The sequence below is a fragment of the Monodelphis domestica genome, chromosome 5 (assembly GCF_027887165.1).
Source record: "Monodelphis domestica isolate mMonDom1 chromosome 5, mMonDom1.pri, whole genome shotgun sequence".
NCBI lineage: Eukaryota > Metazoa > Chordata > Mammalia > Didelphimorphia > Didelphidae > Monodelphis > Monodelphis domestica.
The window spans coordinates 218377675-218449763 of record NC_077231.1 but is presented as its reverse complement, the minus strand read 5'-3'; the positions used below and the strand labels follow the sequence as shown (position 1 = coordinate 218449763).

General features: G+C 39.2%; 3 protein-coding genes across 3 annotated transcripts; 1 reads left to right on the top strand and 2 right to left on the bottom strand.

The window, feature by feature from the left end:
* Positions 1-29622: 29622 nt before the first annotated feature.
* LOC100011667 (uncharacterized) lies at positions 29623-30335 on the top strand. The gene has a single exon (XM_007504480.3). It carries the CDS (start codon positions 29984-29986, stop codon positions 30251-30253), a length of 270 nt encoding a protein of 89 aa, XP_007504542.2. The 5' UTR covers positions 29623-29983; the 3' UTR covers positions 30254-30335.
* Positions 30336-33368: 3033 nt separating this feature from the next.
* Positions 33369-40177, bottom strand: LOC103104335 (prolactin-inducible protein homolog). The gene is made up of 4 exons (XM_007504478.3): positions 40053-40177; positions 37996-38104; positions 34276-34396; positions 33369-33729 (listed from the first exon to the last, which is right to left on the bottom strand). Exons 1-4 carry the CDS (start codon positions 40142-40144, stop codon positions 33599-33601), a joined length of 453 nt encoding a protein of 150 aa, XP_007504540.2. The 5' UTR covers positions 40145-40177; the 3' UTR covers positions 33369-33598.
* Positions 40178-57044: 16867 nt separating this feature from the next.
* On the bottom strand, positions 57045-62662 carry LOC103104108 (prolactin-inducible protein homolog). Its single transcript, XM_007504477.2, has 4 exons — positions 62554-62662; positions 60229-60334; positions 57973-58093; positions 57045-57375 (listed from the first exon to the last, which is right to left on the bottom strand). Exons 1-4 carry the CDS (start codon positions 62643-62645, stop codon positions 57248-57250), a joined length of 447 nt encoding a protein of 148 aa, XP_007504539.1. The 5' UTR covers positions 62646-62662; the 3' UTR covers positions 57045-57247.
* Positions 62663-72089: the final 9427 nt, after the last annotated feature.

Genomic DNA, 72089 nt, shown 5'->3' with positions numbered 1-72089 from the left:
AGAGAGCTCCTTCCAGTCTGAGGGCCAGGAAAGAGAGACCTTGAAATCAACTGTCACTCTCCAAGTCCCCCACCCCCAATAGGCATTGCTGTCCATCAATTTCACTCTAATCTTCCTAACTTCCTAACTCTAACCTACTGTTTGCTCCAACTCAGTGGCAGAAAGTCCAGAGTTTAATTCAGTTTTCCTTTCCCCAATGGCTTCCAGGCAAGACAGACTTGAAGTAGCAAAAACTGGACATCTACTTAGAAAGAGAGATGGTTATATATGTATCTGTTTGTGTTAATATGTTTACATGTATCCTTGGTGTAGAGAGATTTGACCCATGAGTTCAAAGTGACTTTGAAGTTTCTAAGTCATATTGATAGATGAAAAGATAGACATATGAGTATTTATCAAGTATGTTTCAGATATTGTGCTAAGGGACAAGAATACAAAAATAATAAAAGATGATCCTTTCTCTCATGGAACTAACATTCTTAAAGGAGAAGCCAAAATATATAGGGGAGCTGAAAAGTGTGTGCATGTGTGTGTGTGTGTGTGTGTGTGTGTGTGTGTGTGTGTGTTACCCATGGGGAGGAAGCTGCTAGTAAAGTGGTGAGGCAATCCAGAGAGTGAATTGTGCTAGAAGTTGGGGACCTTGATGAAATGGCAATCTCAATCAGTCACTCTTCATTTGAGAGAGCAGGTTCACAGTGTGGAAGAATATCTAAGTGGGCAAGATTGGTAGAAAGGTTTTTTTTTAAAAGGCACTAGGGGTGTGTAAGCCAAGTTCCATGTCAGAAGTTGTCTAGATTACCTCAAAATAAGTCCAAGAGAGGGAGAAACTAGCAAATGGAAGATATATGAATAGATAGACAAATAGTTTAATAAATGTAGCATTTACTACTAAGCACTTAATATATGTTATGAATATAAATACAAGCAAGCAAGATGGTTCTTCCTCTTAAAGAGCATGCATTTTAATAGGGGAATATAACACATAAAAAGATACTGGAAAACTGGAAGGGAAAAGGAAAAATATCCATGTTGGGCCATGGTAAAGAGATGAGGAGAAAATAGTTTGGAGGCTTGAGACCTGGTAAGACAAGACATAAATTCATCAGGAGATTCAGGATCACAATACAAAATTCTGGGGGAAAGGAGTAGAGATAATGCTCTTAGTATAGTAACTATAGTAACTGAGTATGGACCCAGTATGGTAAGAATAGAAAGCAAAGACAACAAAAAGATGATTGTTATGAACTTGGAGAATTTATCCAAAGAACTCCAGACCCAACACTCAATCCACTGTACCACCTAACTGCCTCTCCTAGTTGGATCTGATCAGAGCCATAATGCTATATGTTCTTCCTTGAGAGGGGCACACTATTTACTCAAAGAAAATAGTACTCCCCAATGGTTTTCCCATTATTCCAATGCTACCTTATAGTGCTCTAGCACCCATCCCACCACTCTCTTGGTATTACAACATCCAAAGATGGTATGCTCACTGAGTCTATCCTGCACTTTTTACCTCATACTGGTTGAACTGAATTTGCCCCAGGTACTATAATATCCAGTTATGACTAGTCCCACTTAAAGGAACTCTGAGCTGTAGTATATTGAAAAGATCTACAGTTAGAATAAGCTATACCGGGAGCTATGCATGTTGCTGTCTCATTATTGGAGGCTCCTTTTAACTAGGTTATTTAAGGTACCTGGAAATGCTTGACAAGAATACAAAAATAATAAAAGATGATCCTTTCTCTCATGGAACTAACATTCTTAAAGGAGAAGCCAAAATATATAGGGGAGCTGAAAAGTGTGTGCATGTGTGTGTGTGTGTGTGTTACCCATGGGGAGGAAGCTGCAATTAAGGTCATAAGAAAAACAGAGTTCTTTCTTCTCCCCCTCCACTTCCTGCTTCCTTCAACTGATCTAACAGCTACTCAGAGATGGTAAGTTATAGCAGCTTTCAGTAGACTAATTTCACTTCAAAAATACCTAAAAAAGGATTTATTTTAAAGGAAAAAAGGGTAGGGAGTAGGGAATAAGGGTAGAGGGAATTTGGGGTTTCCCTAATCTATTATAAATTCAATATCAAGAAAGTAGACTTGAATTATCTCTTAAGGGCATATTGTTAATAATTTGAAAGGATCTTCAGAGCTATGTTCAAGTCTCCAAGTTGAAACCAGTAGCCAGAAACTACAGAATAAGTCTCTCTGTAAGCTTTCTTTCTCAGAGACTCCAAGAAGAAGAAGAGTAAATCAGTTTGTGTGTCAGCTTAATTCAATCTACCTTCTCCTGGCCACATTCTTCTCTGGAATTTTTCTGATTAACAAATGTTCAAAGTTCCATGACTTGCCTTTTTTTAAAAAATATTTTATTTGATCATTTCCAAGTATTATTCATTAAAGACAAAGATCATTTTCTTTTCCTTCCCCCCACCCCCTATAGCCAACGCGTAAATACACTGGGCATTACATCTTTTCTTGATTTGAACCCATTGCTATGTTGATAATATTTGCATTAGAGTGTTCATTTAGAGTCTCTCCTCTGTCATGTCCCCTCAGCTGCTGTATTCAGGCAGTTGCTTTTCCTCGGTGTTTCTACTCCCACAGTTTATCCTCTGCTTATGAATGGTGTTTTTTTCTCCTAGATCCCTGCAAATTGTTCAGGGATATTACACCACCACTAATGGAGAAGTCCATTAAGTTCAATTATACCACAGTGTATTAGTTTCTGTGTACAGTGTTCTCCTGGTTCTGCTCCTCTCGCTCTGCATCACTTCCTGGAGGTTGTTCCAGTCTCCATGGAACTCCTCCACTTTATTATTCCTTTTAGCACAATAGTATTCCATCACCAACATATACCACAGTTTGTTCAGCCATTCCCCAATTGATGGGCATCCCCTCATTTTCCAATTTTTGGCCACCACAAAGAGCGCAGCTATGAATATTTTTGTACAAGTCTTTTTGTCCATTATCTCTTTGGGGTACAGACCCAGCAGTGCTATGGCTGGATCAAAGGGTAGATATTCTTTTGTTGCCCTTTGGGCATAGTTCCAAATTGCCCTCCAGAATGGTTGGATCAGTTCACAACTCCACCAGCAATGAATTAATGTCCCTACTTCACCACATCCCCTCCAGCATTCATTACTTTACTTTGCTATCATGTTAGCCAATCTGCTTGGTGTGAGGTGATACCTTTGATTTGCATCTCTCTGATTATAAGAGATTTAGAACACTTCTTCATGTGCTTATTAATAGTTTTGATTTCTTTATCTGAGAACTGCCTATCCATGTCCCTTGCCCATTTATCAATTGGAGAATGGCTTGATTTTTTGTACAGTTGATTTAGCTCTTTATAAATTTGAGTAATTAAACCTTTGTCAGAGGTTTCTATGAAGATTTTTTCCTAGTTTGTTGTTTCCCTTCTGATTTTAGTTACATTGGTTTTGTTTGTGCAAAAGCTTTTTAATTTGATGTAGTCAAAATTATTTATTTTACATTTTGTGATTCTTTCTATGTCTTGCTTGGTTTTAAAGTCTTTCCCCTTCCAAAGGTCTGACATGTATACTATTGTGTGTTTAAATCAGTCCCCCTCCTCCCCTCCCTTGATATGTTTCCTTTTATAGTCCCTCCATTTTTGTTCCCTCCCCCCCTCTCTTTCCCTCCCCTTTTGTTTTCCCTCCCACCCTTGGTTTTCCCTTCTCCCTACACTTGTTGGGTAAGATAGAATTCAAGATCCCACTGGATCTAGATGTTTTTCCCTCTCACAGTTGATTTCCCTGAGATTAAGGTTTAAGTAAAAAATCCTCTCTTCCTCTCCTTCTTATAGGAGTTTCCTTCCCCTCCCCTTCCCATGTGAATCTTTGTGTGAGAAAGATTATTCTATTTGGTCTTTCTTTACTCCCTTTTTATACATTACATTTTCCCCACATGTTAGTATACATAGATTGATATAAATGTAGTCCTTATAGAAGAGAGTTTGAGTAAAAGAAGAATATAACATTTTTCTCCTTTCCCCTTTCCTTAATATTTACCTTTTCACGTATTCCTTGCTCTTTGTTTTCCGGTATCAAACTTCCACTGAGCTCTGGTCTTTTCTTTGCAAAAACTTGTAAATCTTCTATTTTGTTGAATGCCCATACTTTACCTTGGAAGTATATAGTCAGTTTTGCTGGATATCTGATTCTTGGTTGAAGACCCAGCTCTCTTGCCTTTCTGAAGATCATGTTCCATGCCTTACAATCATTCAGAGTGGAAATTGCAAGGTCTTGTGTGACCCTGATTGGCATTCCTTTATATCTAAATTGTCTTTTTCTGGCTTCCTGTAGGATTTTTTCTTTTGTTTGAGAGCTTTGGAATTTGGCAGTTACATTCCTGGGAGTTGTCTTTTGGGGGTTTAGTGTAGAAGGTGTTCTGTGAGCTCTGTCAGTGGCTGTATTACCCCCTTGTTCTAGAATCTCTGGGCAATTTTCTTTGATTATATCTTGTATCACAATGTCGCGTTTGGTGTTTATTTCTGGCTTTTCTGTAAGTCCAATTATTATTAAATTATCTCTTCTCCCTCTATTTTCCAGATCTGTCACCTTGTCGGTGAGATATTTTATGTTCTCTTCTAATTTCTTGGTCTTTTGGCTTTGCTTTATTAATTCTTGCTCTTTTACATGATCATTGTCTTCCAGTTGCCTGATTCTGATCTTTAAAGCCTGGTTTTCCTTTTCAGTTTGGTCACACCGGTTTTGTAGATGCGTGAATTTCTTTTGCATTATTTCCCACTTTTCCTCCTAGAAGGCTTCCATCTTTTTGGTCATTTCTGATTCAAATTCTTCATGGGTTTGTGGAGAGTTTCCATTTCCTTTGGAAGGTTTTGGAGCATTTTCTTGTGTATCTTCTTCTATCTCCTCTCTATTTTGTATTTTTGCTCCATAGAATGTGTCCAAAGTCGCCCATTTCTTCTTATTTTTCTTGGGATTTTGGGGCTTCTGTGCTTCTGTGGAGTTTGCCATCTCTGAATGGGGAGGATTAGCTTTTCTTATCTCTGTCTGGTGTTCAGAGGTTTTAGTCCTGGGCAGATTGTCCGTTCTATGAGCTTTCCCTGGGTTGAACTGAGTATGCCTTAAGGCAGTGACTTTCACTGGAACTGGAATGGATGGATCAGGCCAGGGGGTTACACTCTTCCCCGGCTCTCTCTGTTTCCCTGATGATTGGGTGCCCCCTCAACTGGGTCGGTTTGCTTTCCGGAAGATGCCTTCAGAATCGCTGGCCGTGAGGCTGTCTTGTTGGCCCTGAGGGTTACTGTTGTTTCAGAGGACCCTGATCTCTGAGGGGGGAGGGGCCGCGGCTTCCTGGAGCTCCAAGGGCAGTGACTTTCACTGGGACTCGGATGGAAAGATCCAAAGATCCGTCCAGGGGGTTACAATCTCAGCTCTAAGTTTCCCTCTGTAGCCTTGGACTCGGCGCTCCTACCCCTTAGGTCCGAGTGATCTCGGGTTCTGGCTTTTGAGGGGGGTCGTACCTTTTGATCCAGGTCCAGGCCCAGGAGGAGGATTCCCAGGGTCTATGCAGTTGATCATTTTGAATTTCGGCGCCCTAGGAGCATATAGTTTGAGATCGGTAGGGAAGGGTTTCCCGAGATCTGAACTTTAGCTTTCTCTAAGCCACCATCTTGACCGGAAGTCCATGCCTTTCTGTAGTTATAAATTTATCCACACTCAGCCCCCAGATGCAGATTCCTAGGCAACAATATCTTTGGTTCCAATCTCTATTGATCAAAATTTGTCTATAATTGCATTCCCTTTCTCTTGCTTTCCCCTTCTCATTCCCCTTCCCTCTTTGTTTTCCTTTTACCTTTCCCTTCTCTTCTTTCCCCCCACCCCTCAAAATCCAGTAGCTCAAGAGATCCACCACCCTTCCTCTGTCCAAGAGCAGGGAATACAGAAGAAGACCACTGCACACAGCTGTTATAGTATTTTTAAAAAGAACAATGTTCTACAAATCCATAGTATTGTGAGAAAGAAAAATATTCTTGAAAACAATCAACTTTATTGTGAGATTTAGTATCCGTGTAGGCATTGTGGGGGAAAGCAAACAAAACAAACCATGATTTGAATAATCCAGACAGGCAGAGAAGTTAATGGGATGTTCATCTCAGAGACCATGCTGGCCTCAGATGCTCATATCCAAGGTAATACACCATAGGGTGATGGGTCAGAGAGTGAGAGAACAGAATTCCAGTTCATTCCTGTACTATAAGGTTCATTCCATCATAAGATATGTAGCCACCTATTGGGAACACTGCAATATCTTCCCCTTCACAGACTTTTGCATTATAAGTCGTTTGAGCAATGCAGTACACATTTACAGTTTCTGAGAGAAATGGGGTAGAAAGAAGTGTTTGAAAACTTTTAGAAACATCTATCAGCCAAAACCCAACATCTTCCATCCCTTTGGAAACATCCTTTATTTATTCATGGATAATACATTCATCAAACACTTTTCTTGTTTCTGCTTACCTCTAGTTAGCTGTTCCCAAACTCAATTTCCCTACAGGAGCTTAAACCCTTCAGTCTCTCTAACACTACCCCATCCTGCCCATACACCTTTGAAACCTTCTGTACAAACTCTGTCATTGAGGCCCCACCACACCTATCCTTCAGATTCATCTCTCTTGTCATTCTTTTGCCTCTCCAAGTCTTTCCCCCATTACCCAATGCTTACTCTCCTTTTTTGTGACATCACCTGCCCTGCTCTTCCATTTCTGGGTAGCCCTCTGCCTCAGATTTCCTTCCCTTCCTGCCCCCTCCCCCATATTTCTCTGTCTCTGCCTCTCTGTCTCTGTCTGTCTCTCTATCTCCCTGTCTCTGTCACTGTCTCCTTCCCTCCACCACCAGCCTCTATGAATCTTTACTCACCTTCGCTGCACACATTCCAGTAGAAGTTCCGAGGACGGACCCCAGGGCATATACAGGCTTCTTGTACAAAAGGTGGAGGATCACAGTTAAGGGGTTTGTTGCTTAAAATACTGAATTCAATCTGGGAAGAAAGAGTTGGGGAGAATGCATGAATATTGTGATAAGAAGGGAGAAAGAAGAGAGGAGAAGAGTGAAGGGACCTGAATGTAGGCAGGCTGGCAGTCCATGGAGGGAGGGAGGAAAGGAGAGGAGGAGGGGTGGAGGGAGGGGATAGACACTCATCCATAAAGAAAGTCCTACAGAAAGAGAAACTCCACAGATACACATCAGGTGGAATTTGATTTGTCTTCAATGAAAACTCTTTTCCTCCATATGAGACCCCCAATTCCCACTAGTTAAGGAGAAGGAAAAGTAATAACCAGTTATATGGTACCTACTATGTGCAGGCACTGTATTAGACACTTTCCCAAATATTATCTCATTTGATCTAATAATGAGAGGTTAAGTGACTTGCCCAGGGTCACACAGCTAGTAAGTGTCTGAAAGCAGATTTGAATTTGGGTCTTCCTGACTCTAGTCCTAATATTCTGTCTAAAGGGTGGCCTAGCTACTTCCTTTCATCATCTCTCTGTCTCTAGAAAGGAGATTTTATGATAATAGAGCTAGTTGAGAATTTGTTTTTTTAATTCAATTGTATTTCATGTTCAGCTGAATTCTTCTACCCACAAAGAAGACAGAAAATACAATCTCTTTACCAATATGAAGTCATGCAAGATGAATTTCTGCAATAAGTATGTCCAGAAAAAATGCAAGAAGAAAAGAAAGGAAAAAAAAAACACGATTCAGTCTGCATTCTGAGTCCATCAGCCCTGTCTGGAGGTGGATAGTATTTCCTATCAGGAGTCCTTTGGAATCATGTTGGTGGTCTTGTTGATCAATTACTTAGTCTTTCATAGGTGCTTTAGGTGAGAATTTCAAGGGCATTGAGTGTAAATCCCGCATTTTTCAAGTCAAGAAAATTACTAGAGAGGTTAAATAACTTGCCAAAGTTCTTTTTCTCTCTGTCTCTCCCTCTGTCTCTGTCTCGGTCTGTCTGTCTGTTTCTAACCCATACACAGAGGAAATTAGTATCAGGATGAAGATTTGACCCCATGGATGTGTCCTCTCACTCCCAATTCAGTGTCCTTTCCTCATCTGCTTAGACATGAAGTTGTTACAAGTAATCTCTGGAAGTCCCCTCTTAACCTTCCATATTATCTGGAGACTGCTCTAGTCTACCTTTAGTTTTGGCAGCCAGCTGGCACATAGAAGGAGAGCTGGCCCTGAAGATAGGAAGACTCATCTTGAGCTCCAGTCTGGCCTCAGACACTCACTAAATGTGTGACCCTAGTCAAGTCACTTAACCCCCTACCCCCAGAGTTAGAGAACAATATGTTAAACCATTTCATTCTCTTTGCCATGAAAATCTTAAATGGGGCCACGAAGAGCTGGAAATGACTGGAGAACAACAGCAACAACCACAACATTAGAAAGAAGATCCCTGAGGGGAGAGAACACTGAACACCAGTAATTGCCAGTGAGAGGTGGGCAGTAAAGGGGAGTAATATACAATGATGAGAGGACTTTCAAGAGAGACTGGAAATGTCTCATAAAGAACATGGATAATGCTTTACAGAGGGGAAGCTTTCCAAAGACAAGTTTGTTTTTATTTAGTTTTTTCTGATATTCTCATGGGCATCACTGTGGTGGTTGTTGGTGTGTCCCTGTGATTGGGGAGGAGGAAAGAAGGAAAATGAGCTGCTAGTGTCACTATATGGGAGAAACACTTCTCAGAAAAGAAAGTCCTTCTCAAGAGTACTCTAAAAGTTCCCTTTCTTCCCTCTAACTCATGTCCCTCCACATTCCTCTTTCATAGTGTAACAGGGCATGACAGGTTTCCTCTTATGTTATTTTCCTCATCAGTGACCAGGAGGCTCCCTTAATATCTCTGGCCTGACCCTTCATCCATATTTCTTTAACGTTTGTGATTGCCCTTCCACTTCTTTTTTCTGTCCTTACAAATCTTCACTCTTCCTCTCTAGTCTCCCTCTATTTCCCACACCTCTTTTTTTCCTCCCCCCTCTTTCTTCTTCCATCCCCTTTCTCTGCAGTTGTATGAAGTTTGTCTTATACTCACTGGCAGGCATTCTCTCAGTTCAGTTGAAACATTACACTTGATTTCAGTTGTTTCCATTGATTTAACATTTGGGGGGGGGGGGGAGTCATCTTCACCACAAGTGGCTTCCGGCTATTGATGGAGAGATAAAGAAGCAGATTACCTCTGTAATAACCCTTATAACCTCGAGTAAGCTATGGTCTCAGAAAGTGGTCCAGAGATAGATGATGTGCTTCATGGAGGAGGGGGAAGAAGAAAATGCAAAGAATAAATAGAATGATCTCAGGTGTATGAATCCCTCTTCCTCTTTGATACTCACACTCTTAGCACTCCTTAATTCTAGGTACTAGAAGGAAACTGAGGTGTAGAGAGAAAGTCATGTATTTCCACTGGACTGAAACGACTATTTAGTTGCTGACCAGATAGTAAATACTTGGCCAAGGAGAAATTTATTTCTTCTTTGCACATTCCCCAATGTGGGCCCCGAGTATCCTGGGAAAGATACCAAATAACTATGGTGCCCTAGAATTTTCAAATTGGATGGAAGATAAGATCATTCTCATGCTCACAGTTTTACTAACAAGGCCATAGAGGACAAAGAGAGGTACATTTATAGCCCTACATATTCTTTGAATATACAATATTCTGACAGAAAACAACTTTCGATGGGTGTTTTTATTTTTCCCTATGTCAGTTCAATGTTCTAGGAAAAGGGTTTAAAACTTTACCTTTTTGACAAACTCTTAAGAGTTCTGGAAGGTTTTGTGAATTTCCTGCAATAGGCAACTGCACTAACCTGGCTTAGATTTAGAATTTAAGAGGAAAGAGGGTACTCACACTTCCTTCATTTCACCCATACTAAGTTGGGCAACCCAATTCAGAGTACTTGTCTGGGACATATATCTCAAGCTGAAAGAATTAAAGATGGAGTCCTTGGATTCAACCTTCCAACCTCCAATCTATACTTACCAATGGAATTTAGACTGATAATTTCAACTGAGCTTTGAATGGAAATTCACATGGCTAACTACTTTACTTTCCAAATTAATCTATGACAGAGCCTGAGGCCAGAGTTTTTTGAGAACTTAGTCTTTTGGTTGATGAAACTTGTATGGTTCCCTTATATGAGGAAAAACCCAAAATATAACTCTCTTGAATTAAAAATTCTTAGCTTCCAATCCAGCTCATGAGAGTGGGGCAATTTGAATCTTCACATATTATCTTTCCCCCTCCCTTTCTGTAGGACCTCCTATTCACCTCACCTCCATCCCATACTTTTTAGTGGTTATTATCTCTTATTCATTTTATACTCCAGATTTATTAATCCCTTCCCTCTCCCTCTCTCCTCATCTACTTTCTGAGTTCAAATCCAGCCTCAGACCTTGCCTAGTCATGAGACCTCAAGCATGTCACTTAAAGTATGTCTGCCTCAGATTTCTCAACTGTAAGATGGGAATAATAATAGCACTTACCTCCTAAGGCTGTTGTGAGGATTAAATAAGAAAATATTTGTGAAACTTTTGGCACAGTGCCTGGCTCACAGTAGGCCCTTCTTATAGGGCTGTTTCTTTCCTTCCCAAGGAACTCTACTTCCATGTCTTCCATCAACTTTCACTATGGCTATACTGGGCAAAAGAAAATTGTTGACCGAGGGCCAGGACTCCTGGGTCCTATTCCCAAAACCAACCCTCTTCTTTGGTACTACTCAGTGCAGTCCTGAATCCTGAGATGCATTCCCACAATAAATGTTGTACTGTTAGCAGCTGATCTCCTAAAGGAACAGTCTTCAGGCAGGGTGCTAAGGTCATTATGTATGAAATAAAAAGCCAGAACTGTATGTCAGTGTGCTTCTTTCTTCCAGTTTCAGACCCCAGGCAAGCTCTACCTAGATGCCATTTTTAGTGTATAAACAGAAGGAATGGCTCTTTTCATCAAGAAATTCCCAGTAGGATAGCAATTAAGGTAGAGGACAGGAATAAGAAGTCTTTGAGAATGAATATCAGATCTGTAGCCAACTTCAGATTTTATCCAGGGAGTCCTGCTTGGTTGGGAGGCTGTTGAAGCCAGCAAAGCCTAGAGCAAAATTTGCTGGAATTTGTGCAAAGAGTCACCTATCTTTGGGGAGAATCGTTTCTCAATGGGGAAGTACAAAATATGGATGTTGGAAGATGGACACCCAGGGGGATACCTGAAATGGAAACCCATAGAAGCAGATGTGAAGTCCTCAGGTTGGGAGATGGGTCTTCCCTGATAGAAAAGGAAAAGAATCAGCAAAGGGGGTGGCCTACTTCTGTTCATACTGCCCAGTGACTAGTTGTAGGCTGAGTCCCAGGATCAATGCAGTAATGCTGTATCTCACTAGTGCCTGGAGAGGAGGCATCTTGTAGTGTAAAAAGAGCGACAGTTCAAACTAACTGGGGTCCTAGCTTGGGGCCACTATTTATAGTCAGTGAAGACTGTAGAGGAGCTGTTGATTGGATTCAATAGCCATTTAGCTTTGCCTTTCAACCTTGAGTCCTCTTGCTTTGCACTCATTGCCATCAAGTTTGTTTTTCTGAAGAAAAAAGTCAATATTCACTACCAGTTGGAGTGGCACCATCCTGGATAAGGATTAACACTGTCCTTCCTTGTTTCTTAGTAGCCTAGTGTCTTCCTCCTATTCAACTTCTTCCTGAACTAATTTTTCATCTGTGGTTTCTATCTGAGATGTGTGTACTGATCTATCCATGGCTTACCATCTAACTTTTACCATTGCCTATATAACTGGTGTTTTAATTCACTTGTTTTTTCTCTGTCTTATAATTGTGTCAAACTTTATCTGAGTGGTGATTCCTCTTGTCCTTTTACCCCTTCTGTTATCTATGAGCCCCTCCCCCTTAGATTATTCCTATCTTCCTTATCCCTCCCATTTGATCTTCTCATCCATTTATTTATTACCTGTTTCCCCTGGTGCTTTCAAACATGCCTATATATATCTTTCCTCTACTTAAACAATCTTCAGCTAACCTCATTTTCTCAACACCTCTCCTACTAGGCACCTCAAAAAGTCATCTCTACTCATCTCCCCAATTTTCTTACTTGCTACCTGCCCAAAGCTTCAACCTTAGAGTTTCATTTCCCATTCTTACCTCTTGAATGAACCTTTTATCTCTAATATTGATAATGATCTTTTAATGAAACAATCCAAATAACTTTCTTAGGCTTCATCATTCTTGACCTTTCAGCTACTTTTGACATTGCTGATTGCCTGTTGCTCATGTGTATCTCCACTTTCCCCATGCTTTCATGGCATGGCTTTCTTCTGTTTATGCTCCTGCATTCTTTATCTTTTCCTTCCCATCATCATAATGTAGCATCTTATGGCTAGGTAACTTGGTGGTACAGTTGATAGAATGCTGGGTTTAGAGAAAGGAAGATCCAATTTTGAATATGTCCTCAAATCCTTGCTTGCTGACTGTTTAACTTGTCCTTCTTGATCTGGCCCTTAGTCATGCATGTGCCAAAGGAACTGTCCTCTTTTTCTATTTGCATCTTTTTTTACTTTTAATCACTCCCCTACTTTTCTCCTCTGTTATATAACTCCCCTCCCCACCCCCTTTTTATTCCCCTTCTCTGTCTCAATAGGGTGAAATAGGACTCTATACCTAAATGAATCTGGCTGTTCTTCCCTCTCTGAGCCACTTCCAAAGAGGGTAAAGTTTACCGTTCACCACCTTCATCCTCTCTTCCATTGTAATAGTATTCTACCCCAGCCTGTGCCTCTTTATGTGACATTTACCCCCATTTTACTTCTTTCTTACCATTTATCTTAGTACAACCCGCTTTTTCACCCCTAGGTTTTTTTTTTAACATATCATCTTATACAGCTTACTACTATATCCTTTGTCTATGTATACATCTTGTGAAAATTGGATTTGGCTCTCCCTTGATTGTAACAATGAAGATACTCAGCTCTTCCTTGATTCTGAAGATTAAATTTTAATCCCCTATATATTTTTAGATTTTAGTCCCCAAAGTATAAGCACAGTACTTAAAGTTGAGTATGGAGATCTACCCATTTTGGATTTTAACCACAAAAAGATGTGAACACCCATTTCGTACATTGAGTGGGAGGCCTGTGACCCATGTGTGAAAGAGCTGGGAGTCCTGGAGTGGAGCATTGGCTGTTATTAGTAGATGTAAAATTTTAGGGGAAGTGACACAAGAGAAAAAGTTCTTTAAAAGTGGAAACAGAGGAGGTGGAGTCAAGATGGTGGCTCAGAAGCAGCAAAAGTTTAGACCTCTGAAAACCCTTCCTTACCGATCACAAACTGAATGCTCCTAGGGGACTGAAATTCAAACTTAACAACAGGACAGAGGCGGGGAACCCTCCTTCTGGACTCAATTCAAAAGGTACGTTCCCCCAGCCTTCCAGTAGTCTTCGGCCTCAGAGAACATACAGCCCAACCCAGTTGAACTTAATCTGATCAAAAACCTCCAGGGGACAGGGAAGCCAACATTCCTCCCCCAGAGACTGTACCAAGAGATCTGACAAAGCTTCAAGAGGGGAGACTGAGCACCAAAACCAAAAAAAAATGAGAGGAGCAAGAGCACAGAAAATAAGAAAAGCAAAGAAGGGGGTAAACACGAGCAAACAACAGAAAAAGAAGAAATTACAATAGATAGCTTCTGTACAGGTAATGAGCAAAGAGCGAATGAAACAGAGGGAGAGGGATCAGCAAAGGAAAAATCAGAAATCCCAGTGAATTAGATACAGGCTTTGGAAGAACTCAAAATGCAATTCAAAACAAAATTAAGAGAGGCTGAAGACAATTGGGAAAAGAACATAAAAACTAAGATAAATCATCTGGAAACAGAAAATAGTATCTTGAAAGCAAAATCAACCAGCTGGAAAATGAGGCAAAGGAGATGAAAGATGAGGTGAAGAAGATGAAAGATGAGAAAAAGGAGATGAAAGATGAGGTAAAGAGAATGAAAGATGACCTCCAAAGAAAATCAGACCAGAAGGAAAAGGATAACCAAAAAGCCAGAGAAGAAATCCAATCTTTAAGAACCAGAGTACAATAACTAGAATTAAGTGACCTCACAAGCCAGAAAGACACTATAAAACAAAACCAAAAGAATGAAAAAATTGAGGAAAATATGAAGCATCTCATTCACAAAACAGAGGATTTAAAAAATCGTTCGAAAGACAATTTATTTATTTTTTAAACATTATTTTATTTGATCATTTTCACACATTATTCATTGGAAACAAAGATAATTTTCTTTTCCTCCCCCTTCCAACACCCCTCCAATAGCTCACATGATTCCACAGGGTATCACATGTGTCCTTGATTCGAACCCATTTCCATGTTGTTGGTATTTGCATTAGGATGTTCATTTAGAGTCTCACCTCAGTCATGTCCCCTCAATCCCTGTAGTCAAGCAGTTGCTTTTCCTTGGTGTTTTTACTCCCACAAATTGTCCTCTGCTTGTGGATAGTGTTTTTTCTCATACATCCTTGCAGAATGTTCAGGGACGTTGTATTGACACTAATGGAGAAGTCCAAAGCCAGTTAGTTAAAGAACAAATTGTAGAAACAATTAATAACTTCATTGAAGAAAATGACAATGATGAGACATCATTTCAAAACCTATGGGATTCTGCCAAAGCAGTATGCAGGGGGAAATTTATATCCTTGAGTTTATATATTAACAAATTAAGAAGGCCAGAGGTCAAAGAATTGGGCATGCAAATTAAAAAATTAGAAAGCAAACAAATTAAAAATCCTCAGATGAAGACTAAATTAGAGATCCTAAAAATCAAAGGAGAAATTAATAAAATTGAAAGTCAAAGAACTGTTGATTTAATAAATAAGACTAGAAGCTGGTACTTTGAAAAAAACAAATAAAATTGACAAAGTACTAGTCAGTCTAATTAAAAAAAGGAAAGAAAAAAACCAAATTGACAATATCCAAGATGAAAAGGGAGACCTCACCTCTAATGAAGAGGAAATCAAGGCAATTATTAAAAACTACTATGCCCAATTATATGGCAAAAATATGGCAATCTAAGTGATATGGATGAATACTTACAAAAATATAAATTGCCTAGACTAAAAGAAGAAGAAATAAATTACCTAAATAACCCCATATCAGACAAAGAAATTGAACAAGCCATCAAAGAACTCCCTAAGAAAAAATCCCCAGGTCCTCATGGATTCACAATGAATTCTATCAAACATTCAAAGAACAACTAATCCCAATATTAAACAAACTATTTGACAGAATAAGCCAAGAAGGAGTTCTACCAAATTCATTTTATGACTCAAACGTGGTACTGATCCCAAAGCCAGGCAGGTCAAAAACAGAGAAAGAAAACTATAGACCAATCTCCCTAATGAATATAAATGCAAAAATCTTAAATAAGATACTAGCAAAAAGACTTCAGCAAGTCATCACAAGGGTTATCCACTATGACCAGGCAGGAATTATACCAGGAATGAAAGGATGGTTCAACATTAGGAAAACCATCCACATAATTGACCATATTAACAAGCAAACTGACAAAAATCACATGATTATCTCAATAGATGCAGAAAAAGCCTTTGATAAAATACAACACCCATTCCTATTGAAAAACACTAGAAAGTATAGGAATAGAAGGGCATTTCCTAAAAATAATAAACAGTATATATCTAAACACATCAGCAAACATCATCTGCAATGGGGATAAACTAGAAGCTTTCCCAATAAGATCACGAGTAAAACAAGGATGCCCATTATCACTTCTATTATTTTAACATTGTATTAGAAACACTTGCAGTAGCAATTAGAGAAGAAAAAGAAATTGACGATATTAAAATTGGCAATAAGGAGACCAAGCTATCACTCTTTGTGGATGATATGATGGTTTACTTAAAAAATCCTAGAGAATCAATCAAAAAGTTACTCGAAATAATCAACAACTTTAGCAAAGTTGCAGAATACAAAATAAATCTGCATAAGTCATCCAGCATTTCTATATATCTCTAATCCATTTCAGCAGTAAGTATTAGAAAGAAATACCATTTAAAATCATCCTAGACAATATAAAATACTTAGGAATCTATCTGCTGAGAAAAACACAGGAACTATATGAACACAACCACAAAACACTCTCCACACAGTTAAAACTAGATGTAAACGATTGGAAAAACATTGACTGCTCATGGGAGGGACGAGCTAATATAATAAAAAAAGGCAATACTACCGAAATTAATTTACTTATTTAGTGCCCTACCCATTGAACTACCAAAAAACTTCTTTACTGAATTAGAAAAAAACATAACTAAGTTCATTTGGAAGAACAAAAGATCAAGGATATCCCGGGAAATCATGAAAAAAAAATGCAAAGGTAGGAGTTCTTGAAGTCTCAAACTATACTATAAAGCAGCAGTCATTAAAACAATTTGGTACTGGCTAAGAGACAGAAAGGAAGATCAGTGGAATAGACTTGGGGTAAATGACCACAGAAAGACAGTCCATGACAAACCCAAAGATCCCAGCTTTTGGGACAAAAATCCACTATTTAATAAAAACTGCTGGGAAAATTGGAAGACATTGTGGGAGAGATTAAGTGTGGGTCAACACCTCACACCCTACACCAAGATAAATTCAGAATGGGTGAATGACTTGAACATAAAGAAGGAAACTATAAGTAAATTAGGTGAACACACAATAGTATACATGTCAGACCTTTGGGAAGGGAAAGATTTTAAAACCAAGGAAGATATAGAAAGAATCACAAAATGTAAAATAAATAATTTTGACTACATCAAATTAAAAGGTTTTTGTACAAACAAAACCAATGTAACTAAAATCAGAAGGGAAGCAACAAGTTGGGAAACAATCTTTATAAAAACCTCTGACAAAGGTTTAATTACTCAAATTTACAAAGAGCTAAATCAATTGTACAAAAAATCAAGCCACTGCCCAATTGATAAATGGGCAAGGGACACGAATAGGCAGTTTTCAGATAAATCAAAACTATTAATAAGCACATAAAAGTGTTCTAAATCTCTTATAATCAGAGAGATGCAAATCAAAATAACTCTGAGGTATCACCTTACACCTAGCAGATTGGCTAACATGACAGCAGAGGAAAGTAGTGAATGCTGGAAGGGATGTGGCAAAATAGGGACATTAATGCATTGGTGATGGAGTTGTGAATTGATCCAACCATTCTGGAGGGCAATTTGGAACTGTGCCCAAAGGGCACTAAAAGACTGTCTGCCCTTTGATGCAGCCATAGCACTGCTGGGTTTGTACCCCAAAGAGATAATAAGGAAAAAGTATTGTACAAGAATATTCATAGCTGGGCTCTTTGTGGTGGCCAAAAATTGGAAAATGAGGGGATGCACTTCAATTGGGGAATAGCTGAACAAATTGTGGTATATATTGGTGATGGAATACTATTATTCTCAAAGGAATAATAAAGTGGAGGAATTCCATGGAGACTGGAACAACCTCCAGGAAGTGATGCAGAGCAAAAGGAGCAGAACCAGGAAAAAAAAAAAGAGACTGATACACTGTGGTACAATTGAACGTAATGGACTTCTCCATTAGTGTCAACACAATGTCCCTTGAACAATCTGCAGGGATGTATGAGAAAAAACACTATCCACAAGCAGAGGACAAACTGTGGGAGTAAAAACACCGAGGAAAAGCAACTGCTTGACTACAGGGATTGAGGCGATATAATTGAGGAGAGACTCTAAATGAACACCCTAATACAAATACCAACAACATGGAAATGGTTTAGAGTCAAGGACACATGTGATACCCAGTGGAATCATGTGTTGGCTATGGGAAGGGTGGGGTGGGGAGGAAAAGAAAATTATCTTTGTTTCCAATGAATAATGTTTGAAAATGACCAAATAAAATCATGGTAAAAGGAAAATAAAATAAAATAAAGTGGAAACAGAGACACCGTGAAGGATTTAGTACAACTACAGAAGACTTGCAAGCAAGTGTAACAAAATGGAAGCTTAAAGATCTGTAAACCAGGAAGATTCCAAAGGAGAATGTGACCAGGAGAAAGGCAGTTTGAATAAGCTGCTACAAACTGTTTTTATTTCTTCTTCTTCCTTGGACTTTGGGGAAGGAGCTAACAGAGAGATTTTCTCTGCCTTTTTGTTTATTGGTTTCTCCTTGAAAGATCTGGGGCTTAGCTCTGAGGATCTTTTGCAAGTTGCTAATAATATTCCCCTTAAAGACTATACAATCTTATTTATTTATATTGAGATTTATAATAGATTAGGGAAACTCCAAAATTCCCTCTACCCTTATTCCCCACTCCCTACCCTTTCTTCCTTTAAAATACATCCTTTTTCAGTATTTTTGAAGTGAAATTAGTCTATTGAAAACTGCTATAACTTACCATCTCTGTGTAGTTGTTAGGATCAGGTGAAGGAAGCAGGAAGTGGAGGTGGGAGGAGAAGAAAGAACTCTGTTTTTCTTATGACTTTAATTCCCAGTGTGATTGCCCAGCATTTCCAGTTAACTTTAAATAAACTTAGTTAAAAGGAGCCTCCAGTACAACACTCAGAGACAGACCGACACACTTGGAGTAAAGAGACTCATTTGGAGTGAAGGGAGACTTGGAGTGAAGAGACACTTTGAATGAAGAGAGTCACTTGGAGTGAAGACACAATTGGGTAAAGAGAGACACTTGGAGTGAAGAGAGACCCTTGGAGTGAAGAGAGCCACTTGGAATAAAGAGACACTTGAAGTAAAGAGAGTCACTTGTAGTGAAAAGACACTTGGAATGAAGAGGGTCCCTTGGAGTAAAGAGACACTTGGAGTGAAGAGGGTCACTAAGAGTGAAGAGAGACTTGTAGTGAAGAGGGACACTTGGAGTTTGAAAGAGACACACTCGGAGTGGAGCCTGCTGGAGTTGATAGCTGATAAAGAATCTTGCTGATTGAACTGACACATGGTGAGTGTAAAGGCTGACTCCCTTTCTTGGCCTTCTAGAGGCGTCAGCCTCTGAAAAAGGCCCATTATCTTGAGCCTCCTTTTCCCTGGCTGGGGCCTTAGAATTGCTATCTGGCTCAGAGGAAGCCAGAGCTCTCTCTCTCTCTCTCTCTCTCTCTCTCTCTCTCTCTCTCTCTCTCTCTCTCTCTCTCTCTCTCTCTCTCTCCTCTTTTCTCTCTTCTTTAATATCTTCCCTCTATTGTCAAATAAACTACCATAAATTCCATTTTACTTTAGTAATTCATTTTGGGATTTAGAAATTAAATCCTTGGTAACCAATTAAATATTCAGTCCAACCATAAATTGAACAATCTTCTAACCACTATGATAATAACAATTTTTAAGAGTTACAGATATCATCTTTCCATATAGGAAGATAAACAATTTGCCCTTATTGCATGTCTTTAATTGTTTTTCTTATTTACCTTTTTATGCTTTTCTTGAATTTTGTATTTGGATATCAACTTTTCTGTTTAATTCTGGTCTTTTTTTTTTTAGTTTTTAAAACATTATTTTATTTGGTCATTTTCATACATTGTTCATTGGAAACAGATCATTTTCTTTTCCTTCCCCCCCACCCCCCCTTCCCTAGTCAATGGGTAATTTGTCTGGGTATCACATGTGTCCTTGCTCTGAAGCCATTTCCTTGTTGTTGGTATTTGCATTAGGGTACTCATTTAGCATCTCTCTTCGATCATGTCCCCTCAACCTCTGTAGTCAAGCAGTTGCTTTTCCTCGGTGTTTTTACTCCCTCACTTTGTCCTCTGCTTGAGGATAGTTTTTTTTTTTCTTTCTCGAAGATCGCTGCAGGTTGTTCAGGGACATTGCATTGACACCAATGGAGAAGTCCATTATGTTCTCTTGTACCACAATGTGTCAGTCTCTGTGTACAATGTTTTCCTGGTTTTCTCCTCTCACTCTGCATCACTTCCTGGAGGTTGTTCCAGTCTCCATGGAATTCCTCCACTTTATTATTCCTTTGAGCACAATAGTATTCCATTACCAGCATATACCACAATTTGTTCAGCCATTCTCCAATTGAATGGCATCCCCTCATTTTCCAATTTTTGGCCACCACAAAGAGCCCAGCTATGAATATTCTTGTACAAGTCTTTTTCCTTATTATGTCTTTTGGGGTATAAACCCAGCAGTGCTATGGCTGGATCAAAGGGCAGACAGTCTTTTATCGCCCTTTGGGCATAGTTCCAATTTGCCCTCCAGAATTACCCCAAGCCAGTACCATGTTTGTGTCATAAAAGAATTTGGTAGAACCCCTTCTTGGCTTATTCTTTCAAATAGTTTGTATAGTATTGGAGTTAGCTGTTCTTTGAATGTTTGATAGAATTCATTTGTGAATCCATCTGGACCTGGGGATTTTTTCTTAGGGAGTTCTTTGATAGCTTGTTCAATTTCTTTTTCTGATATGGGGTTATTTAGGTAATTTATTTCTTCTTCTTTTAGTCTAGGCAATTTATATTTTTGTAAGTATTCATCCATATCACTTAGATTGCCATATTTTTGCCATATAATTGGGCATAGTAGTTTTTAATGATTGCCTTGATTTCCTCTTCATTAGAGGTGGGGTCTCCCTTTTCATCTTGGATATTGTCAATTTGGTTTTTTTCTTTCCTTTTTTTAATTAGACTGACTAGTACTTTGTCAATTTTATTTGTTTTTTCAAAGTACCAGCTTCTAGTCTTATTTATTAAATCAATAGTTCTTTGACTTTCAATTTTATTAATTTCTCCTTTGATTTTCAGGATCTCTAATTTAGTCTTCATCTGAGGGTTTTTAATTTGTTCACTTTCTAATTTTTTAATTTGCATGCCCAATTCATTGACCTTTGCCCTTCTTAATTTGTTTATATATGAACTCAAGGTACATCCCATAGGTTTTGAAAGGATGTCTCACCATTGTCATTTTCTTCAGTGAAGTTATTAATTGTTTCTACGATTTGTTCTTTAACTAGCTAGTTTTGGAGAATCATATTGTTTAATTTCCAATTAATTTTTGATTTATCTCTCCATGTACCCTTACAAATTGTTATTTTTATTGCATTGTGGTCTGAGAAGGTTGCATTTCTTATTTCTGCCCTTTTGTACTTGTTTGCAATGATTTTGTGCCCTAGTAAATGGTCAATTTTTGTGAATGTACCATGTACTGCTGAAAAGAAGGTGTATTCCTTTTTGTCCCTATTTATTTTTCTCCATATGTCTATTAACTCTAATTTTTCTAAGATTTCATTTGCTTCTCTCACCTTTTTCTTATTTATTTTTGATTTGATTTATCAAGTTCGGATAGGGGAAGTTTCAGATCTCCCACTAGTATAGTTTTTCTATCTATTTCATCCTTGAGCTCCTCTAGTTTCTTTTTTAAAAATTTGGATGCTCTGCCATTTGGTGCATACATATCGAGTACAGATATTCCCTCATTGTCTAGACTGCCTTTTTTCAGGATGTAATTACTTTCTCTATCTCTTTTAACTAGATTTATTTTTATTTTGGCTTTGTCTGATATCATGATTGCTACTCCTGCCTTCTTTTTATCATTTGATGCCCAATAGATTTGGCTCCATCCTCTTACTTTCACCCTATGCGTATCTACCTTCCTCATGTGTGTTTCTTGCAGACAGCATATGGTAGAGTTTTGGATTCTAATCCACTCTGCTATTTGCTTGCATTTTATGGGTGAGTTCATTCCATTCACATTCAGAGTTATGATTACTAGCTGTGTATTTCCCAGAATTTTGATTTCTACTCCTGGTCCTGCCTTTTCTTCTTTACTATTTCCTTCTATACTAACATTTGTTTATAGTCAGTCCCCCTTGTTCCCCCCCCCCCTTTTTTGACTTCCCTTTCTACCCCCTCCCTTCTTATTCCCTCCCTTATTTTCTCCTGTAGTCTTTTTCAAATTCCCCCCCTCTCCTTCCCTTGTACTGCTTCCCTCCCCACCAGTCCGTTTTTTACCCTTCTACTCCCCTATAGGGTGCAAATCTATTCTCTTCCCCAATGGATTGGATTGTTCTTCCCTCTTTGGGTCAGTTTCAAAGTATGTAAGAGTTGAGTATTTCCTATCTCCAACCTCTTAACCCTTCCACTGTATCGATGTTTTTCCCCCTCCCGCCATGAGCTTCTTTGTGACATATAAATTTATCCCCTTTTGTTTCTTTTCCCATTTCTTTTAGTCATAACCTTTTTTTAGCTCTAGTCATGTATATATATATATATATACATATATACATGTACATGTATATGTATTTATGCATGCATATATCTATATACCTATTTATGTCTTGTCCTTTCATCCTATACAGTTTGTCACTGTTCCCTCTAAGTGTACTTCTTTTTGCTGCGCAGGTATTAACAACAGTTTTTAAGAGTTACCAATGACCTCTTTTCTTAAAGAGATACATATCATTTTAACTTATTGAGTCTCTTAAAATATTTTTGTTGTTGTTTTGTTTGTTTTTTCCCCCTCTTTTTAAATTACATTTTGATGATTCTCTTGATTTCTGTGGTTGGACATCAAATTTTCTGTTCAGGTCTGGTCTTTTATTTATGAATGCTTGGAAATCTTCTGTTGTGTTGAATGACCATACTTTCCCCTGTAAGAATTGTAATATTTATTGGGAAAGGAAGTAGGATTTGGAAAACAAGGGGATAATGGGAGGTTTGTATGGGGTATGGAGGAGTTAATGGGACAGAGGGAATATTGCTTGGTGAGGCAAGGGAGGGAGATGCCCCCTGCTGAGAGGAAACAGCAGGGGTCCAATAAGGATGGTTTGTGCTGGAATGACTGACCTGAAGTTCAGCTCCCTCTATGATCAGAAAAGATAGTCCACTTATCTGACTGCGAATTCAAATAATATAAAGTTTAATAATCCAGTTGGGATTCGAGTTTTTTCTCAGCTTCTGACCTGAGGCCAGGCCCCAGAGGCTGGTGGAGGGTTTGTCCCACTCCCATCTACTCTCATTTGTCTAATTCAGAATCTTAGCAGTACACAGAAAGCAAAGAAGAACAGGTCTAACCTTCAGAAGTGACTGGGCCTGAATCTTTCAGCTAAACCAAGAAGAGGCGGCACACCAGACCAGACTGGGCTGAACAAGCTCCTTCCTCCTCCAACACCCGGTAGCAAGTCCCACATGGCAGCAAGGAAGTACTAGTCACAAGACCCCACTTCCACTCCTGGCAGGAAGGAAGTCCTAATCACAAGACCCCACTGCCACCCCAGGCAGGAAGGAAGTGCTAGTCACAAGACCTAACTGCCATTCCCAGTTGGCCTGTTCCCCCACAAATTGTCAGTCTTATTTCCTTTCCACAGAATATAGTCAGTTTTGATGGGTATTTTATTCTTGGTTGTAGACCTACTTCCCTTGCTTTCCTGAATATCATATTCCATGCCTTTCGGTCCTTCAGTGTGGATGCAGCCAGATCCTGTGTTAACCTCACCGTGTTTCTATGGTATCTGAATGGATTCTTCTTGGCAGCTTGTAATATCTTTTCTTTCATCTGATTGTTTTTTAATTTGGCTATAACATTTCTTGGTGTTATCAGTTGGGGATTAAATACAGGGGGTGATCTGTGGATTCTTTCAATCTCCACTTTCCCTTCTTATTCTAGGATCTCAGGACAGTTTTCCTGGATAATTTCCTCTAGTATTCTGTCCAGGCTTTTTCTTTTGTCGTAGTCTTCTGGTAGTCCAATTATTCTTAAATTGTCTCTTCTTGAACGATTTTCTAAATCATCTGTTTTGTGAATGAGATGCTTCATATTTTCCTCATTTTTTCATTCTTTTTGTTTTGTTTTATAGTGTCCTGCTACCTTGTGAGGTCACTTGATTCTAGTTGTTTTATTCTGGTTCTTAAAGATTGGATTTCTTCTCTGGCTTTTTGGTCATCCTTTTCCTTCTGGTCTGATTTTCTTTGAAGATCATCTTTCATCCTCTTTACCTCATGTTTCATCTCCTTTGCCTCATCTTTCATCTCCTTTGCCTCATTTTCCAGCTGCTTGATTTTGGCTTTCAAGACACTATTTTCTTGTTTTAGTTCAAGTGCCTCTGTTTCCAGATGACTTATCTTAATTTTTAAGTTCTTTTCCCAATTGTCTTCAGCCTCTCTTAGTTGTGTTTTGAGTTCTTCCACAGCCTGTTTCCAATTTGCTGGGATTTCTGGTTTATTGTTTGCTGATCTCTCCCCCTCTGTTCCATTTGCTGAGTAGTAGCTGTCTATTGTAGTTTCTTTCTTCTTTTTCTGTTGTTTGCTCAAATTCACCCCTTTACTCCCCATATTTGTCTGTGCTCTTGTTCCTCTCATTTTTTTTGTTTTTGGGGGACTTCTATCAGTCTCCCCTCTTGGAGCTTTAACAGAAGATCTCTTGGTGTAGTCTCTGGGGGAGGGTTGTTGGGGGTTTGAGCTTCCCTGTCCTCTGGATGCTTTTGATTGGCTTAAAGTCCAGTAGTCAATGAGGATGGGTGGGGACCCTGGGGTTCCCTGTGTTCTGGAGACTTTTGATGGAATTAAGTTCAGCTTGGTTGGGCTGGGTTTGCTCTGAGTTTTAAACTTCCTGGATGGCTGGAGCAAATATGGAGGATCTCCAAAGCTCTGGCCAGGCTGCCAGGGCTATACTCCTTCTAGGCTGTCATCTTGACTCCACCTCTAGGTTTCTGTTTTTTCAGAAGACCCTGCTCTCTAAGGGGGGAGGGATTGTGGCCTCCCTGGGCTCTGAGGGCTCCTGATGGGATTAGGTTCATTTGGTTTGGGCCTCCCAGAGACTGGCCCAGGTTGCTTTCAAGGAATGCCCTTTGGAGCAACCCCTTTGCTGGCCCTGAGGTTTCTGTCTTTTCAGTAGCTCTGAGGGCTCCTGATGGGATTGGGTTCAGCTGGTGCCCTAAAGCTGGAACCTCCCTTGAGACTCAGATGGAAGGACCGAGCCAGGGGGCCACAGGCTTCCCCCTTCTCTCTATGTTTCCCTGCCGTCTGTGTTGGGCACCCTGGAGACTGGCTCGGGTTACTTTCAAGGTGAGTCCTTCAGAAGAGCCAGCCCTGAGGTCCTTTTGCCTGCCCTGAGGTTCCCGATGCTGCCATGGGATCAGCACTCTGGATTGGGGGGGGATGGGTCCTGGGACCTTCCTTCTGCCTATCCCTGATCTAGGGTTCTGGCTTTTGGGGGGCCATACCTTTTGATCCAGGTTCAGGAGGAGGGTTCCCCTTGTCTGTCCTGTTGTTCAGCTTGAATTTTGGTGTCCTAGGAGCACTCAGTTTGCGATCGGTAAGGAAGGGTTTTCGAGGTCTGTACTTTCGCTGCTTCTAAGCAGCCATCTTGACCAGAAGTCTATTCTCCTGGTCTTTTCTTTAGGAATGTATGGAAACCTTCTATTTTATTAAATGATAATAATTTACCCTGAAAGAACATAGTCAATTTTGATGTGTAGGTGATTCTTGCTTGAAAATCCAGTTCCCTTGCCTTCTAGAATAGCATATCCTAAGCCTTCCAGTCCTTCAATGTGGAAGTTTCCAGATAATGAATTATTTCTTACTGGCTTCTTGCAATATTTTCTCCTCAGCCTAGGAGCTCTTGAACTTGGCTATAACATTTTGGGGATGTATCATTTGGGGATTTATTGCCACAGGTGGTCTGAGGATTCTTTAAATTTCTATTTTACCCTCTTGTTCAAGAATATCAGGGAAGTTTTCTTGGATAATTTCTTGTAATATGATGTGTAGGCTTTTTTTTTCTGGCATAACTTTCAGTGAGTCTAATAATTCTTAAATTTCCTCTCCTGGATCTATTTCCCATGCCAGTTGTTTTTTCAATGAGAAATTTAATATTTTCTTCTATTCTTTCATTCTTTGGATTTTGTTTTATTGTTTCTTAATGTCTCATGAAGTCATGTGTCCAATTTTACTTTTTAAAGACTGAATTTCTTCCATGATAATTTGATCACTCTTTCTCATTTGGTCTATTCTATTTTTTTTGGTACTCTTTTCTTCATTGGATTTTTTTGCCTCTTTTTTTCAGTAGGTCAATTCTTTTAATTAAAAAAGCACTTTTTTATTCATTGGATTTTTTTTTTTTTGCCTCTTTTTCCAGGTGACCAATTTTGGTTTCTTAAGCTATTTGCTTTTTGCATTACTTTCATTTCTTTCCCCCATTTTCTTTTCTTTTTTCTTCAACCTGTCTTATTTGATTTTTGAATTCCCTTTTGAGTTCTTACAGAGCTTGAGACCAATTACCATTTTGTTGTTGTTGAAGTTTGGCATGTGGTTGCTTAGATCTCACCATCCCCTGTTGGCTCTATTCTTTGGTCTTTGTCCCTTCAGACATTTTCAAGCATTAAGTGTTTCTTCTCCTATTTGCTCATTTTCCCAGGCTTTTTTTTTTTTTTGCCTGTGGACTGGGGTTTCTGAGAGATGCTTGCTGATTCTGTTTCCTTGAGCTATTTTGTCTAGGAGTTGTCTTCAGTGTTGCCATGGAGGCTTGAGAGTGCCCAGCACTATGGACTTCTAGACTTTACTGTATGTTGGTGCTGGGACTTGGTACTTCAAATGGTGGGTACAAGTATCTCTTTTGTTTGTGTAGTCTGGGTCCTGTAATCTGGAATTTGGCCAATGCCTGGGCTCAGAATCTGGCACAGTTGGAGGAGTATGTGGTTGGCCAGAACTCCTCTGTGTGCAATTTTGTTTCCAGTTCCCTTTTTTCCAGTGAAAATCAGTTTTCTCTGACTAGCTTTCAAGTTGTGTCCAGTGGAAGAGCCCTCCTCACTCCATATTACTGTTCTATTTTGACTCCTGTTGTTTTGAAGTGCTTTCTAATGATTGGATTGGAAGGATAGTCAGAGTGGTTTTGGCTCTTGCTGATCCTAAGTCTCCATCTTGGTTCTGCTCCCCTGCATCTTTTTTTGGTGACTTCAATAGGTCACATTTAAAAAAAAAATTATCACCTACATGAAAATGAGTTTCAAATCTTTATGTTTAGCCCTCATTTATTTCTTGAGCTGCATCTTGAGGTTGTATAGGCTTTTAAAACTTCAACTATACCCCAGCAAATGTCTCATCTTGCCCCTCAGACCTATTCTTCTTTTAAATTTCTCTAATTTTATAAGCATTGATATTCACCCATTTTTTTAAACATTATTTTATTTGGTCATTTCCAAGCATTATTCATTGGAGACAAAGATCATTTTCTTTTCTTCCCCCCCACCCCCGCATCCCATAGCCGACGCACAATTCCACTGGGTATCATATGTGTTTTTGATTCGAACCCATTTCCGTGTTGTGGGCATTTGCATTAGAGTATTCATTTAGAGTCTCTCCTCAGACATCTCCCCTCAACCCCTGTAGTCAAGCAGTTGCTTCTCCTCCGTGTTTTTACTCCCACAATTTGTTGTCTGCTTATGGATAGTGTTTTTTTCTCATACATCCCTGCAGATTGTTCAGAGACATTGCATTGACACTAATGGAGAATTCCATTGCGTTTGATTGTACCATCGTGTATCAGTCTCTGTGTACAAGATATTCACCCATTTTGGAGCTTTCTTTATACCTCCCATCCTTCCCCTATTCAATCAATTGATAAGTCCACTCTGATTTAGGTTATACTTTTAAAAATATGTCTCTAATTATATCTCTGTCATGTTAAATCATCTTCAGTGTTTTTTGTTGCCTTTGGAAGCACCTTTTTTATTCTTGCATATTTGAATCCATTCCTCATAAGTCTTGGATATCAGATTTCCTTGTCAGAGAAATTTGTCATAAGGAAATTTCCTAGTAAATGGCTTCCCTTATAATTTTAACTCCATTATTTTTTCTTGTTCAATATTTTTTCAATTTGTGTAATTTATTTTCCATTTTATTTTTTGCTATCCTCTCTAGTTTTTGCTTGGTAATATATTTAGGGATTATTATTATTATTATATTGTATTAGCATGACCAATCATAAAAATATGTTTTTCCACTTAGTTTTTCTTTTATTTTTTAAAGAGCATATTATGGTTTTCTTCATATAGTTTCTGTGTACAAAATGAATGTAATTCAAAATATAAGTACACTCTCAAGTATTTTATTCTTTCTGTAATTATTTTTAGTGGAGTTTCTTTTTCTCTCTCTGCATGTTACCTTTTTTATATCTCTTTGATTCCATTATTTTTATTTTATTTTTTTGTCTTAAAAGATTTTTTGACTTAAAATTCAAAAGGAAAAATGAATTTCCACATATTCTGTAGAAAAGAAAAAAGATAAAATGATTATATTTGAATCTATAAATGTCTATTAGAAAGTTTGCATTTTTTATAAGTATTAAATGAATTTACTGTCCTTTCAAAGCTATCTTGCATACCTGCTTTTTAATCTATTCTTTCCTGTGTTTCCTTTTCTTTGTTGCTAAATTCTACTTTCTTTCATAGAATTAATAGAATGTATTGATTTCAAGACAGAAACATGATAAGGGCTAGGAAATGGGAGCTAAGTGATTTGCCTGGGGTCATTCAGGTAGAAGGTGCCTAGGGAAAGATTTGAACCCAGGCTCTCCCATCTCCAGCCACCTAGTTGCTCTTGTATGTTTTCTTTTAAATATTTTAGATGGTTGTCTCTCGAATCGAGGATGACGATTGTCTTTGTGCGTTTTTTTGTGCACAAAGACACCTGTGCATGAAGATTTAAGTGGAAAAGTCAGTGCACAGAGACAGTCCCACTCTCTCAGCGTTGGAAGCCTGGGTCCATTGGCACGAAAAGTTGTTACACCTGGAGACTTCCTCAGCTGCATTGGATGGCTGTGTTGTCTTTTGTGCTCCATCACGCCCTAAGCACTCCACAGTGCCTTGCTGCATCACCATCTCAGCCGTTGAGCCTTCTTGTTGGTTTCTTCCACCTGTTCTGCAGAAGCAGTCTTCACATGCTGGGTTAGCAAAGCCCTGGTTCACCAGGGGTCAACGTCGACCCGATGGTTACCCTCACAAGGTTTAGCTGGCCTGTCAAAGCCGTTGCCCGGGGTGTGGCCGCTGCCACATGCTAGCAGCTACTAGGAGCCACAAGTGAGAGCTGGGTGTCAGGTGAGGGTCAGTGGCTGGAGAGCTGCCCTAGAAGGGCACAACAAGTCCTCCATACCAGAGATATTACCCCTCCCTGAGCACCCCATACACCCCTCTTTTAAATATATATATGATTATTATTCTAAAATGCAAAATTTAAATTCTTTTTGAGAGTAATTTTAAGATAAGAAACATGCTACCTCTCCGAATATAGAAAGTGAACTGTTTGGAGAAAGTGCCATGAAGATACCTGCACAGATCACATACTGCACCAGAAGATCCAGAGTGCACTTAGGGATGTGGTGATTTGAACCGTGTGGGGTTGAATCCATTTGTTTTGTATGTATACTCTTATGCCAAATGGGATTGCCCCCTAATTCACTTTTTGTTAATGTGCCTAGGAATCAGTGACTTTGTTCTTTTCCCTTTTATCTCCAAATTATTGTAATTTAAAAACTGTAATTAAAAAAAAAAGGTCATGTTTACAAGATACATTGGAGAGATCAGTCTTCCACAGATTTAAGGCGGGAATATACAATTAGAAATCTGTTATCCAAAAAACTACATTTCCCAGGAGCCCACTGACTTCCTGTCCTTACATACTTCCTGTAGACAGGGGATAAATTCAGTGGGTGTTCCTGCTCTCCTTCTGTTTGGCTTTTTGACTTCTTGTTGCAATCGTGGCGGTAGTGCTAAGAGGGATTTTGAACAGGCTGATTAGCCATGGGCAAGTGGATGGTTTTATATTGTTACCTGTTTTTTCCTTTCTTTCTAATGATCATTAGAAAGTTCTTCGGAACTTTCAGAACATTCAGAAGTCCAAGAACATTCTCTTCGTCATCTCCAAACCCGATGTCTTCAAAAGCCCCGCCTTGAACATCTGCTTCATCTTTGGGGAGGCCAAGATGGAGGATCTTTCCCAGCAAGTACACAAGGCAGCAGCGGAGAAGTTCAAGGTGCCAGTCGAGCTGTCGCCCATCATCACAGAGACGGTGCCGGACCTCAGGGCCAAAGAGGAGAGTGACGAGGAGGAGGAGGTAGACGAGATGGGGCTGGAGGTGCGGGACTTTGAGCTGGTGATGGCTCAGGCCAATGTGTCTCGAGCGAAGGCCGTCAGGGCGCTGAGACACAACAATAATGACATCGTCAATGCCATCATGGAGCTGACCATGTAGCCACTGCCTTGCCCGGCCAGTTTCCCCCCTAACCCCCCCCCCCCATCCCTTGACTTAATGCTGCTCAATAAACCTGTATTCACTCCAAAAAAATTAAAATATAATTTTATTATTTATTTATATTTATATAATATATAATATAATAATACTTGTATATTTATATTAAAATATAATATTTTTATTATGTCACATTAATTTTAATTTTTACATGTAGTGACTTATCTTTCTTTTCTTTGGTGGCAATAGTATCTCTAGATCAATGGTAAAGGACAACCCATTAAAACTAACCATTGATAGAATAAAATGCCTAAGAGTATGTCTTCCAAAACAAATCCAGAAACTGTATGAACATAATTATACAATTCTTTTCATACAAATAAAGTCAGATTTAAATAATTGAAGAAATATTAATTTCTCTTTGATAGGTTGAACCAATATAATTAAAATCACAATCTTAACTAAACTAACCTACCAATTCAATGTCATCTCAATTGAATTACCAAAAATACCTTACTGAAGTGGAAAAACATATAACAATTCCTTTGGAGAAATACAAGGTCAAGAATAGCAAAGGAAATGATGAAAAAAATTAAGGAAGGAATTCTAGCAGTACCAGATTTCAAAATATATTTTAAAGCCATAATTACCAAAATTATCTGGTACTAGCTAAGAAATAGAAAAATAGATCAGCGGAATAAAGTTGACATACAACAAAAAGTTGTAAAAGATCACAGTAACCTTTTGTTTGACAAAGGTAAAATTCTAAGTTTTTGGAATAAAAATTCAGTGTTTGGCAAAATTTTTTTGGGAAAACCAGAAGCTAGTATGTCAGAAACTAGATATCACATCAATACAGTCATAGATGACCAGGAAGCTATGTCAACAGAGATACAGTTCAGCTTTACCCCACCACAGAGTGAAAGAAATATCAGATTTGTTGCTTTTTAGAGACTATTTAGCACAGTTCATGTTGATGGAGATGGGGTGGGATAATATTGGATATTGGTCCTATCTCAGGGACTTACTGATTTTTCTTCTGTAAGGTGAGTTCAAACTTAATATTGACAAATAGGAATGACTCATAGAAGGGGACAATGCAGGATGAAGTGTCAAATAGCTACAGAGATTTGACTACCTATTTGCAGTCTCGTTTAAACATTTTGTTCAAGGAAGTCCCAATATTGAGAGTGCCAACTGAGTCATGCTATCTTGGAAGAAGATTGGTGCCATATGCTTTTTGTGTAGTTGGATAAGTGGAGGGCGCTGGAACTGAGCTTCCATTGAAAATCTGAAAATCCTTTTCTCAAGTGAATCTCCTTTCTTTTGTCTAGATGCCTAGGTACTGAGGTGAACCTCTTTACCAGACTGGAATCTCATTCTAAGAGTTATAGATTTTGAAGGAAAGAGATGTAACTCTAGATTGGATTAGAAGTAGACCTTGGAGCTTTTCCCTATTTCCCCTAGAGCACCCAGAAGAACAACAGTATGCTCCTCTCATAAAAAAGAAAGCACTATGTAGAAATCAGTCAAAGGCAGGACAAAGGACATACATAAGAGTAGAGAAGAGGGGACAGGAGAGGGCAAAAGAAAGTAGTATCACTCCACAATAGACAAGTGGGGACTAAAAGAGGGAGCTGGGTTTTGAGGGGTAAGAACTTTTGGATTTAGACACAAAGGATCTTGCTAGGAGAGGGTCAGATTCTAGTTGAAACTCTGAGTGATGCTGGGTAATATTGTGTGCCGTACTTTAGGTTATCATAATTAATATATTATATATATACCATCCCCTTGAGATATGTGAAGTAGGGGTCCTTCTCTATATCAGAGCAGATGTAGATATCCTTTGATTGCTTTCAATATTGCAAGTGAGTAATTTTTAATTGCTGAGTCAGAATTCTATGAATAGACTAATGGGACCTTCCCTAGACCTCTTTTATTCTGTTCCTTTCTGTTTATTCCCTTTTTGCTCAGTGCATGAAAAGATATTTACTTTATGACCTTCTATATCTCTGAGTTAACCTTAAACCTTTAGACCAATAGTAAAGAGAAGGTGGAAGGGCAAGAATTGCACAGAATAAAAGAGTCTCTCTAGTAGACTCTGGCCTACTATCTATCTATCTATCTATCTATCTATCTATCTATCTATCTATCTATCTATCTATATCTATATCTATATCTATATCTGTATATGATATAGTGATCAAGTTTGGCCAATAGACTGAGACCAAGTTAATTTGGGCAATTGCCTTACTTAGGAGGAAAGAAAAACTGAATCTATGCTCTGATAGGTATTTATCAGATAGTTACCCAAGAACCATAGGAACAATATCGCATTGAAGAAATGAGCCAAGGCCTAGAAGTCATGAGAATTGAATTCTAGTCCAGGTTCTACCTTTAAAAGTCAAGTGACCTTGGGTAAATCATTTTACCTCTATGTGGTTCCATTTCTCCATCTTTTAAACAGAAAATATTATCTCTAATGTTCCAGCCCAATATCATTCTCTGAGAAAGTCCATAAGAATCATTAAACTCTACATCTTTTTATCACTCTAAGGCAGGATGTGCTGGTGTTACTTATGAGTCCTTCAAGATTTAGATGGTTATGAACACCTTGATCCCTTCCAATTTCAGGAAGGACTGCTTTGCTCCTACTTTAGGCAACTTGGTGGTTCCCTGGTTCTGGGGCTCATCTAATTAACCCTTCTCTTCCCTTCCTTTCTCTTTTTACTTCTTTCCCCCTTCCTTTCTTATTAATTTTCTTGCCCAGGTGGAAAGTACATTGAACTCTCATAGGCCTGATCCTTTATTAAAAACTAATTGACTTATTTAGAATATTTTACCCTGGTTACCTGATTCATGATCTTTCCCACCCCTCTTTCCTCCCCAGTCCTGGACCTGACAAATGTAGGCCCGTTTCTAATCCCAACCCACACAGAAACTTTAATTTCTTCCATTTTTTTCTGACTTGAGCCAATTCCATCCACTTAGGCCACTTCTGCTCAAAATCCAGGAGCTCAAGAGATCCACCAACTGCCAGCAGCAGGGAATACAGAAGTAGGCCACTGCACCCAGATGTGAAAGTATTTTTCAAGGACAGCATCCACCAAATCCATAGTATTGTGACACAGGAAAATATTCTTGAGAGCAATGAACTTTATTGAAGGTGTGTGTAAGTGAAGGTATTGTGGGGGGGAAGCAAACAAAGAAAACATGATTCGAATAACCCAGCCAGGCAGAGAAATTTGTGGGATGTTCATCTCAGAGACTATACTGGCCTCAGACACTCAATCCGAAGATAATATGCCATAGGGTGACCAGCCAGAGAAAGAGAGAACAGGATTCAATTCAGTTTTGTACCACAAATTCCTTGTAATCATAAGCTGTGTTGCCTTTCAGAGGAACCACCACCATTTCTTCATCTTCACAGATTTCTGAAATAGGAGTAGCTTGAGCAACACAGTACAATTTTACAGTTCCTGGGAGAAATGGGGTAGAGAGAAGTGTTTGAAAACTTTTAGAGACTTCCATCAGTCTAAACCCAACACCTCATATCCCTTTGGAAAGATCCTTCATTTATTCAATGAAAATACATTCATCAAACACTTTTCTTGTTTCTGCTTACCTCCAGTTAGCTGTTCCCAAACTCAATTTCCCTACAGGAGCTTAAACCCTTCAGGTCTCTCTAACACTACCCCATCCTGCCCATACATCTTTGAAACCTACTATACAAACTCTGTCATTGAGGCCCCACCACACCTATCCTTCAGATTCATCTCTCTTGTCATTCTTTTGCCTCTCCAAGTCTTTCCCCCATTACCCAATGCTTACTCTCCTTTTTTGTGACATCACCTGCCCTGCTCTTCCATTTCTGGGTAGCCCTCTGCCTCAGAGTCCCTTCCCTTCCTGCCCCCTCCCCCATATTTCTCTGTCTCTGTCTCTCTGTCTCTGTCTGTCTCTCTCTCTCCCTGTCTCTGTCACTGTCTTCTTCCCTCCACCACCAGCCTCTATGAATCTTTACTCACCTTCGCTGCACACATTCCAGTAGAAGTTCCGAGGACGGACCCCAGGGCATATACAGGCTTCTTGTACAAAAGGTGGAGGATCACAGTTAAGGGGTTTGTTGCTTAAAATACTGAATTCAATCTGGGAAGAAAGAGTTGGGGAGAATGCATGAATATTGTGATAAGAAGGGAGAAAGAAGAGAGGAGAAGAGTGAAGGGACCTGAATGCAGGCAGGCTGGCAGTCCATGGAGGGAGGGAGGAAAGGAGAGGAGGAGGGGTGGAGGGAGGGGATAGACACTCATCCATAAAGAAAGTCCTACAGAAAGAGAAACTCCACAGATACACATCAGGTGGAATTTGATTTTTCTTTTATGAAAACTCTTTTCCTCCCTACGAGACCCCCACTTCCCACTCGATTAGACACTTTTCCAAATATTATCTCATTTGATCTGATATTCAGAGGTTAAGTGACTTTCCCAGGGTCACACAGCTAGTAAGTGTCTGAAAGCAGATTTGAATTTGTATCTTTCTGACTCTAGTCCTAGTGTTCTGTCTGAAGGGCAGCCTAGCTGCCACCCTTCATCATCTCTCTGTCTCTAGATGGGAAATTTTATGATAATAGAGCTAGTTGAGAATTTGTTTTTTTAATTCAATTGTATTTCATGTTTAGCTGAATTCCTCTACCCACTAAGAAGACAGGAAATACAATCTCTACCAATATGAAGTCATGCAAGATGAATTTCTGCATTAAGTATGTCCAGAAAAAATGCAAGAAAAAAGAAGGGAAAAAAACACGATTCAGTCTGCATTCTGAGTCCATCAGCCCTGTCTGGAGGTGGATAGTATTTCCTATCAGGAGTCCTTTGGAATCATGTTGGTGGTCTTGTTGATCAGTTACTTAGTCTTTCATAGGTGCTTTAGGTGAGAATTTCAAGGGTATTGAGTGTAAATCTCTCATTTTTCAAGTCAAGAAAATGACTAGAGAGGTTAAATAACTTGCCAAAGTTCTTTTTCTCTCTGTTTCTGTGTCTCTCCCTCTGTCTCTGTCTCAGTCTGTCTGTCTGTCTCTAACCCATGCACAGAGGAAATTAGTATCAGGATGAGGATTTGACCTCATGGCTCTGTCCTCTGACTCCCAATTCAGTGTCCTTTCCTCATCTGCTTAGACATGAAGTTGTTACAAGTAAACTCTGGAAGTCCCCTCTTAACCTTCCATATTATCTGGAGACTACTCTAGTCTACCTTTAGTTTTGGCAGCCAGCTGGCACATAGAAAGAGAGCTGGCCCTGAAGTTAGGAAGACTCATCTTCTTGAGCTCCAGTCTGGCCTCAGAAACTCACTAACTGTGTGACCATAGTTAAGTCACTTAATCCCCTACCCCCAGAGTTAGGGAATTAAATGTTAAACCATTTCATTCTCTTTGCCAAGAAAATCCTAAATGGGGCCACGATGAGCTGGAAATGACTGGACAACAACAGCAACAACCACAACATTAGACAGAAGATCCTTGAGGGGATAGTACACTGAACCCCAGTAATTGTCAGTGAGAGATGGGCAGTAAAGGTGGGTAACACACAATGATGAGAGGACTTATCAGAGAGACCAGAACAGTATGGTAGAGATTAGGTTTGGATCAATACCTCACACCCTACACCAAGGTAAACTCACAATGGGTGAATGACTTCAATATAAAGAAGGAAACTATAAGTAAATTAGGTGAACACAGAATAGTATACATGTCAGATCTTTGGGAAAGGAAAGACTTTAAGACCAAGCAAGAGTTTGAAAAAAATCACAAAATGTAAAATAAAGAATTTTGATTAGATAAAGTTAAAAAGTTTGTGTACAAACAAAACCAATACAATCAAAATTAGAGGGGAAGCAACAAATTGGGAAACAATCTTCATAACAAAAACCTGTGACAAATGTCTAATTACTCAAATTTATTTAGAACTAAATCAGTTGTACAAAAAATCAAACCATTCTCCAATTAATAAATGGGCAAGGGGGGGCAGCTGGGTAGCTCAGTGAATTGAGAGCCAGGCCTAGAGACGGGAGGTCCTAGGTTCAAATCTGGCCTCAGACACTTCCGAGCTGTGTGACCCTGGGCAAGTCACTTGACCCCCATTGCCTAGCCCTTACCACTCTTCTGCCTTGGAGCCAATACACAGTATTTACTCCAAGACAGAAGGTAAGGGTTTAAAAAAAAATAAATAAATGGGCAAGGGACATGAACAGACAATTTTCAGTTAAAAAAATCAAAACTATTAATACGCACATGAAAAAGCATTCTAAATTTCTTATCATCAGAGAGATGCAAATCAAAACAACTGTGAGTTATCTATCACCTCACACCTAGCAGATTGGCTAACAGTACAGCTATGGAAAGTAATGAATGCTGGAGGGGATGTGGCAATGTTGAGACATTAATTCATTGATGGTGGGGTTGTGAATTGATTCAACCATTCTGGAGGGCAATTTGAATTATGCCCAAAGGGCACTAAAAGACTGTCTGCCCTTTGATTCAGCCATATCAATGCTGGTTTTGAACCCCAAAGAGATAATAAGGAAAAAGACATGTAAAAGAATATTCAGCTGTGCTCTTTGTGGTGGCAAAAAATTGGAAAATGAGGGGATGCCCTTCAATTGGGGAATGGCTGAACAAATTGTGGTATATGTTGGTGATGGAATACTATTGTGCTCAAAGGAATAATGAGCTGCAGGAATTCCATGTGAACTGGAATGATCTCCAGGAATTGATGCAGAATGAAAGAAGCAGAACCAGGAAAACATTGTACACAGAGACTGAGACACTGGTACAATCGAATGTAATGGACTTCTCCATTAGTGACAATGCAGTGATCCTGAACAACCCAGAGGAATCTATGAGAATGAACACTATCCACATTTAGAGGAAAAACTGTGGGAGTAGAGATACCGAAGAAAAACAACTGCCTAATTACATGGGTCGAAGGGGGTATGATTGGCGATTTAGACTAAATGAACATCCTAATGCAAGCACCATCAACATGGAAATATGTTCTGATCAAGGACACATGCAATACCCTGTGAAATTGCTCAATGGCCATGGGAAGTGTGGGGGAAAGGAGGGAGGAAAATAATATGATTCTTGTAACTAAGTAATAATGTTCCAAATTGACTAAATAATAAAAAAATAAAAAAAAAGAGAGACCAGAAATGCCTCATCAAGGACATGGATAAATCCTTACAGAGCGGAAGCTTTCCATAGACAAGTTTGTTTCTATTTAGTTTTTTTTTTTTTATATTGTCATGGACATCACTGTGGTAATTGTTGGTGTGGCTTTATGCTTGGGGAGGAGGAAGAGGGAGAGTGAGCTGCTAGTGTCACTCGATGGGAGAAACACTTCTCAGAAAAGAAAGTCCTTCTACTCAAGCGTACTCCAAAAATCCCCTTTCTTTCTTCTAACTCATGTCCCTCCACATTCCTCCTTCATAGTGTAACAGGGCATGATGTGTTTTCTCTTATGTTATTCTCCTCATCAGTGACCAAGAGGCTCCCTTAATATTTCTGGCCTGACTCTTCATCCATATTTCTTTAACTTTTGTGATTGCCCTCCCCCTTCTCTTTTTTCTGTCCCTACAAATCTTCATTCTTCCTCCCTAGTCTCCCTCTCTTTCCCACTCCTTTTTTCTTCCTCCCCTTCTTTCTTGTTCCATCCCCTTCCCCTGCAGTTGCATAAAGTTTCTCTCATACTTACTGGCACGCATTCTGTCAGTTCAGTTGAAACATTACACTTGATTTCAGTTGTTTCCATTGATTTAACATTTTTGGGGGGAGGAGTCATCTTCACCACAAGTGGCTTCCGGCTATTGATGGAGAGATAAAGAAGCAGATTACCTCTGTAATAACCCTTATAACCTCGAGTAAGCTATGGTCTCAGAAAGTGGTCCAGAGATAGATGATGTGCTTCATGGAGGAGGGGGAAGAAGAAAATGCAAAGAATAAATAGAATGATCTCAGGTGTATGAATCCCTCTTCCTCTCTGAGACTCACACTCTTAGCACTCCTTAATTCTAGGTACTAGAAGGAATCTGAGGTGTAGAGAGAAAGTCCACTGGACTAAGATGACTATTTAGTTGCTGAATAGATAGCAAATACTTGACCAAGGAGCAATTTATTTCTTCTTTGCACATTCCCTAATATGGGCCCATAGTATCCTGGGAAAGATATCAAATAACTATCATGCCCTAGAATTTTCAAATTGAATGGAAGATAAGATCATCCTTGTGCTCACATATTTACTAACGAGGCCATAGAGGACAAAGAGAGGTACGTCTATAGCCCTACATATTCTTTGAATATACAATATCCTGACAGAAAACAACTTTTGATGCATGGTTTTAATTTTTCCTTGTCAGTTCTATGTTCTAGGAAAAAGGTTTAAAACAAATATTTTTATAAACTCTTAAGAGTTTTGAAAATTTTTGTGAATTTCCTGCAATAGGCAACTGCACTAACCTGGCTTAGAGTTAGAATTTAGGAGGAAAGAGGGTACTCACACTTCCATCCTTTCACTCACACTCAGCTGGGCAAACCAATTCAGCTCATTGGCCTGGGGTATGTGTCTCATGCCGAATTAATGACAGAGTCTTTGGGTTCAACCTCCCAAAGTGTATTCTCCACCTCTCCTCAACTATCTTCCAGAAACTTGTCACTTGTTCCAGGGATATTTCCTCAGACACCCGCCCTTCCCCAACTTTCCCTAGATGTAGCTGGTTGTCACAGTGGACTGAGTAAAGTCATAAAGGCTGAAATAAAAAAGAGCTCAATTCAAATCCTGCCTTAGAGCTTTACTAAACATGTGACCCCAGTGAGATAATGTCTGTCTGCCTCAATTTCCTCAACTGTAAGATGGGAATAATAATAGCACTTACCTCCTAAGGCTGTTGTGAGGATTAAGTAAGAAAATATTTATGAAATGTATGGCACAGTGCCTGGCTCACAGCAGGCCCTTCTTATATGACTGTTTCTTTCCTTCCCAAGGAACTCTACTTCCATGTCTTCAATCAACCTTCTCTATGGCTATACTGGGCAAAAGAAAATTCTTGACTGAGGGTCAGGACTCCTGGGTCCTTTTCCCAAAACCAATCCTCTTCTTTAGTAACCCTCAGTATAGTCCTGAATCCTGAGATAGATTCCCACAATAAATGCAGTACAGTTAGTGGCTGATTTTCTGAGGGAACAGTCTTCAGGCCAAGCTGCTAAGAAGGTCCCCAGGTCATTATGTATGAAATAAAAAGCCAGAACTGTATGCCAGTGTACTCCTGTCTTCCAATTTCAGACCCCATTCAAGCTCTACCTAGATGCCATTTTTAATGAATAAAAGGAAGGAATGGCTCTTTCCATCACTCTTATGCCTCTCCCTTCCTGGACACAAGATGGGAAGGCAAGAGATTTGAAGGAGTTCCTAGTTGGATAGCAATTGTGGCCGAGGACAGGAATAAGAAGTCTTTGAGAACGAAGATGAGATCTGTAGCCAATTTTGGATTTCATTTGGGGAGTCCTGCTTGTATGGAAGGCTGTTGAAGCCAACAGAGCCTGGGGCAAAATTTGCTGGAATTTGGACAAAGAGTCACCTATGTATGGGGTGAATAATTTCCCAATGGGGAAGTATAGAATATGGATATTGGAAGATGGGCACCGAGGGGGATACCTGAAATGGAACCCCACAGGAGCAGATGTGAAGTCCCCAGGTTGGGAGATGGGTCTTCCCTAACAGAAAAGGAAAAAAGATCAGGAAAAGGGGTGGCTTACTTCTGTTCATTCTGCCCAGTGACTAGTTGTAGGCAGAGCCCCAGGATCAATGCAGTAATGCTGTATCTCACTAGTGCCTGGAGAGGAGGCATCTTGTAGTGTAAAAAGGGCGATATTTAAGCTAACTGGGGTCCTAGCTTGGGGCCACTATTTATAATCAGTGAAGACTGTAGAGAAGCTGTTGGTTAGGTTCAATAGCCAATTAGCTGCGCCTTTCAACCCTGACTCCTCCTGCTTTGCACTCATTGCCATCAAGTTTGTTTTTCTGAAGGAAAAAAAGTCAATATACGCTACCAGTTGGAGTGGCACTATCCTGGGTAAGGATTAACGCTGTCCTTTTTTTTCTTCTTCTCAATATCAGAGAGTCCTCAGGCTAGAAGAGACCTTGAGAAACAGGACAGCTGTTTACCTTCTTTATGTTAGAAGGGCTTTTCCCCTTTTGTCAATCATGGGAGAGTAGAAATGGAATAATAGAAAAGTTTCTTGGCTGGGAGTTATGAGATCTGGGTTTTAGTTTATTCTCTGCCATTTACCAGCTGTATGATCTTAACCTTTCTGGACCTCAGTTTCTTTAATTGTAAAATGAGGAAGTTGGAGCACATAAACTTTAGGATTCCTTTTATCTCTGAGTTCTTACACTTCTCCTATGTGGCAACTAGGTGGCATAGTGGATAGAGTGCATGACCTGAACTCAGGAATACTAATTTTCCTGAGTTCAAATTTTCTCTCAAACATTTACCTGCTGTGTATCCCTGGATACATCACTTAATCCTGTTGACCTGTGAACCCACTGGCCATGTATAATGAGGTGGAGAAGAAACGTGCAACCACTAGAATGCCAGGAAGAGAGGGACATGCCTGAAACAACTTAACACTTACTCTCTTCTACTTTCAAACTTTGAGTGGTAATTCCTCTTGTCCTTGAACCCCTTCTATTATCTATGAGAACTTCCCCCTTAGATTATCCCTACCCTCTGTATTAGAATAATGATACTGTGGAGACTATTTCTGATTGTGGTAAATGAATATACTCTGGCTTGACTGTGACTAGAGAGCTACTAGGGGAACTTGAGGGTGCCTAGTTATTATGGAAATAGATGAGAGATAATGAGAGATAGAGAGATACTGCTACAGGAGAATGCTCTGGGGTTGTCTATTGATCACTTTTGATGGCTAATAGATCAAGATATTTCCTACCCTCCTCCTCCCTTCACCACCCTTTTCTCAAAATCTTTGTCTTTGCCCCTCCCCCCTGAGTGGTCTATGAGATTCATGAGGAAAAACTCCTTTCTTTTCCTTTCTCAAGTATGGGGTTTATTGGAAACAACAGGATGGAGGAACAGGTGAGAGGAATGAGGGTTTCCCTAATTTATAAGGAGGAATAGGAGGATTTTGGGAAATGTCAGTCTTGTCACAACTGTGACAGGGAGAGTCAGAGAGATGGAGGACAACTGTTAATTCTTCTTTCTTCTTCCCATTACACAAAGCCACCAACCAAAGTTAATTTCTTATCAGCCTAATTCCAGAAGCCCCCCTTTCAAGAGTCCTTCAGTCTGGGATAGAAGCTAATAGGATCAGTTCAGGACTTCTTCCCCCTTCAGCCAGAAGCCAAGGAAGACCCCCCCCCCCCTTCAGCCTACCTTGCCTCCAACTGACTTTCCTGGGAATATTCTGTTTTGGAATCTTGGCAACTGAGGTCCTTTACTCTTGTGTTGCAAGCATGAAGTTCTCTTTTCATGCCTCTTCCACAATCCCTCCTTTTCTTTTAAAAAATGTATCTTGGATTTTTAATGATACTTACCTTTATTATAATTCTATCTATTTATTCTCAACTCCGTACCATCTGAAATATTGCCTTACCCCTCCCCCCCAATAACAAAATCCTAACTTATCTTAGCTATTCTGTCTACCTAGATGCTAAGCTAAGAGTGGGTTAGGTAAGGGAATTACATGAACATAGTTTTACATAACAAATCCTGTAACAATTTTTCAAATCATTCCAACAATTCCATCAACATTCAGAATATGCAATTGTCCTATTTCCTAATATCTATAAATTTAACCAAGAAAATTCCCCTAATACTAACAAATGCTAACCAACAATCATAATGCAATCTACTTCTATACTTCAGTCTCTACTTTCCCAAGACTTGAACAAATTTGCTAAACTGTCACTAATGTTAGTAGTTAGGATATATTAATAAATTACTCTAAAAAAGTTAGCTTCTCAGTAACTTAGTATTTACATGTTTACATGTAATATACATATAACATGTATAAGTTGTACTTAGTGAAGATTTACATATGTACACCATCCTAAATTTCTGTGCAAACACTTGCAGGTAAGAAATATCTTAGTCTGTGTGAATTTACCACAGAAATTTTTATCAGTGTGTCTTTTGGTTATGCAATATGCATGTTGTATACTTACCCATTCCATGAGACATCTTTCTAAAATGTAATTCTATGTAGCATGTGTATGCATATATATGATGGTAACATGTATGATGCATTCTTACATATCCTTATGATCAAAAGTTCCAAAATTTCAAAGTTCCAAAGTCCTTCCCTGTCCTTTTATGCTGCTTATAAAACTCTGTCTTCCTCTCTGGTAAGCATGCCACTCTTCATCTTCCAGTCTTGATTGAAGACGTGCTCTTCAAATCAGGATCCACTGGAACAATCAGGAACCAGGAACACACGAACATGTATGCAAGTCAGGTTTTTACTTGTACATGGTATGTAAGAGTGAAATTTACAAATGCATGGAAGTAAAATGGAATCTTCATGAATGTTTGTCAGAATTTATCAATCTTGACGTCTGAAAGTAAGATTTACATGTGTTCTCTTCATGCATGAGGGTAAGATTTTCATATGTACATCTTCATGCCTGCATGTAAGCTGTACATGTGTTTTACATGGATGGGTGTGAGCATTATGCATAGGTTCTCAAGATTTTGTTAGGAATAGTGATTTCAAGTTTGCTAATTCTTATTGTTTCACTTTCCACTAGGAGATTTATTGTATGTTTACTTTAATTCTGTATCTTGGAGATAGAATTTAGAGAATTATGTATTCATTTATAACAACATTGTTTCTGTCTGTTCAGTTATTGTGTCAGGCAGAGACTATGTATTGTTAGGGTCTGAGTGGAAGTTCCCCGCAAAGGAACACGCAAAGACAATGCAAAAAAGAGCAGGGAGAGCTTTATTTACTAGCTCTAGGAGGGTTCCCCAAAAGAACTGCATGGGGCAGGATTGGGAATGCACATATATAAAGCAGCTTAAAAGAACAGGATATCTGTTGTGGCCTTGTCTGTTTCAACAGTTGTGGCCTTTGGGAGGACATCTTACAGTTTTTCCAGGTTATCTGTCTCGACTGTGGCCTTGCAGTTTTTCCAGGAACTGTTCATTTGAACACAGTAAACCCTCCCCTTCCCTTCATTCCCCAGTCCTCTTTATTTTATGATGCTTGTTCAGGGGCGAGCCGAGACCTCCAGGGGCAGGGCATTAGCATAGCCATCGGGGGCCTGTCAGGGTCTGATACTGCTGCCTGAGGACCATGAGCTGGACTGTGTGGACCTGGTCCTTCACAAAGCGTACCATTCAGTGGACCATACAAGGCCCTAAAGTGAAGAGAATTAATTCTGGTCCAGCTATATTGGAGATAAGGGTGGTGAGCCAGGGGGATTGCTCAAACACTTGCTGGTACCAACGTTGGGCATGAGTGTGTTTGCATTCTTGTGCATCTAAACTACACTTAAGTTCAGCTACTGACTCCCTGACTACCCTTGTGTGATCCGTATATACTCAGCACTCTTCCTTGAGGGTGACACAGAGGCCTCCCTCATTGAGGAACAAAAGATCAAGGCTCCTCTGGTTCTGGAGTATGACTTCTGAAAGGGAGGATAGAGATTTCTCAAGGGTGTTTAGTGATTTTTCTGTACGCCTGAGTCCTGCATCTATGGCAGTGTGTAGGTGCCTTAGGTCTGTTGTTTGAAAGAGGGAGGCTATACCTGTGCCAATCCCTGCCAAGCCAAAGAGCGTGGCTAGGGTCAGTGCAAGGACAGGTTCCCATTTCTGGCGGCTGATTCTTTGATATTCCCAATAGTCTAGCAGTTCTGTCCCCAGATGGTATAGTACTCGGGGCAGAATGATGACTAGGATACAAGGCTCGGGGTCCTGAGACAAGGTCCTGGAGAAAAGACAAGGGGTCAATCCTGAGGAGGTGTAGGCCCAGTAAATTCCTGATGGGGGAATGTCGTAATATGATGGTCGGGAATCAAGGTGAAGCCAGCAGCTGGCAGTGAGGTTAGGTGAGGTTTAACTACCACTGAGGCAGTTTCATGTTTTTTTGGATAGGATTCTATCCAACCTGAAAAGGTGTCTACCAGGACTAAAAGGCACGTGTACCCACTTTTCCCTGGCTTGATTTCTGTAAAGTCTACCTCCCACTGTTCTTCTGGCTCCATCCCTCTTAACTGGGTGCCCCCTGGTTCCTTCAGTCCCCCCTTTTGATTAACCCACTCTCATGTTTCACATCCTTAATTGATGTCTTTGCAGATTCTGTGCATAGCATGAAAGAAAAAGTCTCCGTCCAGTATATCACTCAGTTTTGTGCCTCTCCTATGTGTGGTGTCATGTATTCTTTTTGCTAGTTGTCTCCCCACTGCTTCTGGTAAGTGAATCCTGCCATCTGGAAGGCCCAGCCATCCACAGGGGAACCACACAGCCTCCAGGAGGGCCAGAATCTCAGGCCCCACCTGGTTCAGTGACCCCTGCCATCCTATCCCATCCCCCTCTCCAAGTATCTAAGGGAAAAAGGATGATGGTTTCAGAATGCCATAACTTCTTCAGAGCTGAAAATGGGTGTAGAGCTGTCCCTGCCTATGGTCAGGATAGAGGTATTGGCTATAGGCAATGTCCAGGGCTTTAGGTTGGAATGATCACTGAGGTCACAAATGCATACGAACACCTATCCCACAGGGGAGTAGCCAAAACTTGAAAAGGGAGGGAAAGGCTGCAGACATAAGGTCTTTAGGGGAGTGTCCTCAGTGAATGCTGGGGTCCCAGGTCGGTGGAGACCTGCTTGGAGATCTGAAGTGTGTCCAGCCACTGCTTCCCCCAATTGGCAGACAGGTCACAAGGGGGAGAGTCAGCCCCTAAGATAGAAGTGTAGAAACCAGGACTGGGGAAAACACTGGAACACCAGATAGAAACAGAAAATTAGTACAACAGTAATTGGCATCACACATTTGTATTTGGGTATCTTAGCCAACAGAATTCATCTTCAGAAATCATCTTCTGTCAGGAATATATCCCTTTAGGAAATTGGATTCCTGAGTCATTTGCAGAGCTGGTATGTGATGTTTCTGTTAAAGAATATCCTGTTTCAAAGTACACATTAACTATAACATCTATAAACACTGGAGCAACAATATTTTACAGATGAATTTCCTTACCTCAGAGGCTGGGGAAATTCAAGGAAGCTTTGAGCTATATGTCCAAGCTCAAGAACCAAACTTCAACTGCAGTAAATCAAGGCTGCAAATACAAGCCATATATGAATAAACTTCACCTACTTCTCAAAGTTTGTTCCTAACAATTTGAGAATGTTCAATTATTAGGGTTGTTTGAGGAAACGGAAACTTTAATTTCAAAATTCACATTATGTGCTGACCATGGGAATTCATTACAAAGGAAAATATGTCCTCAGGTCCCAAAGGACATGGTGAGTGGCTTCACATGCAGGTAATCAATAACCTAGATGGTCAGAAAAGGTCCATTCCTAGGTGAGCCCAGGAAATACTTCTGTAACCATTCTAGGACATTCTTTGTCCTCAGGGTACTTTGTCACCATTAAATCCCAAAAGCCTTTGTTTGCTGTAAAATACAAGTCTCACCCATTTCATCTGAGAGAAATACTGCTTATCAGCAGTCCAGAAACAAATCTCCAAACCTCCAAAAAAGCTTTTTATATCACTACAAGGCTGATCACTCAATTATTCTTAGTATTTTGGCAATAATTAATACATCACAATTTAGTCACAAAACCGGAACAGGAACGTTGAGTTCATCACCTCTACAGTGAATACAAATCAGGGCTAGATCAAATCCTGGCCTTAGGTCATCTGAAGGAACTAAGACAAAGTTAGTCAGGAATCTCCCTAAGGAATTTTCAGAGAAATTCCAGAATTATTTGTGATTTTCCACATATATCAATTCTAAAAATTATCCCTAAGTTAAAGATCCAATGATGAGAACAGAACATCTATCTGTTCTCCTTCACCTACTCTCTTTCTTTCTCACTCTCTGTTCCTTCAAAACCCTCTGCTTAAAAAGCAGAACACAACTCCCATTCTTCCATCATAATCCGGCATACTCAGGCTTTTATGGACTTTAGATCAAAGTCCCTCTGTCTTCCAAATTCAGCCCCAACATATCTCCCCACCTTCTTGGTATCACTTCAATTGCCAATTGGTAACCCCAAAGAATTCTGATTTAAAGGATTACATCATTGAACCATCTTTAGCATAGGGCTCAGCCATTATAAAGTACAGTTCATAGAACAAGTTGGTAAACTGAGGTAACCACTGATTATTGGACAAAACCTATAGTAGAGTCAGGTTAACAATGAGCTTTTTGTACACCCAAACAATACTTAAAATGCATAGTTCAAAAGCAACTCACAGAACATTTCTAAAAAAAATTCCATAAAGCATTTAGTATTACAGGATCTATTCCAAATTTAGAGATATGAAACCTTGTAAGGACCATAAACCTTAAAGCAAGCTTTTTGACAAGCAGACTGATTATCTATTGTTGAGACCAAGAAGTTAAAGGTAATAATAAAGTTAGTCCAGCGTTAATACACTGGGAAGAAAACCATTGAGATGAAAGCCATTTGATAATTTTAAGCAAAAACCCATTTTTATTTTCCCTTAAAACCTCTTATGATAGAAAGATAGGTAAGGATGGAACACCCCCTTCTGGAGGCTATACTGCTAACGCCCATTTTACCTTTTTAGATCCCTATTTCACCCCCTAAGTGTGGAATAATTATAAGCACTTCTTTCTTCTTCCTGTGTGCAAGGAAGGGGTTAACAACTGCTGAGCAATGTATCCCAAGGTTGCTTGGCTTGGTTTATATTTTATTACATAGCAATCTTATCCCATCTGTCTTTAGCTACTGAGCTAACTATAATTTAAAAGTTTGAATGTATCAACCCCCCTTCATAATAATTTACTCTCAGTAGGTTCCAGTCTAACTCCACACTTCCAAATAACTCTGATTAAGTCCTTTAGCAATGTTTTAGTGCAACCAAACTGAGGTACAAAGCGATTACCTGTATTTCTCTCAAACCTGTCTGAAGCTCAAAACATTGCAACATTTGTACTTAAAGTCCATCAACATTATTCCAATTTATAATTTGCTGTGTCTATTCCACACTAGAATTCATAGTATCAACTACCAACTCATTCAGTACTCTTATTTCTTTTGGCTCCTTCTCTTTGCCATTATTGTAAGTAGAGGAAAGGTACTATACTGAATTGTATTTAATCCTCATGACAAGCCCTTCTTGATTTCAGGGCTGGTCAAGGTTGTCTTGTTAGGGACATACAGTTTGCATATCATATATCCCTAACCTATTTAGGTGTAAAACTTAATTCTCTCTATAGTAGGAATGCACACATAATTTGTATTTACTTCATTACTTTCCAGGAATTTGTATCTGAATACATGTTCATCTCTAGATCACAAATTCCTTTCTATACATTGTGCAAATTTTCTTTTCTTTTTTTTTCAAAAACAAGATATATAACCTTAGTCAAAGACAACACCATTTTAGAAATTCTCTCTTTTGCAAAATACCAAAATTCTTAACACTTACATTATTAAATCCCATGCACAGATTAACCACTTCAAAAAAAACTTCTTGTGTCATATGAGTTCTTGCTGCTAGTTCTGACAGTACATATATTAAACAAATCTGATTTGAAGGATTCCCAATTTAAATTCTAGAATAAGTTCTTCTCAACAACATAACAACTTTTTCTGAATGACTTTTACATCTATAAAGTGCATCTATAAAATAGCCAGTACAATTTCTGTCCATATAGAATAAACATTTCTCTCCGTGTCAGACTAGCTATCAATCACATTTAGGCAATTCTCAAATTCACTGAAATCATTATGAATTGCAAGTTTTAACAAAACAAATCTCTAACCATGAGTTTTTGTGCTCAATAAGCATTTGATCGGGGTCCTTCTCCCATGTCCCTCCCTGGGGCCACCTACTCCCAAAGGTTGGCCATTCTGAATTGCAAAGGGTTTGTAGTTTCCTTTTTTTTTTTTTAACTGAGACTCCCAGATTCTGCACCCAAGTTTTAAAGTCAGGGTAGTGACTCAGGACAAAGTCTGGGGGGGTAGTTTGATTCTGACCCATCTTCATTCCCTTGCTTGTGAGAATGGCAAACAACCCAAAGACAATTACACAGAAAATAGACAGACAAAAAATCCTTTTAGTACTTGAAGTGGGAAGGGAGCTTGCTTAAGGCTCCTCCCCGCCTTTCTTGGCACCTTGCCAAAAAGACCCTGTGCCCTTGTGCTTGCAGGGCCTTGGGTGCATTCACCCTGAGATCCCTACCTGGGGACTAGACTTCCCCACCAGGGACTCGAACCCAGGCCTCTCCGGAGGTACAGGGGGACTCCAGCCCCCTGAAGTTCTTCCTCTTGGCTTCTCAGCTCTTGTGAAATCCTTTCCCTCCCTCTAGCTGAGTCACTTCCCGGTTTTCTCAACCTGTTCCCTTGCGGGAGGCAGTAAATGCAATACTCACCAGTCCTCACTCAGAAATGTGTGAAGAGGTGGGCTGTCACCTCTGCCTGGTCAGGCAGAGTGACCCTGTGGCTTAACATAGGATGGCCCCCTATGACCCGGGGGACACAGTAAATATTTGTCCACTGAGTCATATACCAATATGGTGCCCATGTCCCCCCTTACACAATCACTCTCACACTCACTCATCAATCAACTCACCTTCAGGGTTTCAGCACAAGAGCTGGGAAAGGGTTCCCTTTGTCCTGGTGTCTCCTGGGGGGGTTCTACTACCATCCTGGACGATCCCCCATATGTTAGGGTCCGAGTGGAAGTACCCCACAAAGGAACATGCAAAGACAATGCAAAAAACAGCACGGAGAGATTTATTTACTAGTGCTAGGACGGTTGCCCAAAAGAACCGTGCGGGGTAGGATCGGGAGTGCACATATATAGAGCAGCTTAAAAGAACAGGATATCTGTTGTGGCCTTGTCTGTTTCAACAGTTGTGGCCTTTGGGAGGACGTCTTACAGTTTTTCCAGGTTATCTGTCTCGACTGTGGCCTTGCAGTTTTTCCCAGGATATCTGTCTCAACTGTGGTCGGTCTTGCAGTTTTTCCAGGAACTGTTCATTTGGACACAGTGCACCCCCCTTCCCTTCAGTATATATGTATATATATATAGGCTTCTATATGGTTCCTAAACTTTGAAATGCATGTTTTCCTCTTCTCTGTATTACTGGCTGCATTTCTTCAGGTGTGCTATCCTTTTATCATGTTAACATGTGCAGTGCTCTCTTGTCTGTATTCTGGTGGCAAGTACTCTCAGGTGTTTTCCTTTGTTCTCAGGCAGGACTGTTATTGCTTTTCAATTATTTTCCTAGGGCTACTCAATATTATGGGGGTGATGCAATCTAATGTGTGAAACATGGAACCATGGATCTCTTTGATCAACCTTTATAGATGTTGGGGTTGTCATTACTACCATAGTTGGTCCAATACATCTGGGTTCTGTAGGAGATTCACTAATAAAATTCTTGACATATACTTTATCACCTGGTTTTATCTTATGCAACGAAAAATCTAAAGATATTCTTTGTACAAGCAAACCCAGTTTCCTTAGTTCTTCAATTCTACGTTGTTTCAATTTTAAATATTTATGAAGAACACATTCCCCTCTTAACATGGACAAGTAAGCTGGCTTTACCTTCCTACCATGCCAAAGAGGCTGACCATATAGCATTTCAAAAGGTGATATATGCAGGTCAATCCTAGGCCTCGTTCTAATGTTGAAAAAAGCAAGAGGCAAAACATCTGTCCATTTTAAGTGTGTTTCTGAACAGAGTTTTTCTATTTGTGGTTTCAATTCTTTGTTCATACGCTTGACCTGTTGGGAACTGTGGGGTCGATAAACTGAATGGTAATTGCACTTAATCCCCAAGTTCTTGTAGATTTCTTGTAGAACCTGGGAAGTGAAGTGGGACCCCCTGTCCAAATCTATGGTCTCAGGAATGCCATGTCTAGGTATAATCTCCTTTAATAGAAATCTCACTACCGTCGCAGTATCATTTTCTTTAGACGGACATGCTTAAACTCATCTAGTCAGTCTATCCACTATAACCAATGCATATTTGTATCCCTTGTCTTTAAGCATGTTAATATAATCAATTTGAATACACTGGAAAGGCATATAGCTGAGTGGTCTGCCTCTCAATGCAACACTCTTAAAATGTCCTTGATTATATCTCCTGCGTGTTTCAAATTCCTGACAAGTTCTAATAGCATTAGTTGTAATTCCTGGTGCTGTCCAATACCTCTGTATGGTATCCAGAATCCCTCACACTCCATAATATCCCTTTGCATGAATTACAGTGCATAAATTTTGATACAATGTTTTAGGGAGAATAAGTTTACCCCCTTGAGCAATCCAGACACCTTTGATTAGTTTAGCTCTTTCCATGACTGTATTTCTTCTCCATCATAGGCTTCAGTGAGATTATGCCTTTCGATCAGAGAGAAATTCAGCACATGGTGGGGACTGAACCTAGCAGGGTATGCTAATGTTATATCTGCTCTGTCATTCCCTAGAGATATTTTGTCCTTTCCATGAGTGTGTGCCTTACAATGGATTATGGCCACCTCTTTAGGAAAGTCTACAGCACTTATAATATGATCTATCAGATTGCCAGATGCAATTGGTTTCCCAGCTAAAGTTTTATACCCTCTGTTTTTCTATATGTGTGATGACCAATGTACAGTGGAGAAAGTGTATTGTGAATCCAGAAAAAATATTAGCTCTTTTCCCTCTAGCTAATTTCAGGACCATGAGCAGAACATGACTTGGCAATGATGCATTCCAAAGTGTTCTGTCATTGTTAGCTGCCCCTGTGAATTTTCTCTCATTGTGAACATAGGACAATCCATCTGTATATAACTCAATTTCTGGATTGATAAGAGGTGTATCTTTAAGGCGTTCATTTGGCCTATGCATGAGTTCCACTATTTGATCACAATCGAATACATCTCCTTATCCCTCCCTTTTGATCTTCTCATTCATTTATTTATTGCCTTTTCCCCTGGTGCTTTCAAACATGCCTATATCTTTCCTCTCCTTAAACAATCTTCAGCTAACCTCATTTTCTCAACACCTCTCCTACTAGGCACCTCAAAAAGTCATCTCTACTCATCTCCCCAATTTTCTTACTTGCTACCTGCCCAAAGCTTCAACCTTAGAGTTTCATTTCCCATTCTTACCTCTTGAATGAACCTTTTATTTCTAATGTTGATAATGATCTTTTAATGAAACAATCCAAAGAACTTTCTTAGGCTTCATCATTCTTGACCTTTCAGCTACTTTTGACATTACTGATTGCCTGTTGCTCATGTGTATCTCCACTTTCCCCCTGCTTTCATGGCATGGCTTTCTTCTGTTTCTACTCCTTCTACATTCTTTATCTTTTCCTTCCCATCATCATAATGTAGCATCTTATGACTAGGTAACTAGGTAGTACAGTTGATAGAATGCTGGGTTTAGAGAAAGGAAGATCCAATTTTGAATGTGTCCTCAAATCCTTGCTTGCTGACTATTTAACTTGTCCTTCTTGGTATCTTTTGCTGGCTCATCATCTATGATCCGGCCCTTAGTCATGCATGTGCCAAAGGAACTGTCCTCTTTTTCTATTTGCATCTTCTTTTACTTTTAATAACTCTCCCACCTTTCTCCTCTGTTATATAACTCCCCTCCCCAAAACCTCCTTTTTATTCCCCTTCTATGTCTCTATAGGGTGAAATAGGACTCTATATTTCAGTGAATCTGGCTGTTCTTCCCTCTCTGAGCCAATTCCAATGAGAGTAAAGTTTACCCATCACCATCCTCATCCTCCCTTACACTGTAATAGTGTTCTCCCCCCATCCTATGCCTCTGCATTTCATATTTACCCCCTTTTTACTCCCCTCTTACCATTTATCTTAGTTTAACTCTCTTTTTCACCCCAGGTTCTTTTTTTATTTAAACATATCATCCTATACAGCTTACTACTGCATTCTCTGTCTATATGTACATCTTCTAACTACTAAGATAATGATAGCAATTTTTAAGAGTTATAGATATCATCTTTTCATATAGGAAGATAAACAATTTGGCCTTATTGAATCCCTTTAATTATTTCTCTTATTTATCTTTTTGTGATTTTCTTGGATTTTGTATTTGGTCATCAACTTTTCTGTTTAATTCTGGTCTTTTCTTCAGGAATGCATGAAAATCTATTTTATTAAATGATCATCCTTTACCCTGAAAGGATATAGTGAATTTTGATGTATAGGTGATTCTTGCTTGTAAACCCAGTTCCCTTGCCTTTCAGAATAGCATATTCTAAACCTTCCAGTCCTTCAATGTGGAAGCTTCCAGATCTTATGCAATCCTGCCAGGGGCTCCATGAATTTTGAATTGTTTTCTTTTTCTGGCTTCTTGCAATATTTTCTCCTTGGCTTAGGAGCTCTTGAACTTGGTTATAACATTGGGGGGGTGTTATTTGGGGACTTATTGCCATAGGTGATCTGAGAATTCTTTAAATTTTTATTTTACCCTCTTGTTCAAGAATATCAGGGCAGTTTATTTTTGGATAATTTCTTGTACTATGATGTCTAGGCTTTTTTTTTGTCATGACTTTCAATTAATCCAATAATTCTTTAATTTCCTCTCCTGGATATATTTCCCACATCAATTGTATTTTCAATGACAGATTTCATATTTTCTTCCTTTTTTCATTCTTTGGATTTTGTTTTATTGTTTCTTAATGTCCATGAAGTCATTAGATTCTATTTGTCCAATTCTAATTTTTAAAGGCTGAATTTCTTCCATGATTTTTATATCCTTTTTTCCCATTTAATTTATTCTACTTTTCATGGCACACTTTTCTTCACGGGGTTTTTTCTCTCTTTTTCCAGTTGACCAATTTTGCTCTTTTAAGCTATTTGATTTTTGCATTACTTTCATTTCTTTCCCCCATTATCTTCCCTTTTTCTTTCAACCTGTTTTATTTGATTTTTGAATTCCTTTTTGAGTTCTTACAGAGCTTGAGACCAATTACCATTTTGTTGTTGTTGAAGTTTGGCATGTGGTTGCTTAGATTTCACCATCCCCTGTTGGTTCTACTCTTTGGTCTTTGTCCCTGCAGTCATTTTCAAGCATGAAGTGTTTCTTCTCCTGTTTTCTCATTTTCCCAGGCCTTTTTGCCAGTGGATTGGGAATTCTGAGAGATGTTCACTGATTCTGTCTCCTTGAGGTATTTTGTCTGGGAGATATCTTTAGTGCTATCATGGAGGCTTGAAGGGCCCAGCACTATGGACTTCTAGACTTTACTGTGGGCTGGTCCTGGGATCTGGTACTTCAAATGGTGGGTACAAGGGGCTCTTTGGTTTGTGTAGGCTGGTTCGTGGAATCCAGAATTTGGCCAATGCTTGGGCTTAGAATCTGGCACAGTTGGAAGGGTGTGTGGTTGGCCAGCACTCCTCTATGTGCAATTTTGTTTCCAGTTCTGTTTTCCAGTGAAAATCAGTTTTCTCTGACTATCTCTCAAGTTGTGTCCAGTGGGAGAGTCCCCCTCAGTCCATCTTACTGTTCAATTTTGACTCCTGTTGTTTTGAAGTACTTTCTAAAGGTTAGATTGGAAGGATAGTCAGAGTGGTTTTGGCACTTGCTGATCCTAAGTCTCCATCATGGTTCTGCTCATCTGCATCTTTTTTTGGTGACCTCATTTGGTCACATTTAAAAAAAAATTAAAATAAAAAAAATAAATCATTACCTACATGCAAATGAATTTCAAATCTTTATGTTCAGCCTTAATTTCTTTCTTGAGCTACATCTGGAGGTTATATAGGCATTTAAAACTCCAACTATACACAAGGAAATATCTCATCTTCCCCCTGAGACTTATTCTTCTTTTAAAGTTCTCTAATTTTATAATCATTGATGTTCACCTATTCTGAATCTTTCTTTTTTTACCTTCCATCCTTCTTCTATTCAGTCAATTCATATAAAGTCAACTCAGGTTCAGGTTATCCTTTTAAAAAATGTGTTTTTCATCATATTTCTGCCATGTTTAACCATCTTCAGCATTTTCTTGTTGCCTTCAGAAGCACCTTTATTCTTGCATATTTGAACCAGTTCCTCACAAATCTTGGTTATCAGATCTCCTTGTCAGAGAAATTTGTCATAAGGAAATTTCCTAGTAAATGCTTTCCCATATATTTTTAACTTTATTATTTTGTTCTTGTTCAACATCTTTTCAATTTGTGTAATCAAAATTTTCCATTTTGCTTCCTGTTATACTCTGTAGTCTTTGCTTGTTAATATGAATAATAATGTTAATATGAATAATAATGAAGTGTCAAATAGCTACAGTGATATGGCTACCTATTTGCAGTCTCGTTTAAACATTTTGTTCAAGGAAGTCCAAGTATTCAGAGTCCCAACAGAGTCATTCTATCTTGGAAAAAGATTGTTGCCATTTGCTTTTTGTGTAGTTGGATAAGTGGAGGGAATTGGCACTGAGCTTCCATTAAGAGATCAATTGTGAAAATCCTGTTCTCAAGTGAATCTCCTTTATTTTGTCTAGATGCCTAGATCCCAAGGCGAACCTCTTTACCAGACTGGAATCCCATTCTAAGAGTTGTAGATTTCGAAGGAAAGAGATGTAACTCTAGACTGTATTAGGAGTGGACCTTGTAGCTTTTCTCTATTTCCCCTAGAGCACCCAGAAGAACAACAGTATGCTCCTCTCATAAAAAAGAAGGCACTATGTAGAAGTCAGTCAAAGGCAGAAGAAAAGACATACATAAGAGTAGAGCAGAGAGGACAGGAGAGGGCAAAAGAAAGTAGTATCACTCCACAATAGGCAAGTGGGGACTAAAAGAGGGAGCTGGGTTTTGAGGGGTAAGAACTTTTGGATTTAGACACATAGGATCTTGCTAGGAGAGGATCAGATTCCAGTTGAAACTCTGAGTGATGCTGGGTAATATTGTGTGCTGTACTTTAGGTTATCATAATTAATATATTATATACATACCATCCCCTTGAGATATGTGAAGTAGGGGTCCTTCTCCTCTATATCAGAGCAGATGTAGATATCCTTTGATTGCTTTCAATATTGCAAGTGAGTATTTTTTAATTGCGGAGTTAGAATTCTATGAATAGACTAATGGGACCTTCCCTAGACTTCTTTTATTCCCTTCCTTTCTGTTTCTTCTCTTCTTGCTCAGTGCATGAAAAGATATGTCCTTGATGACCTTCTATATCTCCAAGTTAACTTTAAGCCTTTAGACCAACAGTAAAGAGAAGGCTGAAGGGCAAGAATTGCACAGAATAAAGGAATCTCTATAGTAGACTCTGGTCCACTATATATCTTTCTATTTATATATTCTATCTATCTATCTATCTAACTATCTATCTATCTATCTATCTATCTATCTATCTATCTATCTATCTATCTATCTATCTATCTATCTCTCTCTATCTCTCTCTAAGTATCTTTCTTTCTTTCTTTCTTTCTTTCTTTCTTTCTTTCTTTCTTTCTTTCTTTCTTTCTTTCTTTCTTTCTTTCTTTCTTTCTTTCTTTCTTTCTTTCTTTCTTTCTTTCTTTCTTTCTTTCTTTCTTTCTTTCTTTCTTTCTTTCTTTCTTTCTTTCTTTCTTTCTCTATATCTATATCTGTATACTATATAGTGATCAAGCTTGGCCAACAGACTGAGACCAAGTTAATTTGGGCAATTGCCTTACTTAGGAGGAAAGAAAAACTGAATCTATGTTCTGATAGGTATTTATCAGATGGTTACCCAAGAACCAACACAAACTAAAACCAGAGGAACAATATGGCATTGATGAAATGAGCCAAGGCCTAGAAGTCAGGAGAATTAAATTCTAGTCCAGGTTCTATCTTTAAATTTTAAGTGACCTTGGGTAAATCATTTTTACCTCTCTGTGGTTCCATTTCTCCATCTTTTAAACAGAAAATATTATCTCTAATGTTCCAGTCCAATATCATTCTCTGAGAAAGTCCTTAAGAATCATTAAACTCTGCATCTTTTTATCACTCTAAGGCAGGATGTGCTGGTGTTACTTATGAGTCTTTCAAGATTTAGATTGTTATGAACACCTTGATCCCCTCCATTTTCAAGAAGGACTGATTTGCTCCCACTTTAGGCAACTTGGTGGTCCCCTGTTTCTGGGGCTCATCTAAATAATACTTCTCTTCCCTTCCCTTCTCCTTCTGCTTCTTTCCCTCTTCCTTTCTTATTCTTTTTCTTGCCCAGAGGTACATCGACCTCTCATAGGCCTGATCCTTTTTAAAAAATTAATCGATTTATTTAGAATATTCTCCCCTGGTTACATGATTCATGATCTTTCCCACCCCTCTTTCCTCCCCAGTTCTGGACCTGACAAATGTAGGCCTGATTCTAATCCCAACCCACACAGAAACTTAATTTCTTCCATTTTTTTTCTGACCTGAGCCAATTCCATCCATTTAGGCCACTTCTGCTCAAAATCCAGGAGCTCAAGAGATCCACCAACTGCCAGCAGCAGGGAATACAGAAATAGGCCACTGCACCCAGATGTGAGAGTATTTTTAAAGGACAGCATCCACCAAATCCATAGTATCGTGACACAGGAAAATATTGTTGCGAGCAATGAACTTTATTGAAGGTGTGTGTAAGTGAAGGTATTGTGGGGGGAAGCAAATAAAACAAAACATGATTCGAATAACCCAGCCAGGCAGAGAAATTTGTGGGATGTTCATCTCAGAGACTATACTGGCCTCAGACACTTAATCCGAAGATAATATGCCATAGGGTGACCAGCCAGAGAAAGAGAGAACAGGATTTCACTTTAGGTTGTTACTTTGTATGGTCTCCTGTGGTAATAAAAGAAGCCATTTATTGGAAACACACCTTTTCCAGGTTCACAGATGTTTTTTTCATTAATTGCCACAGCCATGCAGGTCAAAGATACATTGCCTAGAAAAAATGGGGAGTGATGGTGTTTCAAAACTTTTAGAAGCATCCCTTAGCCCAAAATCAACTTCTTATGTACCTTTTAGAAAGATCATTTAGTCACCCAAAACACATTTTTCAAACACTTTTCTTGTTTCTGCCTACCTCCAGTTAGCACTTCTGAAACTCAATTTACCCGCAGGAGCTTAAACTCTATCACTACCCCCTCTGGATAATGCACTTTTGAAACCTCAAGTATGTACTCTGTCATTGAGCCCTCACCACACCTATTCTTTAGATTCTTCTCTCTTGTCATTCTCTTGTCATGCCAGTTCTTCCTCTTTACCCAATGCTCATTCTCCTTCTTTGTGACATTCTCTGCCTTGCCCTTCTCTTTTTGGGTTGCCCTCTGCCCTAGATTCCCTTCTCTGATTCTTTCTTTGTCTCCCTGCCTCAGCTCTTTCTCTCTGTCTCTCTGTCTCTCTCTGTCTCTGACTGTCTCTCCCCTTTGTCTGTCTCTTTTTTTATGTCATTCTGTCACTCTCTCTGTGTCTGTCTGCCTGTGTGTCTGTCTGACTTTCTCTCTCAGAATCTCTCAGCCTCTATTAATTTTTTTCTCACCTTTGCTGCACACATTAAAGAAGAATTTACGTGGAAGATCCTCAGGACATATACAGGCTTCTTGGTCATAAGGTGGAGGATCACAGTTAAGGGGTTTGTTGCTTGAAATACTGACTTTCATCTGGGAAGAAAGAGATGGGGAGAATGCATGAATATTGTGGTAAGAAGGGAGAAAGAAGAGAGAAGAAGAGTGAAGGGACCTGAATGCAGGCAGGCTAGCAGTCCATAGAGGGAGGGAGGAAAGGAGAGGAGGAGGGGTGGAGGGAGGGGATAGACACTCATCCATAAAGAAAGTCCTACAGAAAGAGAAACTCCACAGATACACATCAGGTGGAATTTGATTTGTCTTCAATGAAAACTCTTTTCCTCCCTACAAAACTCCCAATTCCCACTAGAATCAAAGACTCCCAGGGTTTAGGAGAAGGAAAGGGAATAACCAGTTATATGGTACCTACTATGTGCAGGCACTATAATAGATACTTTTCAAATATTATCTCATTTGATCCTCACCACAGCCCTCAGGCACTGAAGCTATTATGGTCCCTATTTTTTGATAAGGAAGCTGAGATATTCAGAGGTTAAGTGACTTGCCCAGGGTCACAAAACTAGTAAGTGTCTGAAAGCAGATTTGAATTTGGATCTTCCTGACTCTAGTCCTAGTGTTCTATCTGAAGGGTAACCTAGCTGCTACCCTTCATCATGTCTGTCTCTAGATGGGATATTTTATGATAATAGAGCTAGTTGAGAATTTATTTTTTAATTCAATTGTATTTCATGTTCAGCTGAATTCCTATACCTACTAAGAAGACAGGAAATACAATCTCTTTACCAATATGAAGTCATGCAAGATGAATTTCTGCAATAAGTATGTCCAGAAAAAATGCAAGAAGAAAAGAAAGGAAAAAAAAAACACGATTCAGTCTGCATTCTGAGTCTATCAGCCCTGTCTGGAGGTGGATAGTATTTCCTATCAGGAGTCCTTTGGAATCATGTTGGTGGTCTTGTTGATCAATTACTTAGTCTTTCATAGTTGTTTTAGGTGAGAATTTCAAGGGCATTGAGTGTAAATCTCTCATTTTTCAAGTCAAGAAAATGACTAGAGAGGTTAAATAACTTGCCAAAGTTCTTTTTCTCTCTGTCTCTGTGTCTCTATCTCTGTCTCTGTCTCGGTCTGTCTGTCTGTCTCTAACCCATGCACAGAGGAAATTAGTATCAGGATGAGGATTTGACCCCATGGCTGTGTCCTCTGACTCCCAATTCAATGTCCTTCACTCATCTGCTTAGATGTGAGGTTGTTACAAGTAATCTCTGGAAGTCCCCTCTTAACCTGCCATATTATCTGGGGACTGCTCTAGTCTACCTTTAGTTTTGGCAACCAGCTGGCACATAGAAAGAGAGCTGGCCCTGAAGATAGGAAGACTCATCTTGAGCTCCAGTCTGGCCTCAGACACTCACTAAATGTGTAATCCTAGTCAAGTCACTTAACCCCCTACCCCCAGAGTTAGAGAACAATATGTTAAACCATTTCATTCTCTTTGCCAAGAAAACCCTAAATGGGGCCACGAAGAGCTGGAAATGACTGGAGAACAACAGCAACAACCACAACATTAGACAGAAGATCCCTGAGGATAGAACACTGAACACCAGTAATTGCCAGTGAGAGGTAGACAGTAAAGGGGGGTAATATACAACGATAAGAGGACTTTCAAGAGAGACCGGAAATGTCTCATCAAGAACATGGATAATGCCTTATAGAGGGGAAGCTTTCCATAGACAAGTTTGTTTCTATTTAGTTTTTTCTAATATTCTCATGGGCATCACTGTGGTGGTTGTTGGTCCCTGTGATTGGGGAGGAGGAATGAAGGAAAGTGAGCTGCTAGTGTCACTAGATGGGAGAAACACTTCTGAGAAAAGAAAATCCTTCTACTCGAGTACCCCCAAATGCCTCTTTCTTCCCTCTAACTTATGTCCCTCCACCTTCCTCTTTCATGGTGTGACAGGGCATGATGGGTTTCCTCTTAGATTATTGTCCTCATCACTGACCATGAAGGCTCCCTTAATATCTCTGGCCTGACTCTTCATCCATATTTCTTTGACTTTTGTGATTGCCCTCCCCCTTCTCTTTTTTCTGTCCCTACAAATCTTCACTCTTCCTCCCTAGTCTCCCTCTCTTTCCCACACCTCTTTTTTTCCTCCCCCCTCTTTCTTCTTCCATCCCCTTCCACTGCAGTTGCATGAAGTTTGTCCCATACTCACTGGCAGGCATTCTCTCAGTTCAGTTGAAACACTACATGTGACTTCAGTTGGTTCCATTGATTTACCATCTGGTATTGGAGCCAGGCTCACAATAAGTGGCATCCGGCTATTAATGGAGATATAGAGAAGCAGATTACTTTTCTGATAAACCGTTATAGGCTTGTGTAATCTATGGTCTCAGAAAGTGGTCCAGAGATAGATGATCTGCTTCATGCAGAAGAGAGAGGTTGAAAGGATGAAATGGCAAAGAATAAGTAAAATGGTCTCAAGGGTATGAATCCTTCTTTCTCTTTGAGACCCCACACTCTTAGCACTCCTTAATTCTAGGTACTAGAAGAAAACTGAGGTGTAGAGAGAAAGTCATACAGTTCCACTGGACTGAGATGACTATTTAGTTGCTGACCAGATAGCAAATACTTGGCCAAGGAGCGATTTATTTCTTCTTTGCACATTCTCCAGTGTAGGCCCAGAGTATCCTGGGAAAGACACCAAATAACTATGGTGCCCTAGAATTTTCAAATTGGATGGAAGATAAAACCATCCTCTTGTGCTCTCATTTTTACTAAGAAGACCACAGAGGATAAAGAGAGGTACATCTATAGCCCTACATTTTCTTTGATTATACAATATCCTGACAGAAAACAACTTTTGATGGGTGGTTTTATTTTTCCATATGTCAGTTCCATGTTCTAGGAAAAGGGTTTAAAACTTAACCTTTTTGACAAACTCTTAAGAGTTTTGAAAGGTTGTGTGAATTTCCTGCAATAGGCTACTGCACTAACCTGGCTTAGATTTATAATTTAAGAGGAAAGGGGGTACTCACACTTTCTTTCAACCACACTCAGCTGGGCAACCCAATTCATGTTAATTGTCTGGGACATATATTTCAAGCTGAAAGAATTAAAGATGGAGTCCTTGGATTCAACCTCCCAACCTCCAATCTATACTTACCAATGGAAATTAGACTGATAATTTCAGTTGAGCTTTGAATGGAAATTCACATAGCTAACTACTTCACTTTACAAACTAATCTATGATAGAACCTGAGACCAGAGTTTTTTGAGAACTTAGTCTTTTGGTTGATGAAACTTGTATGGTTCCCTTACATGAGGAAATACCCAAAATATAACTCTCTTGATTTAAAAATTCTTAGCTTCCAATCCAGCTCATGACAGTGAGACAATTTGAATCTTCACATATTATCTTTCCTCCTCTCTTTCTGTAGGACCTCCTATTTACCTCACCTCCATTCCATACTTTCTCATGGTTATTATCTCTTATTCATCCTATACTCCAGATTTATTAATCCCTTCCCTCTCCCTCTCTCCTCATCTACTTTCTGAGTTCAAATCCAGCCTCAGACCTTGCCTAGTCATGAGACCTCAAGCATGTCACTTAAAGTTTGTCTGCCTCAGATTTCTCAACTGTAAGATGGGAATAATAATAGCACTTACCTCCTAAGGCTGTTGTGAGGATTAAATAAGAAAATATTTGTGAAACTTTTGGCACAGTGCCTGGCTCACAGTAGGCCCTTCTTATAGGGCTGTTTCTTTCCTTCCCAAGGAACTCTACTTCCATGTCTTCCATCAACCTTCTCTATGGCTATACTGGGTAAAAGAAAATTCTTGACAGAGGGTCAGGACTCCTGTGTCCTATTCCCAAAACCAACCCTCTTCTTTGGTACTACTCAGTGCAGTCCTGAATCCTGAGATAGATTCCCACAATAAATGTAGTACTGTTAGCAGTTGATCTCCTAAAGGAACAGTCTTCAGGCAGGGTGCTAAGGTCATTATGTATGAAATAAAAAGCCAGAACTGTATGCCAATGTGTTCCTTTCTTCCAATTTCAGACCCCAGGCAGGCTCTACCTAGATGCCATTTTTAGTGAATAAAAGGAAGGAATGGCTCTTTCCATCACTCTTATGCCTCTCCCTTCCTGGACCTAAGAAGGAAAGGCAAGAGATTTGAAGGAGTTCCCAGTAGGATAGCAATTGAGGCCGAGGACAAGAATAGGAAGTCTTCGAGAATGAAGATGAGATCTGTAGCCAACTTCAGATTTCATTTGGGGAGTCCTGCTTGTATGGAAGGCTATTGAAGCCAGCAGAGCCCAGGGCAGAGTTTGCTGGAATTTGGGCAAAGAGTCACCTATCTTTGGGGAGAATAGTTTCCCAATAGGGAAGTATAGAATATGGATATTAGAAGATGGGCACCCAGGGGGATACCTGAAATGGAACCCCACAGGAGCAGATGTGAAGTCCCCAGGTTGGGAGATGGCTCTTCCCTGACAGAAAAGGAAAAAAAAAGATCAGCAAAAGTGATGGCTTACTTCTGTTCATTCTGCCCAATGACTAGTTGTAGGCAGAGCCCCAGGATCAATGCAGTAATGCCGTGTCTCACTAGTGCCTGGAGAGGAGGCATCTTGTAGTGTAAAAAGGGCGATGTTCAAGCTAACTGGAGTCCTAGCTTGGGGCCACTATTTATAATCAGTGAAGACTGTAGAGAAGCTGTTGTTTTGGTTCAATAGCCAATCAGCTTTGCCCTTCAACCCTGACTCCTCCTGCTTTGCACTCATTGCCATCAAGTTTGTTTTTCTGAAGAAAAAAGTCAATATACGCTACCAGTTGGAGTGGCACCATCCTGGGTAAGGATTAATGCTGTCCTTTTTTCCCTCTATATCAGAGAGTCCTCAGGCTAGAAATAGGACAGCTGCTTATCCTCTTTATGTTAGAAGGGCTTTTCCCCTTTTGTCAATCATGGGAGAGTAGAAATGGAATAATAGAAAAATTTCTTGGCTGGGAATTAGGAGATCTGGGTTTTAGTTCATTCTCTGCCATTTACCAGCTGTATTATCTTAAGCTTTCTGGACCTCAGTTTCTTTTACTTGTAAAATGAGGATGTTGGAGCACATAAACTTTCAGATTCCTTTTATCTCTGAGTTCTTACACTTCTCTTATGTGGCAACGAGGTTGCATACTGGATAGAGTGCATGGCCTGGACTCAGGAATACTAATCTTCCTGAGTTCAAATTTTCCCTCAGACATTTACAAGCTGTGTGCCCTTGGATAATCACTTAACCCTGTTGGTCTTGGTTTCCTTATCTGTAAAATGAGCTGGAAGAGGAAATGAAAAAACACTTGATTTTTATGAAGAGTTGAACATGCCTGATGTCAGTTAATAAGTTACTGTTACTATTTTCTTGTACTAACTGCTACTTATAGGTAGCTAGGTTGTGTGGTGGTTAGAGTACTGGTCTTGGAATCAAGAGAATTCATCTTCAGGAATTTAATTCTGGCCTTAGACATTTACTACCTCTGTGACATGGACTTAATCCTGTTTGCCTCAGATACTCCAGTGTCTTTGCCAAGAAAACCCCAATGCAGTCACAAAGTGTCAGACATGACTGAAAAGGACTCAATGATGTAATAGAATTTTCTACCCAGGGAAACTTTTCTGCCTTCTTTAAGTTATCCATTCTTGACTTTTACCCAAGGATACTCTCCAGATGCTGTATATTAGGACATTTTTCTCTTTAATTGTTCCCATAATGAGCTATTCTTTCGGAAGCTGTGTTATCATAACTAATTCTATTCACTTCCTGTCCTCCTCTTGTTCTGTGAGGGGCTGGTTGTCATGACAAGTGTCTACTCTTTTTTCCATGTGTAGTAGGTTTAAAGGTTTGGGTCTGTGTGTGGATAGAACCTCTACAGTGTCAGACTTGGAAGGTAATTTGACCTTGACTTAACAGTTATTCTCATGGAACCTCTTAACTCCTGTTCATAAGCACTTTTAATTTTTTAGGTGTATTTACTTTACCCACTCTCAGATCCTTACTCCAGATTTTCAAGAAGTGTGTTCTTACCATGTTCAAGGAATACTGGAAGTTCAGAATTGTTTTCCCAGATATAAATTCACAAGTCCAAGAAAGGGGACAAATATTTTTGTCTCTTTGTCTGACTTCTATATTTAGCAGATAAATAATCTAATTTATGCTTGTAGTCCTAAAGGTCAGAATTCATCCAGACGTTCTTATTCTATTCAAATGCTTGCCTTGACATAAATCCTGAGTGTTTATCTTGCCATAAATCTTCTATTGAACATCCTAAATGCCATTACCAAAATGTTGTGTAAGTACTAGGGAAACCTTCATGCTTTTCATTTGATATTCCTCTTTCTCAGTATTTGATTGACTCATCTTTTTTTATAACATACCACATCTTTTATGCCACTTCTTGCATATGCCACTGGTAATAATCTGTCTCTTATTTATGGTCATGATACAGCTCTCTCTTGCCATTTCTATCACCTTCAGTTTTCCTTTCTTACTGATTGGGTTATCCCATGATTAATGATCATGTGGCTTTACCCAAAGACTATAATTTTTATTTGTTTATTTCAAGATACATATTGGGATTACGGAAAGTGTTACACAGTTTTCCAGAAAGAATTTAGTCTGCTGTATTCCTTCTATTTAGTTTGTACCATAACTAATTTTTCATCTGTCTGAGATATGTGCACAGATAGGTCAATTCAATTGACTATCCATCCAACTCAACTTTTTACCATTGTCGATTCAGCAGATATTTTTATTCATTGACTTGCTTTTTCTCTCTATGTTAATAACTTTGCCAAACTTTTTTTGAGTGGCAATTCCTCTTGCCCTTGATCTCCTTCTATTCTCTATAAGACCTTCCCCCTTAGATTATTCCTACCCCACTTATCCCTCTGATTTGATCTTCTCATCCTTTTATTTTCTGACTTCTTTTCTGGTGCTTCCAAACATGCCTATATCGTTCCTATCCTTAAACAATCTTTAGCTAACCTTACCATACACTCAAAGTATCACTCTATATCTCTCCTACTAGACACCTCAAAAAATCATCTCTATTCATTTCCTCAATTTTCTTACCTGCCACCTGTTCAATACTTCAATCTCATAGTCTCATTTCTCATTCTTACCTCTTGACTGAACCTTTTATTTCTAATGTTGATAGTAATCTTTTAGTGACAACATACAAAGGATGTTACTAGGTCTCCTTGTTCCTGACCTGTCAGCTACTTTTGACATTGCTGATCACCTGTTTATCAAGTATATCCTCTCCCCCCCCCCCCGCTTTCTTGGCATGGCTTTCTTCTGTTTCTACTCCTTCTACATTCTTTAATTTTTTCCCTCCCCATCACTACAATGTAGCATTTGACAGCTAGGTAACTAGATGATAAAGTGGATAGAATGCTGGGCCTAGAGAGAGGATGACCCAATTTTCAATCTGACCTTAAATACTTGCTTGCTAAATGTTTAACTGCTCCCTATTGGTATCCTTTGCAGGCTCATCATCTGTGATTTGGGTCTTAATCGCAAGTGTGCCAAACAATCTGTCCTCTTTTCCTATTTACATCCTGTTCTGATGATCTTATCAGGCCACATTTGTGATATTATCATCTACATGTGAATGATTATCATATCTATATGTTCATGGCACAGATAGATGGCTCAATGGATAGAGAACTTCTCTGGGAGCCAGGGGGTACTAGTTTCAAATCTGGCCTCAGACACTTCCTAATTGGGTGACTCTAGGCCAGTCACTTAATCCCAATTGCCTAGCCCTTACAACTCTTCTGTCTTGGAACTAATACTTCATATTGATGGAAGGTAAGAGTTTAAAAAAATCTATATGTTCAGCCCTCAGTTCACTCTTGAATTACATCAAGATTTCCCATAGGCATTTCAGACTACAATTATATTTAAAAAAAACTTATCTTATCATCCTCTTCTATATTCTTCTAAAATTCTCTATTCTTGACATCTGGGTAAGCATGGTGGCAGTCTAAACACAGGTCACTTCCTCTCCCCAGTACACATGGACAAGGACTACCCTAAAAGACCTTAAGAATAATTTTCAGAGGAGCGGAGGAGCTGTACAGTAGGGCACAGCATTGAAGATATGTGGGATTGGGGCTTTTCCAGTCTTTAAAAGGGTGAAAGGGCTTCCACCCAAACATGAGCCGATTCACCCTCTCCCACTCCCACCTACAGAGCCAGAGCCAGAGCCAGTGCATGCCAAGACGAGCAAGCAAGGGGCACCTCTGGAGTGAGCAAGGGGCTCTTATAGGTCCTTGGGAGCTGACTAGGACAGCCAGAGAACCACCCCTGAAAACAGCTAGACCAGAAACCCAGGAGGGCAGGAGAGCGCAGACCTTGAGTGGTCCTGGGAAGGTAGCACCGAGAAGAGCTTCAAAGGACTGTGGAGGCAAGCTCAGGCAAAATCCTTGTTCCTTAACTCCATACACAGAGAACCTGCCCAGCTGTCTCAGATTTCTGACTAACGACGGAAGGGAAAACATCCAGGAAAATGGCTAATTATGCACAGTAGCCTCAAAATCCTTCCAAAAATAAAACAAAACAAAAAAGGAGGCTGTGACCCTCCAGAATTTTTACAGAGGAAAAATTCAGGCTACAGAGGAAATACTGGACAAAATTCAAACAAAGGCAAAACCAAATGAAAAAAAAAATAGAAATTGTTCACAAGACCTGAAAGAATCTCAATTGGAGGTTATCAAAAAGATGGAAGCCTTCTGGAATGAGAAGTTGAAAATGGTTAAAAAAAATGAAGAAATCATAGCTGAATACCAAAAGGTTAAAGCAGAAAACCAAAAGATTATAACAATATCAGGCCTTAAGGACCAGAATTGAGCAACTGGAAACCAATTATCTTTCAAAACAGCAAGAATTAATAAAGCAAAGGCAAAAGACTGACAAAATAGAAGAAAACATAAAATATCACACTGACAAGGTGACAGATCAGGAAAACAGAGGAAGGAGAGAAAATTTGAGAATCATTGGTCTACCTGAAAACCCAGAAATAAACAGAAACCTTGACACCATACTACAAGAGATCATCCAAGAAAACTGCCCTGAAGTTCTAGAACAAAGGGGCAAAATAGACATTGAAAGAGTTCATAGAACACCCTCTATACTAACCCCCCCCCCAAAAAAAAAACAACTCCCAGAAATGTAGTTGCCAAATTCCAGAGCTTTCAAGCTAAGGAGAAAATCCTACAAGAAGCCAAAAAGAAACAATTCAGATACAAAGGAGCACCAATCAGGATCACACAAGACCTGGCAGCTTCCACACTAAAGGACCACAAGACCTGGAACATGATATTCAGAAAGGCAAGAGAACTGGGTCTTCAACCAAGAATCACCTATCCATCAAAACTGACTATATACTTCTAGGGGAAAGTATGGGAAGTCAACAAAATAGAAGATTTCCAAGTATTTGTAAGGAAAAGACCAGAATTTAGTGGAAAGTTTGATATCTAAACACAAAGATCAAGAGAAACATGAAAAGGTATATATGAAAAAGAGGGAAAAGGAGAAAAATTTTTTTTATTCAAACTCTCCTTCTTTAAGGTCTATAATTAGATCAAATTATATATATTAATATATGGGGAAAATGTTATGTGTAACTCTCAAAAATGTTTTCATTATTATAGGACATAGAAGAATCATTCATAGGAAAAGATTGGGGCATTAAAGACTATAAAATGATATGCAAAAATGGGTGGGGGGAATCGATGATGGTACTAAGACATACTTGAAGAAATAAAATAAATAGAATAATCTTTGTCACACAAAGATAAACATGGGAAGGGGAGGGGAAGAATACTCTTATAAGAGGGAGAGGAAGAGAGTGCTAATAGGTAATACTTAAACCTTACTCTCAGTGAAATCAATTCTGAGAGGGAAGAACATCTAGATCCATTGGGATCTTGAAGTCTATCTTATCCTACAGGGTAAGGAAGAAGGGAAATCTAGGGGGTAGGGAGGAGGGAGTTAAAAAAAAGGAGGGAAGGAGAGGGGGGAGGGAACTTAACAGACCCTAAAAAAACAAGAAGGGAACAAAAAGGGAGGGGCCAGAAAGGGAAGTATATCAAGGGAGGAAAATAGGGGGATTGACTAAAAGTAAACTACTGGTTTAAAAGGATATAGAAAAAGAAGAAAGGTCAGAAGTAGGAGAGGATATCAAAATGCTAAGGAACTCAAAAGTGACAATCATAACTTTAAACACAAATGGGATGAACTGTTAGATTTAAAATAGTTTGGAGCAAGATAAATATATATAACAATTATGACCGCTGAAATATGTTTTCTACAGTGTCTTGGGTTTATATAAATATAAGATGGTTGCCAGGGAATATATTCCCAAATTATGAATATGCCCAAGCCAACTGGGTTTTATAGAGAAATTTAATTTATAATACACTGATTAATCAATAGAAAAAGAGAGAAAGTAAGAAAGGAATAAGAATGAAGGGCCTCAAGCCAATAAGGCCTAGACCTCAGTCCTAAGAGATAAATCAGTCAGTTGGTTTTATCACTCACCCAAGATCTCTCTAGGTAAGGCTTCTCATGCCAACCTCAGGCTCCACCTTCAAGAGAGCCTCCTTTCAAGAAATGTTCCAGAGAATTCTCCTCCTGACTCCTCCTGAGTTTTCCTTCCACAGCCTCCTTCAAGACCTCTCCAGGAGCTCTCCCTCCAGGACCTCTCTCCTCTCAGACCTCCTTCAGAGCAAGCCTCCTCTCAGACCTCCTTCAGAGCAAACCTCCCCAGGTCCTCTGACCCCGCTACCTTTAAGGAAACCAACTAAGTTCCCTCCACTCAGTTTTCACATCTACCAATCACTGCCGATGTCTCCCCTGTGCCAATGGTGGCTCTAGCTTAACCGAGGACCGCCCAGAGGTCTGTCCCCTTTGTACATGTCTGTTGAAGGTCATATTCTTAAATAATTAAATCTTGATCTTTGCTGCAGCCCTTCCTAAATCCTGTTACTCTGAGTAGGGTGGAGATTGTAGTTTCCAAGACCTGGTTCTGTCATTCCAAGTATCTCTATTGTATCAATTCTAAAATCAATCATGACTCAAAGAACTTCCTGTTCTATGCTTAAGCATAGGTCAAAGCCCTTTCCATTGTTTAGCAAAAGGTTTCTGTCCTAAAGTAGTCTTAAGTAGGGAGGAGAAGGATCCTCCCATGCCAAGGAGTTTCATATTCCAATAGAGTTCTTACTATCAGTAGGAAATTTTTTCAAGTATGAAATTTCCCAATGGGGGAAATTTCCAACATTCATAAGTCTAAGAAATTTTAAGGTTTACAGAACTCACCCATAAAACGTAGACAAATAGGAGAGTGGATTAGAATCCCAAATCCTACCATATGTTGTCTACAAAAAAACACACATGAGGTGAGTAGATACTCACAAGGTCAGAATTAAAGGTTGGAGCAAGACCTATTGGACCATAACTGACAGAAAGAAGACAGGAGTTGCAATCATGACATCTGACAAAACCAAAGTAAAAATAGACCTGATTAAAAGGGATAGGGAAGGTAAGTACATCCTGATTAAAGGGAGTATAGATAATGAGGAAATATCACTAATCAACATGTATGCACCAAATGGTATAGCACCCAAATTTCTAATGGAGAAACTAGGAGAATCGAAGGAGGAAATAGACAGTAAAACAATATTAGTGGGAGACCTGAGCCTACCACTATCAAATTTAGATAAATCAAATAAAAAAATAAATAAGAAAGAGTTAAAAGAGGAGAATGAAATCTTAAAAAAACTAGAGTTAGTAGATATATGGAGAAAAATAAATAGGGACAAAAAGGAATACACCTTCTTTTCAGCAGCACATGGCATAATCACAAAGATTGACCATATACTAGGTCACAAAAGCATGGCAAACAAATGCAAAAAAGCAGAAATAATAAATGCAACCTTTTCAAATCATAAGGCAATAAAAGTAATGATCATTAATTGTACATGGAGAGCCAGATCAAAACTTAATTGGAAATTAAATAATATGATTCTCCAAGATTGACTAGTCAGAGAACAAATCATAGAAATATTTAATAATTTCATTGAATAAAATGACAATGATGAGACAGCCTTTCAAACTCTATGGGATGCAGCCAAAGCAGTACTCAGGGGAAAATTTATTTCCTTGAGTTCATATATTAACAAATTAGGGAGGGCAGAGGTCAATGAATTCAACATGCAAATAAAAAAAAAACTTGAAAGTGAAAAAATTAACCCCCCCCAGAAGAAAACCAAATTAGAGATCCTAAAAATTAAGGGAGAAATTAACAAAATCAAAAGTGATAGAACTATTGAGCTAATAAATAAGATGAGAAGCTGGTATTTTGAAAAAACAAACAAAATAGACAAAATATTGGTCAATCTAATAAAAAAGAGGAAGGAAGAAAAGCAAATTAACAGTATCAGGAATGGAAAGGGAGAACTCCCCTCCAATGAAGAGGAAATTGAGGCAATCAATAAAAACTATTTTGCCCAATTTTATGGTAATAAATATGCCAATCTAGGTGATATGGAGGAATATTTATAAAAATATCAATTGCCTAGATTAACAGAAGAAGAAATAGAATTATTAAATAATCCCATATCAGAAAAAGTAATTGAAAAGGCTGTCAATGAACTCCCCAAGAAAAAATCCCCAGGGTCTGATGGATTCACAAGTGAATTTTATCAAACATTCAAAGAACACCTAATCCCAAAACTATACAAACTATTTGACATAATAAGCAAAGAGGGAGTTCTACCAAATTCATTTTACGACACAAATATGGTACTAATTCCAAAGCCAGACAGGTCAAAAATGGAGAAAGGAAACTACAGACAAATCTCCTTAATTAACATAGATGCAAAAAACTTAAACAGCATACTAGCAAAAAGATTCTAGCAAGTCATCATGAGGGTTATTCACTATGATCAGGTGTGATTTATACCAGGAATGCAAGGATGGTTCAATATCAGGAAAACCATCCACATAATTGACCATATCAACAAGCAAACCAAAAAAAACCCCACGATTATCTCAATAGACACAGAAAAAGCTTTTTTTTTTGCTTAATTTTTTTTAATTTGGTCAGTTTATTATTATTATTTTTTAGTTTGGTCAATTTCAAACATTATTCCTTGGGTACAAATATCATTTTCTATTCCTCCCTCCTCTTTTCCCTCCCCTCCCACAGTCGATATGCAAATCCACTGGGTATTGCATATGTCCTTGATCAGAACCTATTTCCATATTGTTGGTATTTGCACTAGGATGCTCATTTAGAGTCTATACCCCCAATCATATACCCTTTGACCCATGTCATTGAGCAGTTGTTTTTCTTTGGTGTTTTCACTCCCACAGTTTTTCTTCTGAATGTGGATAGTGTTTTTTCTCCTGTATCCCTCTGGGTTGTTCAGGATCAATGCATTACCACTAATGGAGAAGTGTATTACATTCGATTGTACCACAGTGTAGTCTCTGTGTACAATGTTCTCCTGGTTCTGCTCCTCTCGCTCTGCATCACTTCCTGGAGGTTGTTCCAGTCCCCATGGAATACCTCCACTTTATTATTCCTTTCAGCACAATAGTATTCCATCACCAACATATACCACAATTTGTTTAGCCATTCCCCAATTGAAGGGCAGCCCCTCATTTTCCAATTTTTGGCCATCACAAAAAGTGCAGTTATGAATATTTTCGTACATATCTTTTTCCTTATTATCTCTTTGGGATACAAACCCAGCAGTGCTATGTCTGGGTCAAAAGGTAGGCAGTCTTTTAGCGCCCATTGGGCATAGTTCCAAATTGCCCTCCAGAATGGTTGAATCAATTCACAACTTCAACAGCAATGAATTAATGTCCCAATTTTACCACACCCCTCCAGCATTCATTACTTTCCATAGCTGTCATGTTAGCCAATCTGCTAGGTGTGAGGTGATACCTCAGAGTTGTTTTGATTTGCATCTCTCTGATTATCAGAGATTTAGAACATTTTTTCATGTGCTAAT

What these genes read in the sequence shown, in the direction of transcription:
- LOC100011667 (XM_007504480.3), top strand. Translation starts at nt 29,984, where the DNA reads ATGGAGGATCTTTCCCAGCAAGTACACAAGGCAGCAGCGGAGAAGTTC.
- LOC103104335 (XM_007504478.3), bottom strand. Translation starts at nt 40,144, where the DNA reads ATGCCTCCTCTCCAGGCACTAGTGAGATACAGCATTACTGCATTGATC. An exon ending in AACTGACAGAATGCGTGCCA is followed by an intron (nt 34,397 to 37,995) that starts GTAAGTATGAGA and finishes CTTTCTTCCCAG; the next exon opens with ATTGAATTCAGTATTTTAAG. An exon ending in CTGGAATGTGTGCAGCGAAG is followed by an intron (nt 33,730 to 34,275) that starts GTGAGTAAAGAT and finishes CATTTCTCCCAG; the next exon opens with GAACTGTAAAATTGTACTGT.
- LOC103104108 (XM_007504477.2), bottom strand. Translation starts at nt 62,645, where the DNA reads ATGCCTCCTCTCCAGGCACTAGTGAGACACGGCATTACTGCATTGATC. An exon ending in ATTGGGCAGAATGAACAGAA is followed by an intron (nt 60,335 to 62,553) that starts GTAAGCCATCAC and finishes CTCCATTAATAG; the next exon opens with CCGGATGCCACTTATTGTGA. An exon ending in AACTGAGAGAATGCCTGCCA is followed by an intron (nt 58,094 to 60,228) that starts GTGAGTATGGGA and finishes CTTTCTTCCCAG; the next exon opens with ATGAAAGTCAGTATTTCAAG.